Here is a 72,089-nt window from a genome sequence, read left to right as displayed (position 1 = left end):
CTCCAGGCGTACTAGGAGCATAAATTACATAATTTCCTGACGACCTAGTCGATTTTGAAGACCCCGGAGCACCAGGACAATGAAAATGCCCATAAAATGACCCCATTTTGGAAAGAAAACACCCCAACGTATATTCTATGAGGCATTATGAGTCTTTTGAACATGTCATTTTTGTCCACAAGTTTTTGGAAAACATGGAAAGAAAATCAAAACACATATTTTTACCAATACCGTCAGGTGCTCTAGGGGACATAAAATTACAAATCAAATTTACTGACTACCTATTCCACTTTTGTGAGGCACTATAGGGCACTGATAAGCACTGTAGTGGCACTGATGTGGCATGGATGAGCATTGATGTGGAGCGGATGAGCAGTCATGTGGCATGGATGAGCACAAATGAGGCATGGATGTGGCATGAATGACCACGGATGAGGTCTTTAGCCCGCTGTTGGCTGAAAAACTGTGTGATCCATAAGGAGAAGTGTAGCCAAAAAGTTACTTCTCCTTTTAAACTTACTTTGTGAAGTGCAAAACATATTTAATTTTTTTGTCAGTAGGCACTGCATTTCACAGAGCCTACCTTCTGAACTACAGAGGTGTACAGAGGGGGAATTTCCGGAGGCGGAGTCAGTACAGGAATCACTGATTGCAAGCAGCAAGGTACCATGGGATATGTAGTTCTTAGAAAATGAAAGTAAATAGCAGAAGAGAAGCTGCAAAACATGCAGGAAATCCAGGAGGTTGTGGAAAGAGATGACCAGCAGACAGGCAGCGCTCACAATATAAAAGGAAATGTTTTAAGTAAGCTTATACTGGATTATGAACTTGTATTGTTATTACAATGCCGATGTTATAAAGGGAAAGTGTATGCTGTGACCATAGACTTCCTTTAAGGTTTACTTTATGTTGACAGCCCTGTCTGAAACAAATGGCCTTCAAAGGGAGATTCTACAAATCATTTTATCAAATAAGGTTCTGAAAATACATAATTGCAAATACCATTTAAACATGTCAAGCATTTCCTCTTCAGCAACCCAGCATGGGAACATATTGTATGAAACAACTTCAGTTTGAAACTGCGTGAACATTGTGTACAAGGAAAGAAAGCCTCAGCAATCTGGCCAGTGTGCAGAAAATAATACAAAATACATTGTTTTCATGTTAATCTGCCAAGTCTTCGCTATAACTGATTGCATAATTTAAGGAGCAAGACATATAAACATTTTCCTGGGCTCTGTGGCCTGGGAGTGCATAGAATGTGTGTGTCCTCACAGTAGATCTGCATTCCTGAGCTTTCTAATGTAATGCTGGAGACCCGCAGCTTTTCACAGCAGTGCACGAGCCATAGAATAACTGCAACGGGAAATGCCACCCAACAGCTCCACAGATTTCACTTTTGCCTGGAAGCTAGAAAGCTGAATCATAAGATCGTTTGTCATATATTCTGGGGGAATCCAGCAGTGAGATACACTTATCAGAGGTCCCAGTTCTGACCAACCGTTAAAAGTAAATAATGGGGCCGTGGCCCTTCAGTGGAAAGGCTGCTATTGCTGACCTCTTTCCCGGAATACTATGTTTTGCACGCTTGTTTTTGATCAGAAGCGCAGATAGTATTGAAGAAATTGGATTCGAATGGGAGACATGCAATTAGCTCAGCAGTTGCAGCCCCCATACCCCCCTCAGTATAGGTTTCCTTTAACCACTTAATCACCGCCCCATAGCCAAATTACGGCTACAAAGAGGAGCCTTAACTCTGGGAGGACGTCCTCCCAGAGAATCGTTCCCGCGTGCGCACACGCGATCATCTGTGCTCGCCGGGTCAACGGGGCCCGCAGCTACAAGGATTGTGGTAAAGGGGCAATGAACACGGCTCCTTACCACATGCTCGCGCCTTCCAATGACGGCGCAATCACAAATGTAAAAAAAGCAAACAGGGGTCACTTTCAGTTCATCACTCTCCTCTCCTCACACCGATCCAGCGTGAGAGGAGAGCAATTAGAGAAGAACTGTAAGTGCCCAGCAGTACCCAGCAGTGCCCAATAGTGCCCAGCAGTACCCAGCAGTGCCCAATAGTGCCCAATTGTACCCAGCAGTGCCCAATAGAGCCCAGAAGTGCCCAATAGTGTCACATCTCTGCCAAATATGTGCCCCACCAGTGCCCCCTGTGCCCATCAGTGCTCATCTGCGCCACTGCAGTGTCACATCAGTGCCGCCTGTGCCTACTTGTTCCCCTGTAGTCAAGTCAAATGCAAAACTTTTATGAGTTTTCAGCTGTTCCATTCTGCTATTGTTATATAATGGAAGTTGAATAATCATCACACACTTTTTTCAAGCCTGGTGAAACCCATAACCCTATAATGAAATGGCCCCCCATGTAGCATGTTATACTTAAAGCATTTGATACCCCAACATTTCATATTCCTTATATGTATCTGCTGTACCATGTACTTGTATGAAAAAGTATCCTTTGTATTGCTTCCTTTGTGTGAAATACCTGGTGTTCCTGTCAGTCCCTCCGCTTTCCTATAAAAAAAAAATGACCACACTAAGCAGGAGAGCCCACTGTGGTCAGTTCTATGCTGGGAACCTAATCTGCTCTGCTCCAATGATCAGACTTGTCCTGACACGCCCCCCGCTGCACAGCTATTCCCTGGGAAGATCAGTGTGATGCTGTTTCTCCTCCCCCATCTCTTATGTAGCTGGGAACAGAGGAAATGTGATCACTTATAAAAAAAAAAGGGGGGGGAAACAGGTATTTTTTTTATATCTATACAAAAATGTTTTGCCTTTTTATTTATATTTTAAACTAAATTGTTTTTTTTACACTAAAGGTTCACTTTATTTTTTTAAATAACACCTCCCTTCAGAGGTGGTACTGGCCAGCTCAGTAGATTGCTTTAACCGCTTAAGACCCGGACCATTATGCAGGTAAAAGACCTTGCCCCTTTTTGCGATTCGGCACTGCGTCACTTTAACTGATAATTGCGCGGTCGTGCGACGTGGCTCCCAAACAAATTGACGTCCTTTTTCCCCCACAAATAGAGCTTTCTTTTGGTGGTATTTGATCACCTCTGCGGTTTTTATTTTTTGCGCTATAAACAAAAATAGAGCGACAATTTGAAAAAAAAATGCAATATTTTTTACTTTTGCTATAATATATATCCCCAAAAAATATATAAAAATATATTTTTTTCCCTCAGTTTAGGTCGATATGTATTCTTCTACATATTATTGGTAAAAAAAATCGCAATAAGCGTTTATTGATTGGTTTGCGCAAATGTTATAGCATTTACAAAATAGGGGATAGTTTTATGGCATTTTTATTAATAATATTTTTTTTTACTAGTAATGGCTGCGATCAGCGATTTTTTTTCGTGACTGCGACATTATGGTGGACACATCAGACACTTTTGACACATTTTTTGGGACCATTGTCATTTTCACAGCGAAAAGTGCTATAAAAATGCACTGATTACTGTGAAAATGGCAATGGCAGTGAAGGGGTTAACCACTAGGGAGCGCTAAAGAGGTCACGTGTGTTTTATTGTGTGTTTCTTACTGTAGGGGGGCGTGGTTGGACATGTGACATCACTGATCGTCGTTCCCTATGTCAGGGAACAGACGATCAGTGACAAGCCACAGAGAAGATTGGGAAAGTTTTGTTTACACTTACCTCTCCCCGTTCTTCAGCTCCTGTGACCCGATTGCGGGACACCGGCGGTGATCGGGTCCACGGGTCCCGCAGGCGCGGTCATGGAGCTTCAAACTGGGTCGCGTGCGAGCCGCCGGCGGCGCGCTCGTGACCCACGGCTGGGTTCTTAAAGGGGACGTATATGTACATCCTTGTGCCCAGCCGTGCCATTCTGTCCACGTATATCGTCGTGGCGGCGGGCCTTAAGTGGTTAAGAAAGGCCTGGATACTTTCCTAAATGTACATAATATAACTGAGTACTAAGATTTGTAAGTAAAGTTGATCCAGGGTAAATCCGATTGCCTCTCGGGGGATCAGGAAGGAATTTTTTCCCCTGCTGGAGCTAATTGGATCATGCTCCGCTGGGGTTTTTTGCCTTCCTCTGGATCAACTGTGGGTATGGAGTTGGGTGTATGGGATTGTACTATGTTTTTTATTTTGTTTATTTTTTTGTGGTTGAACTGAATGGATTTGTGTTTTTTTTCAACCTGACTAACTATGTAACTATGCAACTTTGTCATACTTACATTTACTGTGCAGTTCGTTTTGCACAGAGTGGGCCAGATTGTCCTCTTCTGGGGTCACTCGGCGGCTATCGCGGCTCCTCCCCACAATAGATAACCCCCTCTGGGGTTACCTTGCGAGCGCGCTCCTGTGTCATACAGTCGGCGTCCATAGCCGCTGAGTGTATGACTTGGTCCCGCCCCTGCATCATTGGATTTGATTGACCGCAGCGGGAGCCAATGGCTGCACTGCTATCAATCTATCCAATGAAGAGCCGAGAAGCAGTGGGGAGAGCGACATGGGATCGTGCCCACTGAAATTTGGGGCACAGGTAAGTAAAACGAGGGGGGGGGGGGCTGGGGGCCGGGGAGTGCAAGGTGTTTTTTTACCTTAATGCATAGGATGCATTAAAGTGGATGTAAACCCCCATTTTTTTTTATGTCACAATGTAGAGTATAAGATTTCCTATCATCTGTGCCCAGTCTTGCCACACAGAGTTAATCCAGCTCTGAGCAATCCTCTTTTATTGTTCAGTGAAATACAACAGACTTCCAGATAAAAACCAAAGTCCTTGCTTTTGAAACAAATTGCACAATTCACATCCCCTCCCCTGTGTTTTGATTAAATGTTTTCAAAATATGGGGTGAGTCACAGTTCAGTGCCATGCGAAAATGCAACAGCCATCAGAATAAACATAGAGCTGGAGGGAAGTGGGGAGGGGGATGTGAATTGAGCACTTTTTACAGAAGCTGTGTATGTCTGCAAGCTAGTGCACGAGATATGTAAATAACCTGTCACTCTAGCAAGGACTTTGGTTTTTCATCTGGAAGTCTGTTTTATTTCCCTGAACAATAAAAAGAGGATTGCGCAGAGCTGGATTAACTCTGTGTGGCAAGACTGGGCACAGATGATAGGAAATCTTATTCTCTACATTGTGACATGAAAAAAAAAAAAAATTTGGGGGGTTTACATCCACTTTAAGGTGAAAAAACACCCCCTTTAAGTTATAGATCACCCCATTCATCTGCCTTCTCTTTACCTTCGTAAAAGACCAGAAACTCTCCATAGATAGCCATGGAACTGATTCCTAATGTTTGAAGTTAATACCTACTGTAGACACACAGCTGGATTACTGCTGGCCCCTGGCCAAAGTTCGAACAGACGCCCACTTGGGTGTTCTTTGTAAAGAGCCCTGCCTTTACCAAAACCACACATAAAGATATACAAATAAGAGGTTCCAATGGCTGCACCCACATCCAGTTCACATTTCAGGCAGAACGCAGATAAAAGCAAACAAGTTTCCAAAATACATGCTCCATCAGCAACTAAGTGTGCAAATCGAGTGGAAGTGTGATGGATTGTGCTCCGAGATGAATCATCTGGTGATGAGAGACAGGGAGGAGAGGTCACAGCGCTGTGCTCATTTCGCTTTAACCTCACTAGTTCCAGACTGGTCTGCCATATATAGAACAGTAATGGGTAGAGATTTATGGTGTCATGATTGCTGTACACACATAACAAATCTTGGTGAGTGAGTGTAGTTGTTTACCCAGATCCCAGATCTCCAAGCCTGCGTTCTGAATGCAAACAAATCTAACAGGATCCTCCATCCACACTCTACGGCACGGATGGAAGAATCTCACACTGTCCAGTGTAATCTGACAGCTGGTACCAGCGGCATATAGAAACTGCCTAAAATTTGCATAGTATATAGATAGCTTAAAGTGGAGTTCCGCCCCTCCTCAGCAAAGAATTAAAAGTCAGCAGCTACACATACTGTAGCTGCTGAAGGCTCGTACACACGACCGAGGAACTCGACGGGCGAAACACATCGTTTTCCTCGTCGAGTGTCTTGTTAGGCTGTCGAGGAACTTGACAAGGCAAGTTTCTCCATTCCCGTCGAGGAAAAGGAAGACATAGCTCTCCTTTTGGCTCGACGGGATTCTCGACAGTTTCCTCGTCGAAAAATGTACACACGACCGGTTTCCTCTGCAAAAAAAAAATCCCAGCAAGTTTCTTGCTGTTTTTTGCCAAGAAACTCGGTCGTGTGTACGAGGCCTGACTGTTAAAGGGGTTGTAAAGGTAAAAAATGTTTTTCCTAAATAGCTTCCTTTACCTTAGTGCAGTCCTCCTTCACTTACCTCATCTTTCCATTTTGCTTTTAAATGTCCTTATTTCTTCTGAGAAATCCTCACTTCCTGTTCTTCTGTCTGTAACTCCACACAGTAATGCAAGGCTTTCTCCCTGGTGTGGAGTGTCGTGCTCGCCCCCTCCGCTGGAATACAGGAGAGTCAGGACGCCCACTAACACACAGCTCCTTTCTCTATCTGCAACGTAGAGAGTGTCCTGACTCTCCTGTATTGCAGGGGAGGGGTCGAGCACGACACTCCACACCAGGGAGAAAGCCTTGCATTACTGTGTGGAGTTACAGACAGAAGAACAGGAAGTGAGGATTTCTCAGAAGAAATAAGGACATTTAAAAGCAAAATGGAAGGATGAGGTAAGTGAAAGAGGACTGCACTAAGGTAAAGGAAGCTATTTAGGAAACATTTTTTTTTACCTTTACAACCCCTTTAATCTGGTACTAAAGCTTAGATTTTTATTATTTTTTTAAAATAACAAACATATCATACTTACCCATACCTCCCAACATTTAAAAAGTCCACTGCGGGACAGTTGTTGAGTGGGGGGTGGGGTCGAAGTTGTTGAGCGGGGGGGGGGAATCAAAGTTGTTGAGCGGGGGGGGGGGGGCGGCGAAGTGGATGCCTCTCACCTTTGCACAGCATGTCTCTTCTGGGGTCCCATGGAGACTCTCGCAGCTCCTCCTCGCAAAGCTAACCCCCTCTGGGAAACTCTAGCCTGAGGGGGTACCTTGCGGGCACACTCCTATGCCATACAATTGGCGCCCATAGCTTACAATTGTATGGTTCGGCCCAGCCCCCCCCAAGTGCAGTTGCCCCAGAGCTTAGTTAATGAGGGAAAGGTTTTCTTTGCAAAGAGTACACAATCACATGTAAGGGGGAAAAAAACAGCATTTTTGATTGCATATGATTGGATGATAGAAGTCAGCAGAGCTTCTGCTCATTTACTAAGCTCTGGAGCAACTGCACTTTGCAAAGTGCACAGCCTTTAGTAAATCAACCCCTATGACAGATGTAATGACAGGTAAATGACAGATGTGATATTAAGTATCCTACCCTGTTCTTTTTTTTCATATATTTGCTATATATTAGCAAGGATTGAAAACTATGTTTTCTGTCAAATCTCTTTTTGCATGTAGGTTCTGTCACCTCTCCTCTCATTGCCCATGCTATATTTGTCATTGCATATGTTATTTAGAACAGCTCTTCCCTTACCATCACACTAAGATTTCAGGCATCTTCCCCAATCTACTGTTTTTTGTCAACTCTACCCACCGCGCTGTTATGATTAGGGGTCAGACTCGAAGGCCAGTTGCTGGTGGAGATGGATTTCGTTGCATGTTAGTACCAGGCCATGGTCCTCAAAATCGCCCCACCAGGAGGTGGAGCAAGCCGGGGTCCAGAAGAGGATAAACAAGTAAGGCTTCGTACACACGACCGAGTTTCTTGCCGAGGAAACCGGTCGTGTGTACACTTTGACGAGGAAACTGTCGGGGATCCCGTCGAGCCAAAAAGAGAGCATGTCTTCTTTTTCCTCGACGGGAATGGAGAAACTTGCCTTGTCGAGTTCCTCGACAGCCTAACAAGGAACTCGACGAGTAAAACGATGTGTTTCGCCCGTCGAGTTTCTCGGTCGTGTGTACAAGGCTTAAGGATCAAACAGAACGCAGTCAGTAAAACAATCCAGTAATGATTAGTGCATTTTGGGATCCGGCAGAAGCATAGTTGAGGAAGAAGCCAAGGGTCGATAACGAGGAGTAGCAAAATATGGACGGCAGCAGGGAAGACGGGAGCGAGATACTGGCTGAAGAGAGCACAATAATCTGGGAAACAGGAAGTGCAGAGACATTGCTTAAATCAAGAAGTTCATGGGTGGAGTAAAGAGTTCAAGGTTCAGCAGAAGTCAAGGCACAGGGTTGGGATCAGACAGGGCACTATCCAGCATCTGAGGTAGCTCAGCAAGAACAGTCATTGCCAGACACAGCAGAGATCCCAGGTTCAAGTGCATACCCACACTAGATTTTTCTGGAATCTCTTTTTCCACCAACTTTTGTGACTGGGATCCCTCCAAGAGTATAATGCCTTGTACACACGATCAGAATTTCAGATGAAAAAAGTCAGATGTAATTTTTTCATCGGATATTCCGACCGTGTGTGTGCCCCATCTGAGTTTTTCTATCGGAAATTCCGACGGACTTAGAAAGAGAGTGGCCCGGATTCAGATACATTTACGTATCTTTCGGCGGGCGTAGCGTATCTCAGATACACTACGCCGCCGTAACTTAGGGCGCAAGTTTCGTATTCAGAAAGAACTTGCGCCCTAAGTTACGGCGGCGTAGTGTAAATGTGTCCGCGTAAGCCCGCCTAATTCAAATGTGGCTAGTAGTGTGCGTGTTTTATGTAAAACTCTCATGATCCAACGTAATTGACGCTGTTTTTGAACGGCACATGCGCCGTCCGTGAACGTTTCCAAGTGCGCATGCTCCAAATTACGCTGCAAACTGTCAATGTTTTCGACGTGAACGTAACTTACGTACAGCCCTATTCGCGAACGACTTACGCGAACAACGTAAAATACGACGCTGTTCGGTCGTTTCCGACGTCCATACTTAACATGACTTACCCCTGCTTTATGAGGGGTAACTTTACGCCGGAAAAAGCCTTACGTAAATGGCATAAAAAAATGCGCCGGGCGGACGTACGTTTCTGAATCGGCGTATCTACCTAATTTGCATATTCCTTGCGTAAATCTACGGAAGCGCCACCTAGCGGCCAGTGTAAATATGCAGCCTAAGATACGACGGTGTAAGAGACTTACGCCGGTCGGATCTTAGGGAAATCTATGCGTAACCGATTCTACGAATCAGGCGCATAGATACGACGCCGCACACTCAGAGATACAACGGCGTATCCGGAGATACGCTGTCGTAACTCCTATCTGAATCCGGGCCAATATGTTCTCCTTTTTTCCGATTAAAATTTTTTTTATTGGAAATTACGTTCGTCTGTATGGAACTCCGACGGAGAAAAAACTACGCATTCTCAGAATCAAGTCAACGCATGCTCGGAAGCATTGAACTTCATTTTTATCGGCTCGTCGTAGTGATGTACGTCACCACGTTTTGGACGGTCGGAATTTGCTGTGACAATGTGTATACAAAGCAGCTTGAACGGAATTCCGTCAGAAAAATCCGACGGAGTTTATCCCAACGGAAATTCCGATTGTGTGTACAGGGCATTAGTTGTACAATGATGACATTATGAAGCACTACACAGGCTACACAGGCCAGCCCAAAGAAGTCCCATATGATGTATATACATGTTACATGCAACAGGTCCTTATGAATGGGCCTACATTTGCTAGTTCAGTAAAGGGCAGAGCATACAGCAACCCAAATTATTCAAATGCCTCATGCAGAAATCACCAACCCATTGGCAGTTGATGGACCTTTACAAACGTTATCTTTGAAAGGTGATCTGCACTAAGGTCTTCTACACCCATAGGCGTACCCTACGCCCAGGCACACCCTAATCACCCTGTGCAGCATAGATTCTCCCTAGCACCTCCCTCGCACCGCTTCCGGCTTCCCTCCTCTCCCACTGGCTGTTGTTGCAGGGATGTTTTAGGATGAATGGGGGAAGGGGCCAGTAAATATGTTATTTATTGGCCCCTTCCCTTTCTGAATGAAGATAGTGAGCGATCCGTAGGTAGTGTTTGAGCTTTGAGGTGCACACCCTAATGCAATAGGCTGTGCACACCTATGTCTACACCACAATCATAGCATTATTTAAAATATTATCCAAAATGAGTCCGTAGAAGATCAAAATTCCTCCATACATATGTGATATGTCACCACAAGACACAGTATCAATGTAGGGGGTGGAGAATAGAATCGTGAGTGCAGCAGGGGCCAGAAATTTGACATTGCCAGAAGTGTTGGACTCTTCAGGTGGAGATTTCTCTCTATCAATGAGGGCAGCAGAAGAGGTGAGTATCTACTATCCTCTTTGCATTCTCTGAACCCTCGTACACACGACCAAGGAACTCGACAAGGCAAGTTTCTCCATTCCCGTCGAGGAAAAAGAAGACATGCTCTCTTTTTGGCTCGACGGGATCCTCGACAGTTTCCTCGCCGAAAAATGTACACACGACCGGTTTCCTCGGCAAAAAAAAATCCCAGCAAGTTTCTTGCTGGTTTTTGCCGAGTAACTCGGTCGTGTGTATGAGGCCTAAGGCCCTGTACACACGATCGGTTCATCTGATGAAAACGGACCGATGGACCATTTTCATAGGTCTAAACAATCGTGTCTGGGCCCCATAGTTTTTTTATAATAGAACCTGTTTTAAATTTTTCTTATGATTAAAAAACCGATAGAAAAAAACGATCGTCTGTGGGGAAATCCATCGGTCAAAAATCCACGCATGCTCAGAATCAAGTCGACGCATGCTCGGAAGCATTGAACTTCATTTTTCTCAGCACGTCGTAGTGTTTTACGTCACCACGTTGGACACAATCGGATTTTTAACTGATGGTGTGTAGGCAAGACAGATGAAAGTCAGCTTCATCAAATATCCGATGAAAAAATCCATCGGGTTGGATTCCATCAGATATCCGATCGTGTTTATAGGGCTTTAGGCCCCTTTCACACCAGGGCGGGAGGTACGGTGGTGGTATAGCGCCGCTATTTTTAGCACCGCTATACCGTCAGAATTGTTGCGTAATTGCGGCTGTATTCGGCCACTAGTGGTGCAGATTTAACCCCCGCTAGCGGCCGAAAAAGGGTTAATACCGCCGGCAATGCGCCTCTGCGGTATAGCTGCGGTATCCCATTGTTTTCAATGGGAAGGAGCGGTGCAGGACTTCTGGAGCGGTCCCGCCAGCGCATCGCCTCAGTGTGAAACCCCTCAGGCTTTCACATTAAGACTGCAGGGCAGGAGTTTTTAAGGCGGTATTTAGGCGCTATTTTTAGCACTAAACCGCCTGAAAAACTCCTCAGTGTGAAAGGGGTCTTACTGTTTTACTTTACAGAGTCGCTTTAAGAAAATTTGAGGGCCCTGGCTATCCCAAGGGACCCTTTGTTAAAAAGGGTTGACATCACCCAGCATTACATGTAGCTTCCTGAGGATGCAGACTACTGAATTCATTTCCACTCTGTTAATTTAATCAGCCGATAAAACATGTTCCACATAGTAACTGTATTCAAACAACCACAGGTCCACAACATTCCATCAGGAAACCATTATAATGGTGTAATTATGCAAAGAATTGTAAATGATTGTTGAAGATCTGCGTAGACCTAATATCTGCAGCCTTGGTAAGGACATACACAGAATTAGAGCACTAATAAGGCTCGGAGAAACAAAACCCAAGCTTGTAAATATACGGTACAAAAGTCTACATTACTACAGGGACAGTTGAATATTAGTTTGGGCCTGGCTACTTGGAGTCTTCTTCACCTGCTGCCCAGAAAGAGGGGTTACATCTGTCATTGAATGACACTTCATACAGACTCACCTTAACCACTTACCCCCCGGACCATATTGCTGCCCAAAGACCAGAGACCTTTTTGCGATTCGGGACTGCGTCGCTTTAACAGACAATTGCGCGGTCGTGCGACGTGGCTCCCAAACAAAATTGGCGTCCTTTTTTTCCCACAAATAGAGCTTTCTTTTGGTGGTATTTGATCACCTCTGCGGTTTTTATTTTTTGCGCTATAAACAAAAATATAGCGACAATTTTGAAAAGAATGAATATTTTTTACTTTTTGCCATAATAAATATCCACCAAAAATATATAAAAAAACATTTTTTTTCCTCAGTTTAGGCCGATACGTATTCTTCTATATATTTTTCGTAAAAAAAAATCGCAATAAGCGTTTATTGATTGGTTTGCGCAAAAGTTATAGCGTTTACAAAATAGGGGGTATTTTTATGGCATTTTTATTAATATTTTATTTACTAGTAATGGCGGCGATCAGCGATTTTTTTTCGGTACTGCGACATTATGGCGGACACTTCGGACACTTTTGACACATTTTTGGGACCATTGGCATTTTTATAGCGATCAGTGCTATAAAAATGCATTGGATTACTATAAAAATGCCACTGGCAGTGAAGGGGTTAACACTAGGGGGCGGGGAAGGGGTTAAGTATGTCCCTTGTGTGTTCTTACTGTGGGGGGAGTGGACTCACTAGGGGAAACACTGATCCTCTGTTCATACATTGTATGAACAGAAGATCAGCGTTTCCCCCGCTGACAGGACCGGGAGCTGTGTTTACACACACAGCTCCCGGTCCCCGCTCTGTAACGAGCGATCGCGTGTGCCCGGCGGCGATCGCGCCCCGCCGGCCACACGCACGGGAGTCGGGGGCGAGCAGGGGGCGCGCGCGCGCCCCTAGTGGCGGCTCAAAGAGCCGACGTAGAGCTACGGGCTCTCGCCCAGGAGAGCCGACCTGCCGCCGTAGAATGACGGCGGCTGGTCGGCAAGCAGTTAAACAGGGTGATGTGCTGAGGGAGATTATTAATGACTGTTATTAGTCATTAAAGCGGGGGTGGCCAACCAGTGGCCTGGGGGCCACATGTGGCCCGCGGAGCCCTCTGATGTGGCCCGCGACCTCCTGCTCTGGAATGGTGGGTTGGCAAGCCCAGATTGCAGGTTGCCCGCCCTCCCGCCATACCACAGCATCAGTGTTGTGAATGAAGCTAGTGGTAGAGGAAGAAAGCGGCTGTGGAGCATAGCCCCATAAGCCGATGCTTCCTCTACAGTGCTGGCTTTTGCCACAGGCGGAGTCTATGGTAAAGTTCAGCTAACCCGCAGGATAGACACAGGTGCCCTACGCTGCACCCATGGTGTGGGTAAACTGCAGCACATCAGTCTTAGGCCCTTTTCACACGATCAGCCTGACCAAATGGGACCATCAATTCACCTCTATAGAGTGACAGATTTTCGCCCGCCTGCCACCAATCCGAAAAACAGAAGGGAATTTGTCCTCTTCCATCTGAGCAGATCTGAGGGCCTATAGAGTATCCGTGACCTGTCATCCCCCCGCTCTACTCATTGTGGCCCGCGACTTGTTGCCAAGTTGCTTTAGTGGCCCTCGCTCTTCAAAAGGTTGGGCGCCCCTGCATTAAAGGGTCACTAAAGGAAAATATTTGTTTTAGCTGAAATGACTGTTTACAGGGTATAGAGACATAATAGTTAACTGATTCCTTTTAAAAATGATAAAAAATAGATAAAAAACAATCATATAATGTACCTACAGTTTAGTTTAGTTTTTTGCGGTGGTTTCTTGGTTCTCTGATGTACAGAGCCAATAGAGGGCAGTGATGGTTTGTAAAGCGAAACTGGATTGGTGCTGTGGGGTTTTAGACACACAGTAATCACACCTCCTTGATTAGTGACCGCAGTGAGAAATCTCCCAGTACTGTGGTTATCAGGAAACAGACAACCAGGAAGTGTCCAGAACAGAGGACATGAAACCAGGACTGCAGTAAGGTAAAGAAAGCTATTTAGCTAAAAAAAAAAAAATTCCTTTAGTGACCCTTTAACTTGAGTGCCTAATTGAAGCTTGAGCTGTTGAACTCTGTAACAACAGACATTTTCAGTGGTCTTATAAAAAGAGACCAGAGCTCTATCTGGTGTCTGGATTTGAAATTATATTTCATACAGTATTTACCTGACTAAAAAAAAGACAGACCTAACTTATAAAGTTATAAAGTTTTGTGTCATTTAAAATACATGTTTAATACGTCATAAAATCCAGCAAAACATTATCATTTGTAAACAATCTGTGGCTTTTCTTATTTAGAAGCAGCCATTGAAGTGGATCTAAAGTAAAACAATTGATTAAGCAGAGTCATTTTAATCAAAGTACTGAATATTAGATCTGTGGACAAAAATAGGGTACCCGACTTCTAATGTCCAAACTGTTGCTGCTAGGCCAATACTATTAGAAAAGAAAAGGTGAAAGGAGACTCCCAGGGGCTTATGCGCAGCTGAAAAAATTGTAGACTTTTGAATGAAGTTTTTATAAATGTATTTATTAATAAGTATTCAAAATTGCTGTACATAAAGGAATGAGGAAAAATGGATCCAATACATACATGGATAACATTAAGAGCTCTGGTATGCAATTGATATATGATGCTCACATATACATATCTATATCTCACAATGACCATATGCAGTTAACCAGATCCCCAATGCGTTTTGATCATTTAAATCATACCGATCTTCTTCGGCGGATTATATATATATATATATATATATATATATATATATATATATATATATATCTCATATGGAACATCATAGAATCTAAACCAGAGTGGATCATAAAAACATGGTGGCCAAATTCTCCATAGTGGCCATGCAGACAAGCACCAGATGAGGGAGGTCCGGGGTTTGCCTTCTTGGATTGTCTGGCAGAATTAAATAAAATGTTCTATCTAGATCTGTCTCTTGCTCTTTATTTGCAGCATTGTGGGAAGTACCATCAGTGATTACAAGCTTCAAGGTCCAGAAAAACGTGTCCTTCAATTAAGGATGACTGATGGATTAGTATATGTCCGTGTCAGTCATATCTTCACTCCAGTCTGCTTATCCAAGTGAATTTGTGTAGGGAAACTATTGTGATACATTTGAAATGTTACTAACTTGCCAAATCTTTTCAAACATTTCCTGCAAGTCAGAGAAAGAAAACCGCCGCTCCAGACAAATGCACTTCAGCGGTGAGTATGGTTCAAAACCCGATGGGTGCAGGCAATGCACAAAGCATAAATAAGAGGAAGGAGATGATGGACAGCCGCACTCCAATAAAGTGTAAAAAATGGTGCCTTTTATTCCAGTAAAACGCAAACTACAACAGCAAAAAAAATTGCAAACAGTGGAGTAACAGAGCTGACGCGTTTCACATCGATAACCGATGCTTACTCATAGCTCACAGAGCAGATACACATGTAGCTTTACACATATGATATAGTAATGCCATGAAATAGGGACCCTGCTTATTTCCCGAAATGCCATACAGCTGCTTTCAAAATGTTCCTCCAAAGCAAGGGAAGCCCCATTAATTCTTGCTTTAACAGGTAATGTGACAGGGTTTTTTTTCTATCCAGGCTTGTTCTTTGTAGCATTATGCAGAGAACACATCACAGGAGCCAAACTACACTCTGCATTTTATAAATGATTTGTAAAATGCAGGCACGCTGTATTATAATTGAAGAGATATTCAGTGCGCGAAATGCAGACACCATTTCCTATTATAAATACCCCTTAAAATGTTTTCCATAATCAATTGCTTTAGCACCCTCTTTTGTTAATAGAGAAGTATGGGGTTTCTTCCTCACCCCCCTTTATAGTTACCTAGGTGGATGCAGTATCGGTCCAATGCTGCATCTGTCCCCTGGTGCCTCTGCACTGAAATCTGAGTGATTGAACACTCCCGATCGCTCGGTTTTCAGAGCTCTGTGAGCAGAGAGCTGCAGACTGTCAGGCACAGCTCTCGGTTCTTCTCCGTTGTGCTGTGGAGGGGGCAGAGCGGCCGTCTCAGGCTCTCAGCGGCTCAATGAGAGACTGAGGGGGTGTCAGTCCAGGCACATGGCGGATCCAGACTTTAATTTTGTGATGACGTGGACTGATATCCGTGATGTCAGCAGAGAGCAGACTTTAGCCCGCTCTCTGCTAAAAACGGGTCACAGGGGTGCAAAACAAATTCTACTCCTGTGATCCATAGAAGTGCAGCCAAACGAGCTTTGGCTGGACTTCTCCTTCAAAGTATATGTAAACCCTGACAATGAACTTCTATTGTTTGCTACCTTTTGGTCTGGTAAATATTCCATGATGAGTAAGCATTATCACCCTTGGACAGGAAGTGCTAGCTAGGAATAAAAGCCTAAAAAAGCAAACCACCTTGTCTAAGGGCTGGCAAGCTGAAAAATATTACATTTTGTTTTTTAAAGCCCAACTACATGATAAAAGTTTGCTGGGTTAAAAAAACATTTTCTCAAATTCTCAATTCTCCATTCCACTTAAGCTGCAGTCACACGATCATCTAGTGCTGGACACTTCTCTCTGCTTACTTCCTGGATGTGCCCTTCTTCTGGGGGTCAGCATCATACAGGCAGTTCCCAATGGCTGGCCAGCAGAGGGGTCCTCTCCGAATCTAGACGGGGACTGACATCAGACCGAGTGGAAGAAAAGGACTAGCAGTTCCAACAGTTGAAAACATTATCAAACGCTTTCCCCGACTTGTTCCTTCCCCGACTTAGTTGGGGTAGGCGGACCTCTGGGGGAGGTCCCTGTTCTAATTCCTGAGTCCTAAGGGCCTTATACTTCAATGAGAAACCCTAACCCTAAACCCTAATTATCATTATTAATGAGGGACCCGGATGGGGGAACACAAGTGAGTACAACTGACGTCAGCTGGTAAGGAAAACTTCTAAGGCCTCGTACACATGACCGAGTTTCTCGGCAAAAACCAGCAAGAAACTTGCTGGGTTTTTTTTTTTTGCAGAGGAAACCGGTCGTGTGTACACTTTTCAACGAGGAAACTGTCGAGGATCTTGTCGAGCCAAAAAGAGAGCATGTCTTCTTTCTCCTCGACGGGAATGGGGAAATTTGGCTCGCCGAGATCCTAGACAGCCTAACAAGGAACTCGACGAGCAAAACGATGTGTTTCGCCCGTCGAGTTTCTCGGTCGTGTGTACGAGGCTTTAACCACTTGAATACCGGCCGCATGTAAAATGACGGCTTCACAGTGGCTCTGGAAACTCAACAGGACGTCAATTGACGTCCTGGATTCCTCCGGCCACTGGGGGGCGCGCGCGCGCCCGGCGCGTCCCCGAGATGCCGATGCGCGATGTCCGCCAGGCACCCACGATCAGCAGTGACAGAGCAGGGACGTGGAGCTCTGTGTGTAAACACAGAGCTCCACGTCCTGTCAGGGGACAGAGGAGACCGATCTGTGTCTCTTGTACATAGGGACACAGATCGGTCACCTCCCCCAGTCACCCCCCTTCCCCCACAGTTAGAACACACCTAGGCTACACATTTAACCCCTTTCTCACCCCCTAGTGTTAACCCCTTCAATGCCAGTCACATTTATACAGTAATTAGTGCATATTTATAGCACTGATCGCAGTATAAATGTGAATGGCGCCAAAAATGTGTCAAAAGTGTCCGATCTGTCCGCCATAACGTCGCAGTCCCAATAAAAAAATCGCAGATCGCCGCCATTACTAGTAAAAAAAATAAAAATAATAATAATAATAATAATAATTATGTCCCATATTTTGTAAGCGCTTATTGCGATTTTTTTTTTTTTTATTATTATTTTTTTTTTTACCAAAAATATGTAATACGTAAGAATACGTATCGACCTAAACTGAGAAAAAAAAATTTGAAAAAAAAATATTTGGCTATTTATTATAGCAACAAGTAAAAAATATTGATTTTTTTTTTCAAAATTGTTGCTTTTTTTGTTTTATAGCGCAAAAAAAAAAAAAAAAACGCAGAGGTGATCAAATACCACCAAAAGAAAGCTCTATTTGTGGGGAAAAAAGGACGCCAATTTTGTTTGGGAGCCACGTCGCACGACCGCGCAATTGTCAGTTAAAGCGACGCAGTGCCGGAAGCTGAAATTTCACCTGGTCAGGAGGGGGGTATATGTGCCCGGTATGGAAGTGGTTAAGCTATAACATGTTTTACGTTTGCATTCCCTGCATTAAGGTAAAAAACATTTTACAACTTGCTATGCTCTCCCACCTCCCTAAATACTTAGGGCCAGATTCACAAAAGGGATACGACGGCGTATCTGCTGATACCCCGTCGTACCCCTGTTTCTATCTATGCGACTGATTCATAGAAACAGTTACGCATAGATATCCCTAAGATCCGACAGGTGTAATAGTTTTACACTGTCGGATCTTAGGATGCAGTACCGCGGCCGCCGCTGGGGGGAGTTCGCGTCGTAAACCAGCGTCGGGTATGCAAATTAGCAGTTACGGCGATCCACAAAACTTTTTCCCGTCGTTACGTCGCCGCAAGTGTTAGTTTGCCGTCGCAAAGATAGGGCACCTTTTACAAAGTGTAAAATTACTACACCATGTAAAAGTATACCCGTCTTTCCCGCGTCGCTTTTTAATTTTTTTTTTTAATTTTTTTTTTCCCCAGCGCAAGTCTTTTTTTCACGTCGCGATTCACAAAACATTGGCGCGTCGTAATTTCGCGCAAAGCACGTCGGGAAATTTGCGTCGGGAGCATGCGCAGTACGTCCGACGCGGGAGCGCGCCTAATTTAAATGGTACCCGCCCCATTTGAATTGGCCCGCCTTACGCCGGACGGATTTAGGATACACTGCCGCAAATTTCCAGGTAAGTGCTTTGTGGATCGGGCACTTTGACAGAAAATTTGCGGCGGTGTAACCTAAATCGGTTACGTTACGCTGCGCCCGGGCTACGTGAATCTGGCCCTTAGTTCTCAATCGATCATTCTCTGCATTAAGGTAAAAAAACCTTCTGTAATTAGGATCCCCCAGCTTACCTGATCCCGATCTAATGCTGTGCCCGAGAGCAGCAATGCTCACTGTTCTCTCTCTCCAAACAGGACAGAGATGCAGCAGTGGGATCCATTGGCTCCTGTTGCTGTCAATCCTGTGATGAGGGAGCAGGGTCAAGCCGCGCTATCCATGTCTATATACACAGGCAGGCAGCGCAGCAAGGGATCAAGCCCACACGAGTACCTCCATAGGAAGTAGCTTCCTATGGAGGCAATTACCAAAAAGGAGGAGCCATGAGCTCCTGTGGGGAACCCTAGAAGAGGAGGATTGGGGCTGCTCTGTGCAAAACTATTGCACAGAGCAGATAAACATGACATGTTTATTTATTTCTTTTTAAAAGAAGGTTTAGAATAATTTTAAATTGAAGGTCATAGTTCCACTTTAAGTTTATATACACTTTAAGGCTTCAATACATTTCTTTTGCAAACTTTCCGTTGCAGCTAAATCTCCCTGTCATTTCTTACTCCACCATAGTCCTCATTTGTGTCTGGTGTAGAGATTTGTACAAGAGAAATGTGCAAACATTTTATAAAAGCGCTTATGTTGCTTCTAACCCAATTGTCAGCCCCCTCAATTAATGCATTAAACAAATGCTGTATACTCCTTCAAAACTACATGAGATCAATCCAGTGCAGTCGTTGGAGTGTTGGAGAGAATGTGGGGTTGAAGGAACACATGTCCATATTTGGTGGCATCGTCCAATGATTCAGTCAAAATGGGAGAAAGTCTTAAATATAATTAAGATGATTAGTAATCTTGAAATTGGGTAGGCCCTGGCGATGTTAATTCCATGCTACTACTGAGCCAAGGAAAAAAATATAAAATGTCTATTATTCCATTCTTGTTGAACGCAGAGTGCGGCCCCCCCCCCCTCTCCTGATGTGGCCCGCGACCTCCGGCTCTGGAATGGTGGGTTGGCAAGCCCAGATTGCAGGTTGCCCGCCCTCCCGCCATACCACAGCATCAGTGTTGTGAATGAAGCTAGTGGTAGAGGAAGAAAGCGGCTGTGGAGCAGAGCCCCATAAGCCGATGCTTCCTCTACAGTGCTGGCTTTTGCCACAGGCGGAGTCTATGGTAAAGTTCAGCTAACCCGCAGGATAGACACAGGTGCCCAACGCTGCACCCATGGTGTGGGTAAACTGCAGCACATCAGTCCTAGGCCCTTTTCACACGAGCAGCCCGACCAAATGGGACCCTCAATTCACCTCCTATAGAGCGACAGATGTACATTTACGCCCACCTGCCTCCAATCCGAAAAACAGAAGGGAATTTGTCCCCTTCCATCTGAGCAGATCTGAGGGCCTATAGAGTATCCGTGACCTGTCATCCCTCCGCTCTACTCATTGTGGCCCACGACTTGTTGCCAAGTTGCTTTAGTGGCCTAAAAAACACCCCAGTGTGAAAGGGGTCTAAGTCTCTTTCCCCCTCTTTGGGGAATAAAAATAAATATGATATATATTGTTGATATGATAAAGATATAGGATATACACCACTTTTTTTTTATTATATGTTTGTATAGTATGTATGTATTGTTGTGTAAGAGATGTAAATGTTTTTTTTCTTTATATCTACTGTTTATTTTATGAATGTTGTCTTTAATGTGATGTATGGTATTTGTAAATCTTTTTTATAAAAATGAATAATAATGATTTAATGCGCTGAACCCCCCCCCCCCCCCCAAAAAAAACTGCAAGACAATAGCATAATGTGCTAGTATGCATTGCATACTTCCCTTAGAACAAAGCTCCTGCAGCGCGCCCGGTCACCGCTGAAGGAGCTAATGTTCCCTCATCGTTTCTTCCATGTTTGCGGGCTCCGGCGCTGTAAGTGGCCAGAGCTGTGATGATGTCACTCCATTCAAAGTGCATGGGCGTCTGACATCAGCGGCTGCATGAAGGGTGAATATCTCCTATACCGTGCAAGTTTAAGAGACATTCATTTTACCTTATTATAGGTTTACCTGTAGGTAAAAATGACCAAGCAGGGTATACAACGCCTTTAAATACAAATGCTGTATACTTTCTTGTGTTTCTGGATTGCTACTGTATATATTGCTTTGAGTTGTTCAAGGAATGGTTTTAAATGGCTTCTGAGTTGCATTCACATTGATTTCCATGAAGGAGAAATTCCCAGGTACATGAACTCTAAAGTGTTCTGGAGCCCATCTACTACCAGAGAAGTGTTTTTCTGTTTTACACCATCAGCACCATATAGTCCTAGGACCCTTACTTTTTAATATCTTTATAAATGATATTGGGTCTGGGATTAAAAGTAACATTTCTGTCTTTGCAGATGACACCAAGCTATGCAGTGGAATAACGTCCTTACAGGATGTCTCCAATTTACCAGCCGACCTCAATACTCTGTCTAATTGGGCGACTAAGGCTCCATTCACACCTGGAGGGGTGATTTTACATTGCCCTCTATGGAGATGGTTCACATCTCCACGCCGAACGCCTGAAGCTCAAAACAAGTCCCGGACCCTTTTTTTCAGGCGGCTTCGGCGTTCAGCATAGGAGATGTGGACCTGGGGGTTAAATAGGGGTTAAAATCGTGGCGTTGTGTCGCCGCAAATCGCGGTACAAAACGCCGCAATTTGTCGCCGCAATTCGCGGGACAAAACGCTGCGATTAGGTGTGAATGCAGCCTAAGTGGCAGAGGAGGTTTAAAGGGGTTGTAAAGGATTTTTTTTTTTCATAATAAGCATCCTTTACCTGCAGACATTCCTCTTTTCACTTCCTCGTTGTTCGTTTATGCTCAGAAGTTGCTCTATTTCTTCTCTGTTCTGTTCACTTCCTGCTTGTCTGATTGTTACTCACCACCGTGATGGGAGGCTTTACTGCGGTGGTCAGTGACGTGCCCACCCCCTCCTGGGAACTACATCTGTGCGGCAGGACGCTCTCTACGTGTTAGAGACTTCAAGGAGGTGTGAATTACTGGGCGCACGCAATTCATACTGGGAAATGTAGTTCTTACATGAACGAGCGATGCAAACCAGGAAGTGAATGAGAGAACAGAAACTAGAATGCCGGAGGTGATATAGATGAAGGAATTTAATAGGTATTTACTCGTTTTTTTAACAGAATAATTACACTATTCTGTCTGTCTACCTTGCAGACATTCATTTTAGGCAAAACATTTTTTCCTTTAGTGACCCTTTAATGTTAATAAATGTAAAGTTATACACTTGGGGGCTAAGAATATGCATCATACATACTAGGAGGAGTACAACTGGGGGATCCATAGTGGAGAAGGATCTGGGGGTTTTAGTTGATCATAAGCTCAATATTAACATGCAATGCCAAGCTGCGGTTTCCAAAGCGAGCAAAATCCTTTCTTGTATTAAAAGAGGTATGGACTCAAGAGAGAGAGATATAATTTTGCCCCTGTACAAATCATTAGTAAGACCTCATCTGGAATATGTAGTTCAGTTTTGGGCCCCAGTTCTCAAATAGGATATCGGGGAACTGGAGAAAGTGCAGAGAAGGGCAACCAAACTGATAAGAGGAATGGAGGAGCTCAGCTATGAGGAAAGATTAGAGGAACTGAATTTATTCACTCTTGAGAAGAGGAGAATAAAGCCTCGTACACACGATCGGTCCATCCGATGAGAATGGTCTGAAGGACCGTTGCCATAGGTTAACCGATGAAGCTGACTGATGGTCCGTCACGCCTACACACCATCGTTTAAATAACCGAACGTGTCAGAACGCGGTGACGTAAAACACAACGACGTGCTGAAAAAAACGAAATTCAATGCTTCCAAGCATGCGTCGACTTGATTCTGAGCATGCGTGGGTTTTTAACCGATGGTCATGCCTACTAACGATCGGTTTTGACCTATCGGTTGCCAATCCATAGGTTAATTTTAAAGCAAGTTGGCTTTTTTTTAACCTATGGGGCCCACACACGATCGGTTTTGACCGATGAAAACGGTCCTTCAGACCGTTGTCCTCTGGTTAACCTATCGTGTGTACGAGGCTTAAGGGGGCATATGATCAACATGTACAAATATATAAGGGGTCCATATACAGTAGGTGAACCCGATTTTGTGTCAATCTCGCTCTCTTTCTCGGCGAGATTGAGCACCTACGAGCCCCATCGCGGGAGCCAGCGCCGAGCTGGCTTGCCGCGATGGAGACAGAGCCGTCATAGAAGCGACGGGAGATCCGACTTGGATTCCCGCCAATTCTACACGTGTGCGGCGTTTGTTATGAATCCTGAGGGGGAAGTCCCCGCCGGATTTTAAATAAAAATCCGGCATGGGTCCCCCCCTCAGGAGCATACCGGGCCCTTAGGTCTGTTATGGGTTGTAAGGAGAGCCCCCCTACGCCGAAAAAAACGGCGTAGGGGGTCCCCCTACAATCCATACCAGACCCGTATCCAAAGCACGCTACCCGGCCAGCCAGGAAGGGAGTGGGGACGAGCGAGTGCCCCCCCCTCCTGAGCCGTACCAGGCTGCATGCCCTCAACATGGGGGGGTTGGGTGCTCTGGGGCAGGGGGGCGCACTGCGGCCCCCCCACCTCAGAGCACCCTGTCCCCATGTTGATGAGGACAGGGCCCCTTCCCGACAACCCTGGCCGTTGGTTGTCGGGGTATGCGGGCGGGAGGCTTATCGGAATCTGGGAGCCCCCTTTAATAAGGGGGCCCCCAGATACCGGCCCCCCACCCTAAGTGAATGAGTATGGGGTACATCGTACCCCTACCCATTCACCTGCAAGAAAAGTGGTAAAAACACAAATAAACCACACAGGGTATTAAAATATTTTATTAGTCTGCTCCGGAGGCCGCCCCCTGTCTTCTTTATTAGCTCTTTTACCAGGGGGAGCTTCTTCTTTGACGTCTTCGGGTGGGTGGGGGCCGCCGTCTGGTTCTCTTCCACCGCCGGGGGGGGTGGCTTTTAAAAAAGCCCCCACCCCCCCGGCGGGTTTCCTCCGGCGTCTTCGGCGGGGCTCTTCTTCCGCTATCCCGACGGGTCTTCTCCGCTATCCGGGGGGTCTCCTTCTATGTTCGCCGCTCTCCGCTGTTGACTCGTCGCACCCCGGTTCTTCGTCTCGCAGTCCGGTCCCTTCTTCCGTGCTGTACGTCTTCTTCCGTGCTGTGAGTTCTTCTTCCGTGCTGTGACGTCATGTTCTTCACTTCTCTTCTTCTCCCGATGTTGACACGCCGGTCCTTCTCGCTGAAATGACGGATGCGCGCCTTGCATCGGACCTATATAGGCCTCACAGTCCCATCATGCTCTGTACCTACCCATGTGATACCTACCACGCAGTGCGCCCCCCTGCCCCAGAGCACCCAACCCCCCCATGTTGAGGGCATGCAGCCTGGTACGGCTCAGGAGGGGGGGGGGGCGCTCGCTCGTCCCCACTCCCTTCCTGGCTGGCCGGGTAGCGTGCTTTGGATACGGGTCTGGTATGGATTGTAGGGGGACCCCCTACGCCGTTTTTTTCGGCGTAGGGGGGCTCTCCTTACAACCCATAACAGACCTAAGGGCCCGGTATGCTCCTGAGGGGGGGACCCATGCCGGATTTTTATTTAAAATCCGGCGGGGACTTCCCCCTCAGGATTCATAACAAACGCCGCACACGTGTAGAATTGGCGGGAATCCAAGTCGGATCTCCCGTCGCTTCTATGACGCGCTTGCTGGGATGTGCTGTCACTATTCCAGTGAGTGCGAGATCTCGGCACCATGTCGCCGAGTATCAGCGCGACGCTGTCGTGCTAAAAACACAATATCACAAACACCTACTGTAGTGAACTTGGTGTTGAGTTATTCACTTTACGGTCATCACAAAGGACAAGGGGCACTCTTTACATCTAGAGGAAAAAAGATTTCGCCTCCAAATACGCAAAGGTTTCTTCACAGTAAGAGCTGTGAAAATGTGGAATAGACCCCCTCCAGAGGTGGTTCTGGCCAGCTCAGTAGATTGCTTTAAGAAAGGCCTGGATTATTTTCTAAATGTATATAACATTTATAGGTAAAGTTAATCCGGGGAATATCCAATTGCCTCTCTGGGATCAGGAAGGAATTTTTTCCCCTGCTGTAGCAAATTGGATCATGCTCTGCTGTTTTTTTTTGCCTTCCTCTAGATCAACTGTGGGTATAGAATTGGGTATATGGGATTGTATGATATTATTATTGTTATTATTTTTTTTTTGTTATGGTTGAACTGGATGGACTTGTGTCTTTTTTCAACTGGACTAACTATGTAACTATGTAACTATGTAAGCACTGTCCTATGTGGATCTTGCAGAGGAATCTAGGGACTGCGAGTCAATCAAAGAACACTGCGAATATCCTGTTAAATATGGCTTCAACTGAATATATAAAACTGCGTCACTCCACCTAAAACTGGGCCTGTTGGGACATAAAACAAAGCGCTCTTTGTAATCACCAAATATCATGTAAATGACCTTGGTGCTTCTTAGAAAAAGGTTTTGCGTCCTTGTATAATAGTGGTTACTTTGTTGTGTCTCTATATTCTAAGTAGCATGTCTACCTGCGGCAACTGAAATATTTTTTTATTTTCCTCTTTGCTGCATGGGCATGGATCTGACGCGTAGAGGGCAGGCAGAGGAGAAAGATTACTTGTATTGCAATTCTTAACTCTGAGCAAGTCAGATAGCTCCAGGCCATGTATTATTTTTAGTTTAAAATGTTCCTGAAATAGTAAAAATGGTGTCCCTGAGATGCTGCACTGCACAGTTTTGGAGGATTTTGGCATGTCATGTGATCATTCCAGAGCAGGACAGTGCTGGATTGGCCTCGCAGCGCTGGCTCCGGTCCCCACCAGGGATGTTATCAGTGTAAGGCCTGTTTGTTCTGTGTCTGTGTGGTCTTCCTCTGGTTCAAAAGCACATTGGAAGGAAAATCAACTTTTATCTACTGCATGAGCCCTTGCTCCAGCATCAAGGGTTAAGGGGTTAATGTGAATGGTGATAATGTACACAGTAAAGCAAAGCATACACAAGGCATAATAATATAAATGGCCAATCAGCTAAATTCACGATGAAGGATCACACTGATGTGATTTAAGATGCAACTCGGGACTCCCTGAATTGCAAGACAATAGAAATAACATTGCTTCCAATGGTGCCTATGAACATCAATGCAGTGTAGCTGCAATGTGACTTTGGGAAAGGGTCGTGTGCTACTTTGGTGCGATTTGGCCCCATAGAATATGAAAACCACATTAAAATGCAACCAAAGTTGCACTTCATAATCCCACTGCCTAAAACATAGCCACCCCTGCTGTGGTATTAGATGTGGATTAGGGTGGTGATAAAAATTTTCACAACATTTTGGGGTTGATTTACTAAAGCAGTGGTTCTCAACCTTGGGGTCGTGACACCCTTGGGGGTCAAATGATGATTTGCCAGGGGGTCACCAAATCCTGGGCTGTTCCTGGAGCCCGCAGCCGCCCATTCAGTTCACGGCATGGCTGGGGGGCAGAGTCTAGAAGTCAGCTGACTGGTGAGGAATGTGAAGTGGGAGAGGCTGGAGGAGACCCTATCTCCTGATTTCAGCATACGTGTCACTGCTACGAGACACCACAAAATCTGAGACACCGTGAATGCGAGGTAACACTGCCTGATCAGAACTCCCCCCGGCACTGCCACTGATCCTATTAACCCCACCCCCCACCAAGAAATAAGAGAAGGAATAGAGGGGAAGGAACAAAAAAAAGGGCTAGAGAGAGGGATGAGGGCAGGCCTGGACTGGGACAAGAATTTGGCCCTGGACTTCATCCAGACTGGCCCACTTTGGCAGGTCTCTCCCATGGCGGCCGGACAACTCCCGCAACCCCCCACCCAAGCCCCCTCTTCCCCTTCACTAGCCACTAGCTGTTCTACTTTATTAGAGTAGAACGGCCGGTACTGGTACTCTTATAGGCAGTACCACTGGGGAAGCTAGACATTATTTCCCCCGGGGCAAAGAATCAGTTTGGTGCCCCCCCCTTATGGGACAAGATTAGGCAGAAGTGAGAAACTCCCAGGCCATAGCTGTTGAGTCAGCCGTCTGTCCCCTCCCCCATGCTCCTCTGTCATCGTCCCTGCTCCTCTGGTCCTCCCTCTGCTTCTTTGTTCCCCCCAGGTGAGCGCTGCGGGGAGGGAGAGACAGAGGAGCGGAGGGGGGCGGCAGTCCCCTGTCACTGAAGCCGGCCCACTGAGCCATCGGCCCACCTGGAAACTCCCTGTAGTCCCAATGGCCAGTCCATCCCTGGATGAGGGGAAAAAAGAGGAAAGAAAAGAGAAGAGAAAGAGGGGTACATCCTCAAATGTACCATAAGGGGTTTTAATACTGTATGAGTGGAACGGAGTCAGGGAGCGCTAAATGTCCATGGGTTAGAGGCACAAATTACTTGCCTTGGATGCTGACAACCCACGCTACAAAAATTATTTTACCGTTGGGAGTCCCCGCAACTTGGGGAATTTCATCAAGGAGTCACGACACTAGAAAGGTTGAGAACCACTGTACTAAAGGCAAATCCACTTTGCACTACAACTGCACTGCAAGGGCATTTGGAAGTGCAGTCGCTGTAGATCTGAGGGGGACATGCAAGGAAAAAACAGCATTTTAGCTTGCACATGATTGGATGATAAAATCAGCAGAGCTTCCTCTCATTTCAGATCTTCCCCTCAGATCTACAGTGACTGCACTTCCAAGTGCACTTTCAGTGTACAGTGGATTTGCCTTTAGTAAATCAACCCCAAACTGTGCATGTTGCAAAGTGCAGTTGCACTCTGCAAGTGAAATTGCCCTAGAGCTTAGTAAATGAGGGAGAGCTGCTGACTTCCATCACCCATACATGTGCAAGCAAAAATGCTTTTTTTTTTTTATTTTCCTTGCATGTGATTAGATATTCTTTGCAAAGTGAAGCTTTACTTCATTTAATAAGCTCTGGAGCAGTTGCACTTGCAGCGTGCAACTGCACTTTGCAAAGTGCACAGTCTATCTGCCTTTAGTAAATCAACCCCTTAAAGGGTCACTAAAGGCAAATTTATTTTTTTGAAATAACAAACATGTTATACTTACCTCCACTTTGCACAGAGTGGCCCCAAATCCTGTCTTCTGGGGTCCCTCGGCGGCTGTCTCAGCTCCTCCTCGCAAAACCTTTCTACCTTCATGCGAGCAAGCTCGCATGGTGGAAAGCTTTTGCGAGCAAGCTCGCATGGTGGAAAGCTTTTGCGAGCGCGCTCCCGTGATACAGCGGCGGGCATAGCCGCCGACTGTATCACTCGGCCCCGCCCCCCGGCGCGCCGCGTCATCTGCTGTGATTGACAGCAGCGCAAGGCCAATAGCTGCGCTGCTATCAATCTGACCAGCCTAGCCAATCAACGGGCAGGCTGGGAACCGAAGAAGATCACATGGACGCGCCCGGGACTTTCGAAGGGTGAGGAGGTAAGTAAAACGGGGGCTTCGGCAGTACCATCGGATGTTTTTTCACCTTAATGCATAGGATGCATTAAGGTGAAAAAACATTTACCTTTACAACCCCTATGTCTGTAAACTACAAATTACCCTGCCCCATGTAATGGAGATGAAGATAAGAGGATGATTTTGATGTCAGAATCAGGTGAGCAGCCTAGGGTGTCAACTATGGTTCCTCCATAGATATAGTGAAGGAGTTAGCGTTGTTAACCTAGGACAGGAGAAGTGTCCTCTGCAGGATTACCAGGTGAAAAAAATACCAGAAAAAAGTAAACGAATGCAGCCTCCACATCTAGGCTAAAATAAATTTCCTCTAGAGATCACCATGAATTATATGGCTGTGTCCTCCAATGTAAATATGACAACCAGCTACTTGTGACAGATCTGCTGAGAAGGGAAACTACTATGCAACACTATGTAAGAACTGTACATGCCTTACATGAAGTTATCTCTCTGTGAAGGTGTAAGGTAGGGGTGCTCAACCAGTGGCCTGTGACCTCATGCTCTGGGATGATGTCAGCAAGCCCAGATCGCCATCCACGGGCTGCCAACCTGCCATCCAAGAGCATCAGAGTGCATGGAGCAGAGGAAGCAATCGACTGCGGATGGAGCAGGAGCCTCATGAGCTCATAAGCTTCCTCTGTATCGCTGGCTCTTACCCCAGGTGGGGTGATACAGAGCAGCCTGGAAAGCGATGCCAGCAGCAGATGGAGGAGAATAAGATCAATGTATTAAACATCACATACACTGCGCTATTGCAATGGGCATATCAGCGCCTATTAAAAAGGGTTATTAGGCTGCTTTCACACTGATCCACAGATGCACCTGCGGCTTTCCTGCAGGTTAGCTGCAGTGGGCTATAGACTTTCATCCTGCAGGTTCGGTGTTCAGGACAGTAAAGCCTCGTACACACGACCGAGAAACTCGACGGGCGAAACACATCGTTTTCCTCGTCGAGTTCCTTGTTAGGCTGTCGAGGAACTCGACAAGGCAAGTTTCTCCATTCCCGTCGAGGAAAAAGAAGACATGCTCTCTTTTTGGCTCGACGGGATCCTCGACAGTTTCCTCGTCTCAAAATGTACACCGGTTTGCCGGTTTCCTCGTCGAAAAATGTACACACGACCGGTTTCCTCGGCAAAAAAAAAATCCCAGCAAGTTTCTTGCTGGTTTTTGCCAAGAAACTCGGTCGTGTGTACGAGGCTTAAGGGCTAGTTTAGATTTGCAGTTTAGGGGGCGGTAAAACACCAAAGTTAATTATGGCACACGTCCATTTACCAGATTACTTAAGTGGCCCTCGCTCTTCAAAGGGTAAACCACACATCCCTGTTATGTGAGCTATGGAAAGACAGATCGTGAGTTCCTAATAGCTAGGAACCACGATCTGCAATTTGCCCTAGGTCAGTCCCATCCCCCTTCAGTTAGAACACACATTAGGGAACACAATTAACCCCTTTTAGTGTTAACCCATTTCCTGCCAGTGACATTTTTACAGTAATCAGTGCATTTTAATAGCACTGCTCGCTGTATAAATGCCAATGGTCCCAAAAATGTGTCAAAAGTGTCCGATGTGTCCGCCATAATGTGGCAGTCCCAATAAAAATTGCAGATCGCTGCCATTACTAGTAAAAAAATAATAATAATAAAAAAGCTATCCCCTATTTTGTAGACGCTATAACTTTTGCGCAAACCAATCGATATACGCTTACTGCGATTTTTATTACCAAAAATATGTAGAAGAATACATATCGGCCTAAACTAAGAAAAAATTCACTTTTAAAAAAAACAAAACGGGGATGTTTATTATCGCAAAAAGTACAAAATATTGTGGTTTTTTTACGCACTTTTACGCACTTTTTTGTTTATAAAATTTACACACTTTTTTGTTTATAGAGCAAACAATAAAAATTGCAGATATGATAAAATACCACCAAAAGAAAGCTCTATTTGTGGGAAAAAGAGGATGTCAATTTTGTTTGGATACAGCGTCGCACGACCGCGCAATTGTCAGTTAAAGCGGCGCAGTATCGAATCGTAAACAATGGCCCGGTCATTGAGCAGCCAATTTTTCTCGGGCTGAAGTGGTTAAACACCCCTGGTGTAAGGATATTTGTTAAAGCCACCAGAGCTGATTTATGCTTTATATTATGTATACAGTACAACACTATAGTTTTCTTTAAATTATAATTCCAAAATGTTAATGATGTGTTTCCTGGAACAAATAAATGGTTAGCAAGGCCAAAAAAATTGTTAAACATTATTCACTTTCAAATCTTGGCATGGAGAAAGAGTTATGTGGATGAATAATAAGAACACCCTAAATCCTCTCGTAACTTCTGTAACCCTGTATAGAAAATACATGTGATACCAATTTTGATTATTGATTTACTAACAAGAATTAAATGTGTTGTCCAACCTTAATTGCTTGCTCTCTCTGGCGCTTTCCATCTCTTCGATGACGTTTTTACCCTACAAAATCCCTTCTCTTTGAGGAAGTGTTTACCCTACAAAATCCATTCTCTTTGAGGAAGTGTTTACCCTACAAAATCCCATCTCTTTGAGGAAGTGTTCACCCTACAAAATCCCTTCTCTTTGAGGAAGCGTTCACCCTACAAAATCCCTTCTCTTTGAGGAAGTGTTCATCCTACAAAATCCCTTCTCATTGAGGAAGTGTTTACCCTACAAAATCCCATCTCTTTGAGGAAGTGTTCACCCTACAAAATCCCTTCTCTTTGAGGAAGTGTTCACCCTACAAAATCCCTTCTCTTTGAGGAAGTGTTCACCCTACAAAATCCCTTCTCTTTGAGGAAGTGTTCATCCTACAAAATCCCTTCTCATTGAGGAAGTGTTCACCCTACAAAATCCCTTCTCTTTGAGAAAGTGTTCACCCTAAAAAATCCCTTCTCTTTGAGGAAGTGTTCACCCCACAAAATCCCTTCTCTTTGAGGAAGTGTTCACCCTACAAAATCCCTTCTCTTTGAGGAAGTGTTTACCCTACAAAATCCCTTCTCTTTGAGGAAGTGTTCACCCCACAAAATCCCTTCTCTTTGAGGAAGTGTTCACCCTACAAAATCCCTTCTCTTTGAGGAAGTGTTCACCCTACAAAATCCCTTCTCTTTAAGGGAGTGTTCACCCTACATAATCCCTTCTCTTCCTTCTCTTTGAGGAAGTGTTTACCCTACAAAATCCCTTCTCTTTGAGGAAGCGTTCACCCCACAAAATCCCTTCTCTTTGAGGAAGTGTTTAGCCTACAAAATCCCATTTCTTTGATGAAGTGTTCACCCAAACACAATCCATTCTCTTTGAGGAAGTGTTTACCCCACAAAATCCCTTCTTTTTTAGGAAGTGTTCACCCCACAAAATCATTTCTCTTTAAGGGAGGGGGTTCACCCTACAAAATCCCTTCTCTTTGAGGTAGTGTTCACCCTACAAAATCCATTCTCTTTAAGGGAGTGTTCACCCTACAAAATCCCTTCTCTTTGAGGAAGTGTTCACCCTACAAAATCCATTCTCTTTAAGGGAGTGTTCACCCTACAAAATCCCTTCTCTTTGAGGAAGTTTTCACCCTACAGAATCCATCAGATCTAAAAAGGGACAAATAAGGAGGAAAAAGGAGCAAGGCAATATGGCTCCCAAGAGGGATATCTCATATCAAGAGAAAGATCGCTGCTCTCCCGATAAGCCCGTTTAGACAGAAAATAAAAGGTGGCCTCAGCCTACATGCCTCTGCCAAAACCACACCTCAGTGATGTGTTTCGCCCCAGCCACCAAGGCTTAGTCATATAGACTAAGCTAGACCATATAAACCCTATGACTAAGCCACCTTTTATGTTCTGTCTACACAGGCTGATCCTTCTATTCAAACAAGTAAACCTTCTGTGGTGGTACACAGACATCCTGGCTTCCTGTAGATCCAGGTGGTCCACTTTGGCTTAAAAACGGCGACCACAAACTTTGCTCATCAGGTCCCAAGATGGACAGATGAAAGCTTTGCCTTTACTGGGGCCAGAGTGAGCAACCTGCATACAAGTAGGACGTCCGACGTATACAATCTCCATATTGACAAAGTGTAGTTGGTCTATGGTCAAAGTCTGATGTGTTTCAGATCTTATGGCCAGCTTCACACCTTTGCGTGTGAAATTCCAGGGCTGTCATATGTACAGTATCTTCATTCAGTTCATATTATTTTATATCTTTAAATACTAAAGTATGAATAATGGATGACAGCCCCTTAGCTTGCAACTTTGAAAAAAAAGTACTGTATTTATTGGCGTATAACACTCACTTTTTTACCCTGAAAATAGAGGGTAAACTGTGCCTGCGTGTTACTGTATACGCAGGGGGCTGTGTAAAGTTTTTTTCCTGAAACTTCCCTCTTAAAGTTAGGGTGCGTATTAAATGCCTGTGCGTGTTATACGCCGATAAATACGGTAATTAAAGTGTATTCCAAGGCAAAACCTTAGAGTGGGGGAGGGTTAAACCCTCTGTCAAGTTTTTATTATTGTCTGTGTAATTCAACACACTGATGACCAAAGTGAGGCGATATCCAAAAAGTTGGAGTAATTCCCAGAAGAATGTAAGGATGAGGAGATTTTCCGATGGGATCACCTGTTTCAGGGTCAATTGTCTAAAGCACTCACTTTGGAAGTTTTCCTTTAACTTCTTGTTGCCTCTCTGGGAAAGAAAGTGAAGGGAAATTTCCCCAATATTACACATTGCCCATGTGTTCTGAAGTGTTTTAAAGTCGAATTTCAATAACTAGCTGCTGCTTACCACCAGTATCATTACCTTATCCCAGCTCATTACATCTCCACTTCCAGCATACCAACGTCCCCCTTCTCTAGGCATGTACATGCGCTATCTACATATCATTTATCAGATTGCAGTCCTTCTGACATCACGAGCTTCAGTTACAAATGTAAATTTTTTGGTGCATTAAAGAGGAAGTAAACACCCATTGACAACTTACACCTACAGGTAAGCCTAGATTAGGGCTTACCTGTAGGTGCTTGTAATATCTCCGAGACCTACACGGTCTCGGAGATATTTGCAATTTCCCCAAACGACGACTTCAACGGCACATGCGCCGTCTTGAAAGAGCACACTGTGCCGTTTCAAGCCGGGGTCATGCTGTGAAATCAGAATAGGTATAATTATCAAAGGAGAAGAGAAATTCACAAGAGCATTGGCACTATGCATTAGAGCTGCACAATTAATCGTTAAAAAATCGTGATCTCGATTCAACCCCCTGACGATCTCCAATGCAGAGTTTTCTGATTCTTTCATATAACAAGTGGAGAGACTTATCTGATCACTCAGCTGTCAAAAGAAAATATACCCGGGCAGTCTGTCAAGTTTTTAACAGAAAACATTGTAACTAATGCTTCCTTCTTAGATCAAAGTGATAAAATTCTGTGTGTGTAAAGAAAAAAATCCAGGCAGTTGGCCAAGTTTTTAACAACATGAAACATTGTAACTAACCCTTCCTTGGTAGATCAAACTTCTGTGTGTAAATGCAGGAAGTTTAACCACCTAAAGTCTAAATCTTTTTCTGACACTTGTTTCTTAAGTAAAAATCATGATTCTCATTTTAGCCAGAAAATTCGTGCAGCTCTACTATGCATTGAAAGAAATTCTATCCAAATATTGGATTCTGGTAGATTGATCGCCATGGGTCTACTCTTGTTATACTTGAAAAGATACATGCTTGACCTTGACATGAACCACGAATACCAGGGCTTCTGGACTTAAGCTCTAGTAATGGCCTTCAGACTAAAATATATACATCAATTATGACCCTTACTCAAGAATTTAGATGGTGCCACCCTTGTGAGTCTATGTTGGAGAGATCTGCATTAGGAAACAAGATTCTTTTTCTTATCTTAATTGCTCAACCTTGGAGACTGGCTGTGCCAAAACACAAAACTGACTTCTACTTGCTATAAATCACATAGAGGTATGTGAACTATTCCTCCCTGATATAGAAAGGTTTTAACGCTTCCAAGAACAGCTAAGAGGGTCGGGATGAGTGTGGTTATCTACAACCAAACAAAGATGTTCTAACAGGAGACAAATTGCTATATTTCTGGACATTTTCAAGTGTATGAATTACAAGCATGACATCCAGTTGTTTAAATACAATTTTCTATCCTTTATTTATTCTTATATCAGTTGTTTTTAGTGGATAATAATTGTATGCACTGTTCCTAAAGGCTAAATTCACCTTTTACATTAAACTGCCCCATGCCGACAAGAGGCCCTGGTAGTTTAAAAAACAAAATCCTGTTTGTAAAATTATTGTTTAATGAAAATGTCACACCTGTAGGCCTTTTCTGTCACCCATGGATCCTGGCCAAAATACTCCTAATGTTTACATTCTATGTCTTGGCTAGAATGGGCTACAACAAAATGGCTGCTAAGCCCTCTTCTTTGTGGATAACTAAAGTGAGAATCTTTTTTGTTGTAGCCCAGAGTATATAATGGAAAGATTCTATGACAGTGTGAGAATTCTGGCAGGGACTAGAGTCTTTGCTAGAACGGGCGAGAGTGCATTGCACATGCCCAACTTATGAATCAGGAAATGCACTCACACCTGTGATTCTGGGTGTGTTTCATCAGATTTTTTGGGAAGAATACTATAGTAATTAAACAAAGATTGTACGATCTGGTAATATACGAGGAAAATGTAAATGTTTGTCCCTGCTGTGATTGGCTGGAGCCGCGATAATTCCACTCTTGCGCATGTGCGTGGGAGCCGCCATTCACAGCACAGGCTCAGAGGGAACGGCACACGTGGGCCTTTCTTTCAGAGTGAATGCGCCAGTGATGTCACTGGCTGCATGCACTGGAAATATCTTCTACACTGTACAGGTTTAGGAGATATTTTCATAATTTATTTTCCTTTCAGAGAGAACACCCCACTAACACTTCCTGTGCTGAGAAGGTCTGAAATATGCTGTAAACAGGGCATTTATTACATACAGGGCTCCATCCACTAAGATATAATAATCATTATTAAGTACTGTTCTGTTTTGTTAGCATGCATGGAATGTGTAGGTCAAGTATAGAGATAACCAAATCTCTAGTGGTTCACTTTACAAATGTCTACCAGTCCCAATTTCTCACCATGTTTGTATTGGATTGCGCTGGTTGTTTCTATTTTCTTCCACAGTCCAAAGACATACTTGTAGGTAAGAGGAAACATGTACTGAGAGAAATACTGAGGATGACATTGCACAGCTTCTTCTGAAAACGCTACTTGCTTGGCTATATCTGCCATCAAGAGAGACTCTAAAACACTAAAGTACTGAAGCCAGTGGATTAGTATGACAGACAGTATTTTCATAAGAAGTGTTCAGCAATGACATACTACATACTTTATCTGTACACATTTCATTTAAACAGTTTAAAAATAAAATATGAAAATATTTTAGAATATTCTACAGCAGTGGTGTCAAACTTAATTTGAGGTTCTAATTGGCTTAAAAAAAGGGTGGGCTTGGGGCGCAGTGCTCTGAGCTTGAGAACACCTGAGCCTGAGCCCACCCAGGTTGTGTGACAATAGCGAATTAATATTCGCTTCCCTTCTTCCTGATCCTCCTCCCGGACAATCAGGAAGTGGTCCTGAGACCTGATTGGCCAGGGGTCCCAGGACCCTCTTCCTGTTTGGCCGGGAGGAGAAGCAACGCCCCCGGAACAAGGTCTCCAGGGACGCTCACCCACAGCCACATCCAGCACACACCGACTCGGACAGTGGAGGGAGGAGGAGGGGAGATCAGAGTGTCATCCCAGTCAGGACTCGTCTTCTGCCTCCTAAGGTAAGGAGACCCCTAATCGCCACCTTCCCGTCCGTCCGTATCTCGCATGAGGGGGCTGGTTGCCGCCTTCCAGTCCATCTCCCGCGGGGGGATGGTCCTCCTGTCTCCCGCCGGGGGGGGGGGGGTGTCGTTGGCTTGCCCCCCCTAAAATATTGAGCACCAGCTGTCACTGGGTCTAGCTTTGATCTACATCCATCCTTAGTGGGACAGGAGAAGTTTGCCAGAGTGGTGAAATGCCTTTTGGCCACACTGGTGTGCTGTTTTGCTGTTGTTGTGGGGAATCAATCATGACAGCAGTTAAGTGGTCAGCACTTCTGCTTAGCAGGACTAGGGCCATTGGTTAGAATCCCAATCATGGCACTGCCTGCATGGAGTTTGCATGTTTTCCCTATACTTGTGTGGTTTTCCTCCCATACTTCAAAGACACACTGGTAGGTTAATTGGCTCCTGTCTAAATTGGCCCTAGTTTAGTGTATGTATGTGTAGCACCCTCTAATGTGCTAGAATAGGTTTTTGTTAGTGTAGGAATAGTGTAGGAAAATTATGTGTTTTTCCTGGGTCAGAGTGAGTGACTCCGGGAGGGCTGGATGATTTTACAGGAAGCACTTCTGATACCTTCCTCTACTTCTGGAACATGCTGGAAACTTTCAGAAGAATGGGAGTGGATGTGAGGAGGAGCTGTCTGGAATATTTATGAGGGCCCTGACCAATCCCCAAACAGATGGGTCGGTAGGGGGTAGGCCCCTCAAATACTTGGGGCCCAGCTGAGGCTTTAGTTTGGGTGGAAACTAGAGATGGAGTGCTAGGAGGCTGTTGGAGACCCTTGAGGGTCACCCCCTAGTCTGGGGGGGGGGTGACCTTGGGTTTTGGAGCTTGGGTGTGGAAGGGACCCTCTTCACAGCACACAGGGGTATCCTGACCGGAGGCGCAGGAGCAGGAGAAGGATAGCAGAAGGAGAACACTGCCGGGCAAATCTCCAGGGAGGAAGACAGCCAGGTGGGCTGGTGAGTGTTACAGTCAACGAGGACTGAGAGGCAGCCTGAGAGGACTGGGCGAGAGCAGTCTGAGATGGATGCAGAGTCAGTCTGAGAGAACTGTTGAAGTTTAGCCAAGAGGGCTGGAGAAAGGGGCAGTGGCAGCCAGGTTGGCTGGTCGTGCCTGAAGAGGTGGTGCTGGGATCAGTAGCCACAGTAGGACAGTTGGGCACTTGGACTTTGCTACACAAAAAAGGGGCCTGCGGTCCCTGTCTGTAAAGGATATTTTCTACGTTTAGAACAGTGCCAGCGGGTCCTGGGAGTTGTAGTGCTTCAAGCAAGTGTTGTGCTGGAGGAAGCTGAGGAGTGTAAATAACTGTACAGAAGAAGTTTATCCCTGAAAAGTTTTACTAAAGTCATGTGGGCATCACATATTACACTTCTCCCTTTCCAAGTTAAACCCATAATAAAACACAAAAAAACAAAGCACTGGACTGTTCCTTGCCTTAAGTGTGGTGTGAAAATGTGGTGTGCCTGGCTGTACATGGTGGGGGATCCCTTTCTACTTGCGGCACCTTAGGGGATGCGCTACTTATGAATGTGAGTTAGGAACCTTAGAGCAGGGCTCGACAAATCAAAAAAAAAAATATTTTGTGAGCTGGCGCCATCTGGTGGTGGCCGTTGGTATTACAAGTTAAGCTTTACAAGGTAAACAGCAATTCTAATGTCATTTTTCACTATTTTTTAATGCCATCTTCTTCCCTTTAATTAGAACCCCCAAACATTATATATATATTTTTTATCCTAACACCCTAGAGAATAAAATGGCGATCTTTGAAATACTTTCTGTCACGCCATATTTGCGCAGCGGTCTTACAAGCGCACTTTTTTGGGAAAAAATTACACTTTTTTAAATTAAAAAATAAGACAACAGTAAAGTTATCCCCATTTTTTTTTATATTATGAAAGATAATGTAACGCCGAGTAAATTCATACCCAACATGTCACGCTTCAAAATTGCGTCCGCTCGTGGAATGCCGACAAACTTTTACCCTTTAAAATCTTCATAGGCGACGTTTAAAAAAATCTACAGGTTGCATGTTTTGAGTTACAGAGGAGGGCTCTACCAATCGCGGCGATACCTCACATGTGTGGTTTGAACACCGTTTACATATGCGGGCGCTGCTCACGTATGTGTTCGCTTCTGCGCGCAAGCTCATCGGGACGGGGTGCGTTTCCTGGCTCCTAACTTTTTTAGCTGGCTCCTAGATTCCAAGCAAATTTGTCAACCTCTGCCTTAGAGTGTAAGCTCCTTGTGGGCAGGGACTTATGCGAACATTCAATATATATGTAAAATGCTGCTTAAATTGATGGTACTATGTAAGTACCTGTAAAAAAAATAATGACATTTGGTACCTGGGCAGTGAGTTGTATACAGAATATCTGTTTTATATTTTATCTATACCAACAGATCCAATTTAAAATGTGTTGCTTACTTCTAACTGTGTTTGTGTGCAAAGTTCCCTGGAACCTTAAACCCTTTTTTCTATAACACCTAACGTCAGATATACAGTAATTTCCTATGTGGATGGAAGAAGTGAACACATTTCCCCTTGATGTTCTTCACATTCGAGCCATCTTAAAGCAAAGCACAATGGTGAATAGGATTTTCAGCAAATGAGATAATCTTTTCTACTAAAGAGGTGGAAATCCAAATAAACTGGAGCTCGTGGTTAGACCTAACAAAATTAAGGATACGGTCCTGAGTTGGGTCAACACGTTTTATAAAGAGAATAACAAGCGAACAATTGTTTCCTGCAGCGATTTCCCTGCCGCTAAATCCCGTAGGGTTAATTAGGATGGACTGTGGCCAAGTTCGTTAAAACTCCAAACTTTGTCCTGGTTTAAAAAGAAAAAGCTGGCATTACGTGGAAAGTCTTTGCCAAAAATATGTTATTTAAACATAATTCGTTTAAGGAATTATTCACTTAATTATATCAGCTTAAATGGTATTCGGCTCAATGTTATTTTATGCTTGTTTCTCATTGATGGCATAAAGATAATTCCCATTGATAAAGTTAAATCGGTTTCAAACTGTAGTAATATCCGCTCTTTACATGTAGAAGTTTTTCTTCTTTTGTGTATCTTTCTTTGGTTGTCTTTGGTAAGTGACCCTTTAGCAGTAGCCAGTATAGCAAAAGTTGAAACTTCCAGCAAATTATAAAATAGAAGTTCTTAAAGCGGGAGTTCACCCATTTATTTATTGTTTGATCCTTTCCCCTTAGATTCCTGCTCGTTTTGTCTAGGGGAATCGGCTAATTGTTTTAAAATATGATCCGTACTTACCGTTTTCGAGATGCATCTTCTCCGTCGCTTCCGGGTATGGGTCTTCGGGAGCGGGCGTTCCTTCTTGATTGACAGTCTTCCGAGAGGCTTCCGACGGTCGCATCCATCGCGTCACTATTAGCCGAAAGAAGCCGAATGTCGGTGCGGCTCTATACTGCGCCTGCGCACCGACGTTCGGCTTCTTTCGGAAAATCGTGACGCGATGGATGCGACCGTCAGAAGCCTCTCGGAAGACTGTCAATCAACATAGGAACGCCCAGTCCCGCAGCCCATACCCGGAAGCGACGGAGAAGATGCATCTCGTAAACGGTAAGTACGGCTCATATTTTAAAACATCTAGCCGATTCCCCTAGACAAAACGAGCATCCATCTAAGGGGAAAAAGTAATATATACGGGTGAACCTCCGCTTTGATTAAACATTGAGGCCAGATTTACACTTGTGTGGTGCGAATTTCAGCTCTCTTATCTCTGCAGAGAGATAAGAGAACTGTTCAGCAGATCCACTGCGTTTTAGCTGCAGATTAGCTGCGAATTTGGAGACCTGGGAGAGGGGAAGGGGGAAGTGTATTGAGCTAAGTGAGAGATATCCTGAAGAGAAATGAACACATCTGCGAATCAGCTGCGTACCCATAGAAGATAATGGGCCTGAATTCGCACCTGAGCCGCACCGCAATGCCTAAAATACACTCATGTTTTTTCGGCAATGCGCAGTGCGAATGCATCGCACATACTGTATGTGAGCCAGCCTCATTGAAAACAATGGGCCAGATTCAAGAAGCAATTGCGTCTGCGTAACCATAGTTACGCAGCGCAATTGCTTACTTGCGCAGGCGTAACGACTTCTCCTGATTCAGAGAGCTTGTTACGCCGACTGCAGCCTAAGATATGCGTGGCATAAGGCTCTTATGCCCTCATATCTTAGGCTGCATTCTTACCCAGGCCACTAGGTGGCGTTCCGGTAGTGGTCAGCGTATAGTATGCAAATTGCATACTAACGCCGATTCACTACCCTACGCGAGCCCTGCGTACGCAGTTTACGTCGTTTGCGTACGTCGGTTTTTGCCTAAGGCTGCCCCTTCTAATAGCAGGGGCAGCCAATGCTAAAGTATACCCGTCGTTCCCGCGTTGCGAAATTTGAAATTTACGTTGTTTGCGTAAGTGAATCGTGACTGGCGCTGGACGCCATTCACGTTCACTTTGAAGCAAATGACGTCCTTGCGACGTCATTTACCGCAATTCATGATGGAAAAGTTTCCCGACGGAGCATGCGCCCTACGCTCGGCGCGGGAACGTGCCTAATTTAAATGATTCCCGCCCCCTACGGGATCATTTAAATTGCGCGCGCTTACGCCGGGCATTTTGCCGGAGCGCCCACGCAAAAACGGTGCCCTGCGCCTACGTAACCTAGATGGATATAGCATCAATCCCATGCTGCATCTGTCCCCCCGTTGTCTCTGCAGTGAGAACTGAGAGATCAAACATTGCTGATCTCTCAGTTCTCCCACTTTGCTCTGAACAGAGAGCTGTGACTGTCAGTTAGTGGCTCCCTGCTCTGCCCCTCCAATACCCTCTGGAGTATCGGACAGAGAAGGGTCTAAGCCATCCTGACCATATGGTTGGGATCTTTCCTGAGCCTGGACCGGCTGAGTGATGCCAGTCGACAGTGGGCTAAAGCCCTGAAAACAGGTCAAAGGAATGCAGAACGAACTGCACTCCTGTAATCCATAGGAGAAGTATGGTGAAAAAAGCTTTTTCCATACTTCTACTTTAAGATGTAATATTAAGAGGGTTTCACCTGTGTCTCTCGTTACATGCTTGGATCAACCAGAGATCTACACTAAAAAGCAGGTTAAAAAATTAATACAATAACCAAAAAAATATAAAATATATCAAAAGGGGCATACTCAATGTATTACCTAAAGAGGAAGTAAACCCTGGTGGGTTTTAGTTCCTCTTTTGTTCCCTGTAAAGTAAAAGCATAATGATGCATACTAGCAAACAAAGCCAGAGACATCCCCGCTTGTGGCCGCGTCCATCTTCAACCCTCTGCCTTCCAGGGCAGTGAACTCCGGCTTTGTGACTGCCCAGCTTTGTGACTGCCCAGCTTTGTGACTGCCCGGAGTCACGTGAGGTCACTCTTGCGCGGGAGCCGACGGTAACGGCATGGGCCCTGTAGAATCTTGCCCTTTCTTGAGTGCGCATGCGCTAATGACATCTGCGCAAGCGCATACAGTAAATATCACCTAAACCGTGCAGCTGTGACTTGCCTCAGGTGCCCCCATAGCAAACAGCTTACTGTGGGGACACTGAACAGGAAGGAGGGACCAGGAGAACAGAAGAGGGACTCGAGAAGAGGAGGATCCAGGCTGCTATTTGCGAATTCATACATTATACAATTTTCCTGTGCAATTTTCCTTTTAGATTTACCAAAACCATATAATATGAGGTAAAACCTAAACACTTTCAATTTGTATGTAATCAGAAAGGCCCTAGCACTACATAATTGAAGGTAAATCTAAAGGAAATTGAATAAGAAAATTGTATACTGTATAGCCAATTTAAGGCAATGAGCAAATTGCAGTAACCCATAGCAACCAAACAAAATTGTTCTATTACTGATGCTCGTACAGTAAGGAGAAATCTCATTGGTTTCTACAAGCTACTGAACTTTGCATTGTAGCTTTGCCCTTTGCACTAAATGTGCCCGATATAGACTAACTGTAAAATATTTTTAGCGACGCAGTTTCTAGTGCTCTTTTAACATTTCTAAAAAGGGAAATAAAGTCAAGTATAATTTAGGCCTAATTATTCTGCAACACTGGATAATGTTTCCCCTTGGCCTTTGTTTTTGGCTGTATAGCAGCAATCTTCCGCCTTTCACTTGCACGGTGACAAAGCTTAATGAGGTAGATATTCTATTTGGGCAGAGATGCAGAATTCCCTTTAAAGTGAACCTGTATTTTGTATAAGGTTAAACTTAAAGTGGAGTTCCACCCATAAATATAACATTACATCAGTAGTTTTAAAAAAATGTCATTAGTCCTTTACGAATTTTTTTTTTTTTTTTAGATGCCTTCAAAGTGTTGTTGCTAGGCAGAATAGTTAATCTTCCCTCTTCCTGCACCTAGGTGCTTAATGCTTCCTAACCTACACCGCACAGACTCCTGGGAATGTAGTGGGTGTAACTTTCCAGGAGTCTGTGCACTCCCCAGTCTCAAAGAATCATGTGACTTGGACAGCACAGGTGCTGAAACCTGATCTGACACTGCTTGTGCAGCACTGAGCATGTGCGAGATTTGCAAGGCTGAAATCCAAGAAGGCATACAGTCTGGCTTCATGATGCACACACTTAAGATGGCCCCAGTCAATTTCTATTTTATAAAGTGTCTAAATGCTGTAACAACCTAACAAAACGGACCTTAGTTTACAGACTAACTTTACTAGAATACATGAAGTTTGTGTATTACAGGGGTATTTATATTTAAAAAGTGAAATTGTGGCCGGAACTCCGCTTTAAAGTGTTACCAAACCCAGGACCCTGCATTCACTATATCTGGTCTCCCACAGTACACAGGACATGGAAATATTTTAGTAAATATATACTGCTAACTACCTTTTCTCATCAGCAGTATAGAGCAGTTTTGTGACTTCTATCAGTGTTCAGCTGAGCACTGGTTAAAGCTTGTAGGAGGAGTTTTCATTCTCCTCTGGCTGTCTATGAAGCTGCAGGACCCCTAACCCTTTGTCTGGGCAGTGCTGATTGGCCCTGTACTGATCACATGCACCCCCCCCCCAAAAAAAAACCTCTAGTGATACACACCAAACTGAGCATGTGCAGATTGCCCCCAAGGTTCTGTACTACCAGAAGATGGATTGGGGACTGTGGAAGAAGGGGAGAATCAGAGAAGACAGGATCAAACAGCCTTTTTACAAAATGCGGAGGATCAACCCATTAGGATCCACAGTGAGTATAACAAGCATGTTTTACTACAAATACAGACTGATTTTACTGTTGTGGGTTTAATGACACTTTAACCTTATAGTGGGACTGGCTGATGCTGGAAGGTACATCCAATTTTTTTACAAAATTTCTCCATTCCTTACTTATTTAATTTGAGACTTTCTAAAAAGTTGAAGAACAAGCACAACCTAACCTGCCATTACAAATCTCAGGTCCTTCAATAGATTGTTCAATCACGGGGCTTCTGGATACAAGTGTGTCTATACTTCCAGCACCAGAAAGTTGCCACCTTTTGAGCAGAAACCCTTTGTGTCAGACTTTCAAAAGCACACATGTTGATACAATGGAACCTTGGATTACGAGCATAATCCAAAGCACTCGCATATCAAAGCGAGTTTTTCCATAGAAGTCAATGGAAACGAAAAAAATGGGTTCTGCATTGACTTCAATGGCATGTAATACCGCATATGGCCAAAGGTGGGGGGGGGGGGGGGTTGGGCGCCGAAGAGCCTCGGAAATGATCGGGAACAGCTCAGCTGACCACAGAAAGGCTCCGAACCGCTCCGCTTGGCTCTGGCGCCCCCGCACCTCTGGCCAAATGTGGTACTGCACACCCCACTGGAATTCTGCTTGTTTTGCGAGAGACAACACTTGCAAACCGAGTCAGAATGTTTTTTAAAAAGTTGCTCGTCTTTCAAAATTCTCGTTAAACTGTACATGTATTTTTTTCCATGGAGGTCTAATAACACTGTGGGGCCTAATACACACCGGTAGAAAATAAATACAGGATTTAGACCCATTTTTTTTTTTTTGCCTTTGAACGCAGCTTTATATGGGCCAACGTGTCCACCAATATTGTGGCATTTAGTTTCGTATTTTAGAGCAATGTGTTGGGCAGTGATGGTGAACCTTGGCACCCCAGATGTTTTGGAACTACATTTCCCATGATGCTCATGCACTCTGCGTTGTAGTTGAGCATCATGGGAAATGGAGTTCAAAAACATCTGGGGTGCCGAGGTTAGCCATCACTGATGTAGGCCATAAAAATTGTCCCAAACCTGCAATCAGCGAGGAGCGTACTGGCATAAATGCGCACATGTGTGTTATTTCATTACATTGGCTGGAACACTCGACTATTCTAGGCAAAGGAATGAGTTTACCCACATACGCCTGAACATATACATATTGCAGTCCGATCTATCAATAAACTGTCCTGAACTCATCCAGTTATTGCCCAATATTGATTTCACAGTTGTCCAAATTCTAATGGATGGAAAAACATATGGGTGGTAGTTTGGCGATTCCTTGTGATCGTATTTATGATTCCTGGTGCATCAAAAGTGGTTGAATTTGAAATTCAGACAACATTTTTGGTATTTGAAAATTTGAATTTATCCAAATTTCCAAATTGCAATATTAATGAATCCGAACTAACTGAACAAAATTTCAGACGAAATTCAAATTTGAATAGTTTTTCAATCGAATTTAAATAATTTTCCGGAAAGAATAAAATAGAGTAGAAAATAAATGAATAGAATAGAACAGAAAATAATAATAAAAAAATAATCGACTATAATAGAGTAAAACAGAACAGAATATAAATAAAAGAATAGACAAATAAAGGGAAACAATAGAAAATTTAAGAATAGAGTAAAACAGAAAAAAATTGAATAGAAAATAAAAGACTGAAAAAAAAATGAATAAAAAATAAATGAATACAATAAGAAAAAAGTAGAATAGAATGGAATAGAATAGAAAGAACATAACCATCTTCTGAAATTTGAATTTCAAATAGAATGAATTTGAATAAAATAGAAAAGAAGAGAATAGAAAATAAGAGAATAGATTAGAATTCAAAAACAATAGAATATAATAGAACCATTTCCCAATTAGAATAGAATACATTTGAAGAGAAAATAATAGATTAGAATAGAATAGGAAATAAAAGATGAGAATAGAATAGAATAAAAATATAATAGAATATAACCATCTCATGAAATTCTAATTTCGAATATAATAAATTTGAATTCAAACATAATATAAAATAATAGATTCAATAAGAAAAGAATAGAATAGAAAATAATAGAATAGAAAAGAACAGAATAGAATAGAATAAACAATAGAAAAGAATATAACAATATAACCATATTTCTGAAATTCTAATTTGGAATAAAGAAATTTGAATAGAATAGAAAAGAATAGAATATGAAATAAAAGAATAATATAGAAAAAATGGAATAGAGTGGAATAGAAAGAATATAAGCATCTTACAAAATTCAAATAGAATACATTTGATTTTGAATGGAATTTGATTTGAATTCGAATGCAATTCAAATGGAATTTGAATTAGAATTGATTCGAAATATCCAAATTTGGTGGAAACAAACTCTGTTCGAAAGAAATTTGGAAATTTTGAATCAATTTGAAATAGAATAAACAAAACAAATTCCGATTTTCTTTTTACATTGTTACATAGTTGGTAAGGTTGAATAAGGACAACAGTCCATCCAGATAAACCTGTGTTAAAAAATTAAAAACAAATAAATAGGTTTTATCGTTCTGTACATGTCTCTTATATAATATAGCCATGCCTTAAGCATGCTCTCTTGTACAGTGTTGCCAACCTACCAGATTGAAATTTAGTGACACAACACCCATAAATTTACTGGCACAGCCAAGTTTTTACTGGCAGTTCCAAACATCCCCCCCTCCCGCCGCCATCCGGTGCTTCTCCGGGCTCTCCCGTGCCTTCGGGGGCCCGGAGAAAGAATCGTCCGGTGCTCGCAGGAAGCATAGAGATGACTGGTGACCAGATGGTCACCAGTCATCTCTATGACCGTCGGAGGACCCGGGCGCGATGTGATGACGTCACGCCCGGGTCCCCGTAAGTAAACAAAGCCGCGATTGCGGCTGTAAGCCACAGTATTCATGAGATCGGTGAATTTTTTTTCACCGATCTCATGGTTTCCAGCCTGGGGGAGAGATGCAGGGTCTTATTGACCCCGCATCTCTCCATAAAGAGGACCTGTCACACACATTCCTATTACAAGGGATGTTTACATTCCTTGTAATAGGAATAAAAGTAAAAAAAAAAAAAAAAAAAAATAGAAAAGAAGTGTAAAAAAGAAAACAATAAGTAAAAAAATAAATAAAAGAATAAAAAAAATAATTAAAACGCCCCTGTCCCCGGTAGCTCGCGCGCAGTAGCGAACGCACACGTAAGTCCCGCCGACATATGTGAACGCCGTTTAACCACTTCCATACCAGGTACTTACGCAGCTTCCCGCCCAAGCCAATTTTCAGCTTTCAGCACTGTCGCACTTTGAATGGCAATTGCGCGGTCATGCTACACTGTACCCAAACAAAATTGGCGTCCTTTTTTCCCCAGAAATAGAGCTTTCTTTTGGTGGTATTCGATCACCTCTGCGATTTTTTTTTTTTTGCGCAACAACTAAAAAAAGGCTGAAAATTTGGAAAAAAAATTACGTTTTTATTTTTTTCTGTTAATTTTTTTGTAAATAAGTTTTCTCTTTCAATTACGGGCACTGATATGGCGGCACTAATGGGCACCGATGAGATGGCACTGATGGACATCGATGAGGTAGTACTGACGGGCACAGATGAGGTGGCACTAATTGGCTGCGCTGGTATTCGACACTGATGGGCACACATAGGCGGCACTGATGGGCACACATAGGCGGCACTGATGGGCACACATAGGCGGCACTGATGGGCACACATAGGCGGCACTGATGGGCACACATAGGCGGCACTGATGGGCACTCATGGGCGGCACTGGGCACTCATAGGCGGCACAGATGGGCACTCATGGGCGGCACTGATGGATACTTATGGGTGGCACAGATGGGCACTGATAGGTGGGCACTGGGCATGGATGGGCACTGTGGGGTGGCACTGATGGACACTGGGGTGGCACTGATGGACACTGGGGTGGCGCTGATGGACACTGGGGTGGCAGCACTGATTTTTGCCAGGTTGCCAGTCAGTGCCCATTTGTGGGCACTGACTGGCATCTTTTTTCTTTATGCTTTTTTTTTTTTTTTTTTTTAGACTTTTTTTTTTTTTTTTTGGCATTTTTTTTTTTTTTTGCCCACCCTGGTGCTCCAGGGTGGGCATCCCTGGTGGTCCAGTGTGGCGATCCGAGGGGGGGCTGCGCTGATAAACAATCAGCGCTAACCCCCCCTGTCAGGAGAGCCGCCGATCGGCTATCCTCTACTCGCGTCTGTCAGACGCGAGTGAGGAAGAGCCATCGACGGCTCTTCCTGTTTACATCGTGATCAGCCGTGGTTGGACACGGCTGATCACGTGGTAAAGAGTCTCCGCCGGAGGCTCTTTACCGAGATCGGAGATGCAGGGTGTCAGACTGACACCCCGCATCACCGATCGCCGCGATGCGCGCCCCCACGGGCGCGCGCGGCATGAAATCCTGCAGGACGTTCTAGAACGTCCTGTCAGGATTTCATAACCACTTCCCGGAAGTAAATCGGCCATAGGCCGGGCGGGAAGTGGTTAAACCACATATGTGAGGTATCGCCGCGTGCGTTAGAGTGCCGGCAACAAATCTAGAACTAGATCTCCTCTGTAAATCTAAACTGGTAACCTGTAAAAAAAAATTAAAGCGTTGCCTATGGAGATTTTTAAGTACCGAAGTTTGGCGCCATTCCATGAGTATGCGCAATTTTAAAGCCTGACATGTTAGGTATCTATTTACTCGGTGTAACATAATCTTTCACATTATACCAAAAAATTGGGCTAACTTTACTGTTTTGTTATTTTTTTAATTCATGAAACAATTTTTTTCCCAAAAAAGGGCGTTCATCAGACAGAAATCCGCGCGTACACGATAAGTGGTGACGTGGCCGCACCGTCACTGCGATGATTACGCGGCCCTGGAAGGTCAATGCTTCCACGCATGCATCGAATCACTGTACAGACGACCGAACATGTCCGACGGACCGGCTTCCAGCGCACATGTTTCTTAGCATGCTACGAGACATTTGTCCGCTGGAAAACGGTCGGTTGGACAAATGTCCGCTGGAAACCTGTCCGGTCGGCCGTACACACGACCGAACTTGTCTGCTGAAACTGGTCCGCAGACCAGTTTCAGCAGACATGTTCGGTCGTGTGTACGGGCCTTATACAGAGATCAGAAAAATGATCGCTTAGTGACACTGGCGATAGGGAGTGAAAGGGTTAACTAGGGCGGTGATCAAGGGGTTAAAACTTTATTAGGGGGGGTACGGGGGCTACCCTAAACCTAACACTAACTGCTAAATGCAGTGATCAGTACATATATGATCACTGCATTCAGTGACACTGTGACAGGGGGGTGGGGGTGATGGGGGGGTTAATGTGCATATGTGTAGTGTGTGTCAGTGTAGTGTTGTGCAGACTTACTGTGTGATGTATTCTGTCCTCAGCGGCGGTTGAAAATACCGCCAAGAGGAGAGAATACATCACTTCCCCCTTCCTGTGTTTACACAGGAGGAGGAAGTGACACACAGGGGAGCGCTCGCATTGGCTGCGAGCGATCCGGAGGGGGCGGACAAAAACGAACAGCTGCCCCCTCGTCCCGGATCGCTCGTGAAGCCACGGGAACCGCCGCAGGTACCAGGGGGGTCCCGATTGGACCCACGTCTAGCAGTGTCATCTTAAGAGCATTATAGGCCCCCGGGCAATACAGTGCACTGGGGCCCTGTCTACACAATCACACACGAGAATTTACTGACAAAAATCATAAAATTTACTGGCAGAACCACATTTTTTACTGCCACTGCAAAAAAAGTACCTACAATTACAGTTTTCAGTGCCGAACAATGCAAATGTCAGTATTTAAACTATAAACATATAGCTAGTGCTATTAGCAATGTGTTTAAGTTAAACAAAAAAAAACAAAAAATCTTCATTGACATGAAGGTCAGGTTACTATAACTCAGCCAGCACAGAGTTTCCTCTTACATCAGAGTCTGCAGGATTCCCCCTTACAGTGAAAGGGAACTCTTATGTAAAGGGGAACGCTGCAGATCATGATCTAAGAGGGGAACTCTGATGTGGGGGGCATTCTGGTGACCAGAGACCACCTTCCGTAGAGTAAATACACTAAGGTAGGGGGGGTCACTAATATAGGAGGGGGAACCTTTATATCAGTGCCCCCTTACATTTTTGCATTCACTCCCCCCTTACATCAGCAACCCCCCGCACTCGTGGAGGACCGGATCTTCTCTGTGATTTCTTCAAACTGGGCATGGGCAGTTCTAACCCGTCACTCTCCACAATTTTTTACTGGGGTTGCTGGGCAGCCGGTGGGGCCCCCCAGGCAAGCGGGGCCCCCGGGCAACTGCCCAGCGTGCCCAATGGAAAAGATGGCCCTGACGTCTAGGCAGGGACGTACAGGTACGCCAATGTGCCTGTCCGTGCCATTCTGCCGACGTAAATGTACATGCGGCGGTCCGGAAGTGGTTAAGGTAGATATTAAGGCAAAAAGCATATATATTTTTTTCGATATTGTAAGTAGCTAAGGGACAGGACTCAGGAGGTCAATACATTAGAATGGATGATGCACTCATAAAATTGACTCTCAGGCCTCGTACACACGACCGAGTTTCTCGGCAAAAACCAGCAAGAAACTTGCTGGGAGATATTTTTTTGCAGAGGAAACCGGTCGTGTGTACATTTTCGTCGAGGAAACTGTTGAGAAATTCGACCAGCCAAAAAGAGAGCAAGTTCTCTATTTCCTTGACGGGAATGGAGAAAATTGGCTTGTCGAGTTCCTCGACAGCCTAACAAGGAACTTGACGAGGAAAACTGTGTTTTTCGCCCGTCGAGTTCCTCGGTCGTGTGTACGAGGCTTCACAGTGATACTGACAGCAGTGTGCAGCAGCACAGATGATGATAACACCTCACCGACACAACACGTCCTCTCCTGAGTCTCAGTGACGGTCTCTCTCCATGCCAGGTGGTTCCCTTAGTCCCCTCCAGTCCAAACAGCACTGACAGTCCTGCTCATGGCTTGCCTTACTCCTGTCCTGCAGACCCACACACAGGGCTCCGGCCGCTTGGCTCCCTTGCACCATGACATCACACGACACGCTCAGACACCGCCTCCACCAGACCCGCCCCCCCTCGGCCAAACACACTGTAGCAGGCACTTGGATGGTCTCAGCCGGCTCCAGGCCCGAGCTGCACATGCACAGTTCCGAGCCGGGCGTGACAGCCATATTTTTTACTGGCAACCTCTTCCTCTTACTGGCATTTACTGGCAGCAGAAACTTGCCCATTTTTTACTGGCTGCCAGTAAAAATACTGGCGGTAGGCAACACTGATCATGTATATACAGAATTCATTATCCATTGCCTAGATAACACATTTGTGTCTATTAACCGGTTAACGACCGCCCACTGTATATATACGTCCTGTTTTTAAAGATGGATATCTCGGTAACGGCAGCAGCTGCTGCCACAACCGAGGTATCCATCTCTTCAGTGAGCGGTCCTGTAAACGATAGCGGCAGTCTCTGCGGCGGATTCGCCGCAAGATCGCCGTTATCGGTGGCAGGAGAGGGGCCCCCCCTCCCGCTGCTCTCCCGCGCCCTCCGACGCTTACCGGAGCCGTCGGTAGCGGCGGAGGCGATCGGGTCCTTTCACATGCTCTGTGGGGATGCGAGTGAGGGCAAGATGGCCCCCCACCGTCCCCATAGCATTGCTGGGCGGATGTGACGTCAAGACGTCAGTCCCGCCCAGCGTCTTAAAGAGACATATTCAAGAGGACCTGTCATGCTGTTTTTCTATTACAAGGGATGTTTACATTCCTTGTAATAGGAATAAAAGTGATAATTTTTTTTTTATTTCAGTGTAAAAAATTATAAAATAAATAAAAATAAATAAGAAAACCCCAAAAATATTTTTTTAAAGCGCCCCGTCCCGACGAGCTCACGCGCAGAAGCGAACGCATACGTGAGTAGCGCCCGCATATGAAAACGGTGTTTAAACCACACAAGTGAGGTATCGCCGCGATCGAAATAATTCTAGCCCTAGACCTACTCTATAGCTCAAAAAACCTATAGAATTTTTTAAACGTCGCCTATGGAGATTTTTAAGGGTAAAAGTTTGACGCCATGCCACGAGCGGGCGCAATTTTTAAGCGTGACATGTTGGGTATCATTTTACTTGGCGTAACATTATCTTTCACAATATATAAAAAAATTGGGCCAAATTTATTGTTGTCTTATTTTTTAATTCAAAAAAGTGAATTTTTTCCAAAAAAAGTGCGCTTGTAAGACCGCTGCGCAAATACGGTGTGACAAAAAGTATTGCAATGACTGCCATTTTATTCTCTAGGGTGTTAGAAAAAAATATATATAATGTTTGGGGGTTTTAAGTAATTTTCTAGCAAAAAAAAATGTTTTAGTCTTGTAAACGTCGAATCTGAAAAACACCTTCTGTCCTTAAGTGGTTAAAAGTTCTGTCCATCTAACACAGTCCGTGTCAACAGAATGCTTTCCTAGTTTCCAGAATGCATAACCACAGCATTTCCTAGATGCTATTTACCTAATGAGATTATATTTAAAAAAATAAAAAAGCTCACCCTGGTACCACATCCATAAATCATAAAATCAGAAAAGAAAAGGAATAGTGTGACTTTACATGTTGTGTGGTCTCAATATGTAATTGTAAAGTCAGATTATTATTTTTTTGGGGGGGGAGATTCACAAATCTCTTCTAATGGCTGCCAGCAACCACAGATAAAACGGTGTCTGCATAATTATGTACAAAATGCTTAGCGGACAGATTTTAGCAGCACACACTGTAAGTGTCACTCCTTAGGATGCCGTTCACACCTGGCCATTGCAGCAATGCATGTTAAAGTGTGTCTGTTACTGCAATGCTCAGCAACTCTGAGTATGATATGTTTCGAGGTGCACTGCGCTGTAAAATAATTTAGTCCGCACTAAATTGTCCTCCGTTAAAGTGTACTGCAGCTCTTACATTTTGAGTGGGCTGCCTAGCACAGTATGCCTTAAAAGCATCAAACTGCGTGAATTGCACACAGTGCTGTAGTTTGAATGGGTCCTTGGATCCAGTTGGTCTATATAGAATTGGATTGTCTGTTGACAGACTGTTGTCCTAAAATCTTACCGTTTGGCCCCTTTCACATTGGAGCAGGACCCGCGGTGGCGGTATAGTGCCGCTAAAAATAGCGGCGCTACACCGTTGGATTTGCCGCAGGATTCGGCCGCTAGCGGTGCGGTATAAACCCCCGCTAGCGGCCGATAAAGGGTTAATTCCGCCCGCAATGCGCCGTTGCAGAGGCGCATTGCGGGCGGTATTGCCGCGGTTTCCCATTGTTTTAAATGGGAAGGAGCCCTCTGGCTTTCACATTGAGTATGCAGTGCAGGAGTTTTTCAGGCGGTATAGCAGCGCTATTTTTAGCGATGTACCGCCTGAAAAACTCCTCAGTGTGAAAGGGGTCTTAGTACGCTCTATTTGACAATTGTCCAAATTTCTGCCAATAAATGTTGGATGACAGGCTAGTAAATTTTCGGCGGACAACAGTTTGACGTATGATTTTGGTATGGTCAGTACACAAATCCATCACACAAAAGTCGAAAGTACAAACACGCATGCTCGGAATCAATGCTCACCAAACACAAAATAAGCAGAAGGGGCCCAAAGGCTGGCACTCAGGAGCTGAAATTCATTGTAGTACGTCACTACGTTCGTGTTTGTGGCACGACAATTGTGTACCGTTAGGATGCAAGACAAGATCCAGGCACACGCCCTTTTGACAAAAATCAGACGCTTGGTTGGCCAACAATCGTACCATGTGTATGAGGCTTTAGACCAGGGGTCTCCAAACATTCTAAACAAAGGGCCAGTTTATTGTCCTTCGGACTCTTGGAGGGCCGGACTTTGGCCAGCAGGGGTGGAAATTTTCCTGGCATCAGTGGGACTAAACATCTGGTATTAGGGGGAGGAATAGTGCCCCATCGTTGGCATCATAGGGAGGAATAGTGGTGTTAGTGGGAGAAATGGTGCTTCACTGTCGGTGTCAGATGGCAGAATAGTGTCTCGTATCAGTGGGAGAGATAGTGCCCCAAGACCTGGATAAAGGCAAGCAAAGGGCCGCATCCGGCCCTCGGGCCGCAGTTTGGAGACCACTGCTTTAGACTATTCCCAGCGAGGAATTTTTCCACTTCCCCTAGGCTTTTCACATAGTACCTGTTCTTCTCATCCCAATTTGGACTACTACAGGTGATACAGTCTGACCTTTTCTCTTCATCATCTCAGCCCACAAGGAAGAAGCTTGCACATGGCGGTGGCTACATGCATGCTAGTTGAATCCCCAATTATTTTTTCCTCGTTTATTAACCGATTGCCGACCGCCTCACGTAGATATTTGTCGGAAGAATGGCACGGGCAGGCAAAACATTGTATATATACGTTGCTTTAAACCTGCCCCCTAGCAGGCACACATGACCGCCGCGGTCTCCGTGACCGTGCCCACAGGACCCGCGGACTTGATGTCCGCCGGTGTCCCGCGATCGGGTCACGGAACGGCAGAACGGGGGGTGATCTGCTCCCTCTCATCGGGAGCAGCGCTCCCTAACAGTTAGAATTACTCCCTAAGACACACAGATAAAACTGCTGGGCCCCATACACGCCCGTCCCGCTTTCTTTCTCTAATGTTTCTGTCTCTTCAAGCAGCTAGACTATAGCTTATAGAGAACTTGTTCTTGGTTGATTTCTTATTTTACATAAACTGGAGTTTCAACTGTTTCATACAGCTAGCCCCAGTTCTTCCTGTGACCTTGTGTCTTTCCAGCTCTCTCTCCCCCACTGGCCTAACGACACTTCCCGTGTGATGATGTGACAGAAAACCAGTCCAGCAGTATACATTGCTCTGTTCAGTAAACTTTACTCAGATCTTTTTAGAGAATCTGTTCCAAGAGTCCCACCCAAAATGACTTCCAAGTAGTACAGAGGAGAGACAGTGCTGGAGGGAGCAGGGAATGCCTAGTTCCCTTCTCTGCGTCAGATGGGCATGACACCCTGTATCTGGCCTTGCCCGTTATCCCCTTCATGTCTCTCACTTATACCCTTCCATGTCTCTCAGTTATACCCCTCCATGTCTCTCAGTTATACCCCTCCATGTCTCTCAGTTATACCCCTCCATGTCTCTCAGTTATACCCCCTAATGTCTCTCAGTTATACCCCCTAATGTCTCTCAGTTATACCCCTCAGTGTCGCTCAGTTATACCCCTCCATGTCTCTCAGTTATACCCCTTCATGTCACTCAGTTATACCCCTTCATGTCTATCAGTTATACCCCTCCATGTCTCTCAGTTATACCCCTCCATGTCTCTCAGTTATACCCCTCCATGTCTCTCAGTTATACCCCTCCGTGTCTTAGTTATATTCCTCCATGTCTCTCAGTTATACCCCTCCGTGTCTCTTAGTTATACCCCTCTGTGTCTCTCAGTTATACCCCTTCATGTCTCTTAGTTATACCCCTCCATGTCTCTCAGTTATACCCCCTAATGTCTCTCAGTTATACCCCCTAATGTCTCTCAGTTATACCTCTCAGTGTCGCTCAGTTATACCCCTCCATGTCTCTCAGTTATACCCCTTCATGTCACTCAGTTATACCCCTTCATGTCTATCAGTTATACCCCTCCATGTCTCTCAGTTATACCCCTTCATGTCTCTCAGTTATACCCCTCCATGTCTCTCAGTTATACTCCTCCATGTCTCTCAGTTATACCCCCTCATGTCTCTCAGTTATACCCCTCCTTGTCTCTTAGTTATACCCCTCCATGTCTCTCAGTTATACCCTCTATGTCTCATTTGCAGTCCTGTCCCCTTCAACTTTACATGAGTGTGTCAGACTCTGTATCGTGTGACCAACCAGCTAGCTCTGCTGCATCCAAGGAGAGGCCCGCATTCTCCATAAATCCTCCTGCTGTCAATCACTCTAGATCACGGCCAATATTCCCTTGTATGCAGAGTGAGCTGCCCATTGGCTACCAGGCTCTCTCGCGCTGGATGCATTGCCTTAAAGGGTAACTACACGTCTTTTAAAAAAAAATCCCCTCTGGATGATCTATGTACATTGCGAGGATTTTAACAAAGTTGTTGTTGCAGATTCCTATCTTTTGTTATTCTGAAGAAATCCCTGTGTGTTTGTCTGTGTCCATGTGATAAGTGTATCTAATGGGAGTGGTTTTATAATTATAAATCAGCTGCTGCACTTGCAGCGCTCTAATGAGGAAAATTGCAGGGTCTGCATTACTTTAGATGTGATTTCCTACTGGAAGTATCTCACCACTCACTCTGATCCATCATGGAAGCCCTACAGAAAAAAAGGGAAGAAGTGCAAGGATTTCAAATCCCTGGACTGCTACACCAGCACTGACAGCTCATCACCCACAGAGGTACCTATAGTGAGGACTGGGGGGTCGGGTGGGTGAAGGGAGTTGGTTCAACTTTTTGTTTAGGCCTGTATGTGTTCAGGGACAAATGCCCCAAATTCAGGTATTCTGCATTGCCAGGCATATGTCCCTGATTGCCCTAACGCAAGTACAACTTGGTACAGTGACCAACTGCCATGTATTTCAGCCTGGCAACCATTTTGACAGGCTGCTGGCAGTAAGGCTGAATGCTGCACCTGTGCTTCCTGAGCACCCAAAAGTACCAAGATTTGACGGATATGGACTTAATGGCCAGTGTGCCTGTAGCCCTAAAAGAACCAAAAAAAGAGGCTTCTATATTTCTTAACACTAAAATCCCCACATCTACAGGCATCCACGATCTAACACGAACCTATCTAGCCCCCTGTAAAAAATAAATCAGTATACATACCTTTATTTGAAGCTGATCTGTCCTGACCCCATGCTGAGCTGTCTCTGTGTAGGCGGGTGCAGAGGACACAGCCGACAACGAAAGCACCATAGTAACTATATGGGTAACGTCACTCCCCATTCATTTCACAACCGTTGTCGGCTGTGTCCTCTGCAGAGCTTCCGCCGCTGGAGACCAGACCGGGTCGACTTCAAAAAGGGTATGTATACTGATTTTTTCTTTACAGGGCTAGATAGGTTAGTGCATAGGCATCGTTAAGATGTAAGCTATTGAGGCTGGAGCCCCGAATGTGGGCTCAATAGCCCCAAGTGTCTAAACGAAGGGACAGCAGTGGCGGCAGCCGCATTTTACCATCAGTGTAATCTGGCCATTGCGACGCTGCCCACTGCACTCCGGCGGAGTGATATGCCGCCTGAGGAAAGCACAGGAGATCGGCAGCGGTGCTCGATTCTCCTTGTATGGAATTGACGCGGCGACGCCCCCTTCCCCCTCCAGAGTCACACTGTATTGGAGCTGTGACGCAGCGACGCCCCCTTCTACCTCCAGAGTAACGCTGCTGTGTTTATGCCTAAGGGCAGCTGCCAGCTGGAGAATAGAATGGCCGTGGTGGCTCGGACAGAAGGTATTAAAGAGGAAGTAAACCTCTAATTCCTCTATGTCTCCCTGCAAAGGTAAAGCATAATGGGCTACTATGCAACGCATAGTAGCCCATTATGTGACACTTTCCTGCAGGAGAAGCCCGCGATGTCACCATCTTCCTCCATGGCAGTGAGCATCTATTCTTCACCCCTCTTCTTCCGAGGGCCGCGAACTCCGGCTTGGTGACTGGCCGGAGACGCGTGACCTCCCTCATGCGCAAGCGCGCAGGAGCCACCTTTAACGGCATGACCCCAGCTTGAAACAGCACAGCGCGCCCCTTCAAGGCGGCGCATGCGCCGTTGAAGGCGTCACTTGGGGAAATTGCAAATATCCCCACGATCTTGTAGGTCTCAGAGATATTGCAAGCACCTAGAGGTAAGCCTTAATCTAGGCTTACCTGTAGGTGTAAATTCTCCCTGAGGGTTTACAACCACTTTAAGTGTCAGTCTCTCTCTCTCTCCCCTTTTCATGGGCTGCATGTGACAGGGCACAGTGGCTGCATTTGATGGTAGGTCAGTGTATGTGTCAGATAAGTCAGTGTATGTGTCAGGTAGGTCAGTGTGTGTCAGTGTATGTCAGTTAGGTCAGTGTGTGTCAGTGTATGTCAGTTAGGTCAGTGTGGGTCAGTGTGTGTCAGGAAGGTCAGTGTGTGTCAGTGTATGTCAGTTAGGTCAGTGTGGGTCAGTGTGTGTCAGGTAGGTCAGTGTGGGTCAGTGTACAGTATGTCAGTTAGGTCAGTGTGGGTCAGTGTGTGTCAGGTAGGTCAGTGTGGGTCAGTGTATGTCAGTTAGGTCAGTGTGGGTCAGTGTGTGTCAGGTAGGTCAGTGCGCGTCTGTTAGGTAACACCCCCCCGGTGCCAGACTCGGACTTCGGGCTGAAGCCCCTGGTCTTTTTGCCATCTAGCAATGCCCCTGGGTTAGTGCTAGATCGTGGATGTCTGTAGGTGCAGGGATTTTAGTTTTAGGGTGCACTTATGCCGCATACACACGATCGGGCTTTTGCCCGGCCAAATCACATCGGAATTCCATCGGAGAAAAATAGAACATGTTCTATATCTAAACTCCGATGGAATTCATCAGAATTTCCGATGAAAAAACTCCGATGGGGCTACACACGATCAGAATAGCTGATGGAAAAAGTCAGTCGGACTCTTTCCATCGGAAATTCCGATCGTATGTACAAGGCATTACACTTTAACTTCCAGCAGCCATTCAAGAAGCTGTTGAGATTGGCACACCTATACCCAGGGCAGGGTATATCAAAAACTCCCTGCAGAAAAAAGGCTACAAAGGCTATTAGCCAGATTCACGTAGGCGGGCGCAACGTTAGGCAGGCGTAGCGTATGGCATATACGGTACGCCGCCGTAAGTTAGAGAGGCAAGTGCTGTATTCACAAAGCACTTGCCTCCTAAGTTACGGCGGCGTAGCGTAAATGGGGCCAGCGTAAGCGCGCCTAATTAAAATGAGGATGAGGGGGGCATGTTTTATGTAAATGGGTGGTGACCCGACGTGATTGGCGTTTTTTACGAATGGCGCATGCGCAGTCCGTGAACATATCCCAGTGTGCATTGCTCCAAAGTACGCCGCAAGGACGTATTGGTTTCGACGTGAACGTAAATTACGTCCAGCCCCATTCACGGACGACTTACGCAAACGATGTAAAATTTTCAAATTTCGACGCGGGAACGACGGCCATACTTAACATTGACTAGGCCAGCTTTTTGTTCGACTAACTTTACGCCGGAAAAAGCCATACGTAAACAATGCAAAAAAAATGCGCCGGGCGCACGTACGTTCGTGAATCGGCGTATCTAGTCATTTACATATTCTACGCCGAACTCAACGGAAGCGCCACCTAGCGGGCAGCGGAAAAATTGCACCCTAAGATACGACGGCGTAGGAGACTTACGCCGCTCGTATCTTAGCCTAATTTAAGCGTATCTGGTTTCCAGAATACGCTTAAATTTATGCCGGCGTAGATTCAGAGTTACGACGGCGTATCTACTGATACGCCGGCGTAACCCTACCTGAATCCAGCTATATATCATCATATTAATAATTTGTGGCACCTGACAATAAATACGATCTCTCTGCTTTCATTCCAATACAATGGGAATCTTTTTTCTTTTATTACCTGCTGCTCAATAAGTAAAAGGGGTGCAGTTGGGTGGTTAGAGGTCCCTCAGAGATGATCCCAACTAGATAAAACCGCTGCAATTTTCTGCGATAGTCAGATGTGACATCTCCAAACATTCTAAAAGCCCAAAAGAAAAAACAGAGTGCGCCAATCTGAGTGCAGTAAGCCCAAATTTAATAGCTGGAAAAAAATAATAAATGTACATATACAAAATGCCTACTCACAAATTGGAAGTAGATGGTAGGCAAAGAGACCAAAATTGGGAGATGTGGGCGATCAGCAAGTTGATATGTGCCTGGAGTCCTGCAGTGGTCTTGGCTGGCGGTCATCCGGAATGTAAGCTGTAGCAGATGGATTGGAATCGGTGTCAGGGGACAGAAACACCGGAAAGCCACAGAGGATGCGGCGTGCGCTTCAGCGTGGAGCGCAGCGTGCCGTCGCGCCGGAAGTGACGTGCAGGTCCGTGCTGGCCAATAGGATAACGCGTTTCACAGCGTCAGCTGTTTCGTCAGATCCATGCTGTCCATAGGGGACAGACGTATTAAAAAGGATATGAAATGCTGTGATAGGCTGGCGGCAAACATCAATTTAACAACATTGGCTAGAATGACAGAGATGGCGAGTGTATAAGCACTGCACCAGCGCAATATACAATGCAACTTAAATATGTTACCAATATGTATGACAGACATTATGGGGTATTATTGGATATTATACAGCTCATATAGAAACGAAATGTTAAAAATGTTAAAAACCAGGTAATGACAAGGGGAAAAAATTGTAAATAAATCAATATATAATATATATACCTACGAAATCATCATTACAAGTATGTTAAGTGTTTAAAATGTTTAAAATACCTCACATTACAATAGATAATAATAAAATTATCCTAAAAATTATTATCAATATTAATTATATTAAAAATCATTGGTAATATATAATAAACAATATAAAAAAATATGAAGATATATATATATATATACACACGCCTATGTATATTACATATACAATATGCACACATATACATCACCATATTGGGACCTATCAAAGGGATAACGAATGTATAAAAATACATGCATCCATAAAAAATGCATATATATATTTACACGCATAACACCATACACACACATATGTAATAAAAACATATGTACTTATATGGTATGGTAAAGGTATGGCTCACACAAGTGCAAACAAATACAAGACTGGTCATATAAGATGTATATATGCACGTGCTCTCCAACAGAGCTACTCCTAATATGACGACACTAAAAAAATTATTAAAAAAATGGGGAAGAACAATAGGGCACATAATTGATAAAGACATCAGATGACATTATTAGTGTCAATTTCTTCATTCAAGCCATACGGCGACATAGTGTTGAGAGAATAGATCCAATAGGTCTCCTGTTTGCATAAACGTTGGAATCTTTCTACTGCTGTAGGGGTTTCAGGAATTGCTTCAATAACCCAAACTTGCAGTAGTGATGTATCGCTGTGATGGTGGGAAGCGAAATGCCGTGCTACACTATATTTGGGGTTAGCTCCTTGAACAGCCCGCCTATGTTCACCAAATCTTGTGCGAAGAGGCCTGATAGTACGGCCAATATATAACAGGCCGCAAGGACAAGAGATACAGTAGATGACATAGGTGGTCGAGCAGTTATAAAAAGAATTCAATGTATACGTCTTATTATTAACTATAAAGTTCTTCTTGCCATGCGGGACATTAACACAGGCCAGACATTTAGATTTTTTACATTGATACATCCCAATCAAGGGGATCAAAGTTAATTGTTTGAGTCTTACTAGTTTAGAATTATCTGCGGGTTTGATTTTACTGGGCGCAATCTTGCCTTTTATATTGGGTGCTCTACGATAAGCAAATTTAGGTGAAGGGGTAATGGAAGAAGATAAGTGGGGGTCCTGAGTTAAAATGGACCAATGCTTAGCGAAAATCTTCTCCATTTTTTTGTGTTTGGCATGGTATTGGGTAATGAAACGAGTGATCGGTGCTGTGTTGGTTTTTTGGGGTAGAGGTGGAGGGTTACTCAGATATAGATCACAAGCATTTTTTACAAGATTGGGGGGATATCCCTTGGAAATAAATTTATCTTTGAGGTTAGAGCTCAATTCATTATAATCTTCAGGTCTGGTACAGTTTCTTTTAAGTCGATGGAACTGACTTTTAGGAACATTATTAATCCATTTAGGGTGGTGACAACTGGAATAATGGAGATATGAGTTAACTGCTGTTGGTTTGGTGAAATTCTTTGTACTGATAATCTCATTATTATGAAAAAGCTCTAAGTCTAAAAAACATAATGAGTCCGGATCACTTACTGAGGTGAAACTAAGGCCGAAAGAATTATCATTGCAGTAAGCTACAAAATCGCTGATACTAGTAATGGGCCCGTCCCATATGATGATGATATCGTCTATGTAACGACCATAAAAAACCATATTGGCCGTAAATGGATTGTTCTTATTAATATGGTGGGCTTCCCATAAACCCATAGTGAGGTTGGCATAGCTCGGGGCAAAGTTCGCGCCCATAGCTGTGCCCCTCTTTTGCAAGTAAAAATCATTGTCAAATTGAAAATAATTGTGTTCTAAACAAAACCTGGTAGCTATAAGGATAAAATCAATCTGCTGTGAACTTAAGTTCGAGTCTTCTATAAGAAAGTGAGATACTGCCTTGAGTCCTACCGAATGAGGAATTGAAGTGTATAGAGAGCATACATCAAGGGAAACCCACTGATATGTAGGCTCCCAAGAGTAAGGGGATAGTAGTTCTATTAAATGAGTACCATCTCGAAGATATGATGGGAGAGCCTGGGCCAAGGGTTGAAGGAAATGGTCTATATATAAAGAATAGCTGGTAGTAATGCTGTCCATCGAAGCCACAATAGGGCGACCAGGTGGATTATTTAAATCCTTATGGATTTTAGGTAGATGGTACAGATAAGGAACATTAAAAAACGGTTTAAGAAAGAAGGCGGCCTCCAATTTGGTTAGTATACCATCAGCAAGTGCCTGTTTTATAAGGTCACTGGATTCCAGGGTAAAGGAGGGCAAAGGATCAGATTTAAGTTTGGTATACGTGTCTTTATCAGAAAGTAACCTCTTAGCTTCCAGCAGGTAATCAGATTTATCTTGAATGACTATACCCCCTCCCTTATCAGCAGATCTAATAGTAATGGTGGGATTGGTACTGAGGGTCTGTAATGCTTTATGTTCTAATGGAGTAAGGTTCTTACAGAAATTGTTTTTATTGGGAATGTCATGTTTGCAGAGTTCCGTAAGCTCCTTAAAGACCACCTGGTAAAAGGTGGAAAGATAAGGGCCTTTTGATTGGGTAGGGTAAAAAATGGATTTTGGTCGAAACTGGGTATGTATTATAGAGCGAGGAGATTGAGTGTATTGAGACCACACTACAAGATCATCCTCGTCACTATCATCATTCCAGAGATCACACAGGTCATTTAGGGCCTGAAGGTCAGCGGAAGTGTCAACACTAGATGCAGTGATAGAAGGCACAGTAGGTTCTGGATGAATATCATAGGTTTTCATATTAAAGTGTCTTTTTAAGGTAAGATTGCGGATGAACTTATTAAGGTCTTTGAACATAGTAAAAGAATTGGGATAAAAAGTAGGAGCAAAATTTAACCCTTTAGCGAGTAAAGATGTTTCTTGCGCATTTAGGAGAGTAGAGGATAAATTATATATCTTTACAGTTTCCGTAATTTGTCCGGGCGTGGAAGATGTTGATCTATGTTTGCCCCTACCTCCTCTGGTACCTCTTCTATGTGCTTTCTTTTTGTGTGGGAAGGTACAGACTTCGGTAGGGGTGGTGGCACTAAAAAAGATTCCAAAATGGTGGTGTCAGGAACTACTTCGGATGTAGTAGTAGTAGTGTCATTGAGATGTTTGAGATCACTACCAGATGATACATCTGTATTGGTAGTGACAACGACAGGAGAGTCATTATGGGGCAGGCTGTGGTCAATATTATCAATCATATTAGGAACAGAGATAGGAGGACTGGAGATCAGGGGTCTCACTTTATCAGGTAAATGAATGTATTGAGTAGGCCAGGTGGATTTAGGTGTCACAATAATGGACATAAGTGGTACCGGAGCGGAGCTAGACAACTTCTTTTTCCAATTGAAAACTCTATTTGATGCATAATCATCAAGATCTCTTCTAAATTTACCCAACTTATTTTGAATAAGAGAGTCTTCACTTTTTTTGGTGTTAATTTTAAAAGTTTTAAACCATTCAACTGGGAGGTTGGGGTATATAGAGTAAAAACTGGCAATGTTATCTATAATCTTCTGTCGTAGCAAAAGATAACGTTCGTTTCTATGTTTAATAAGAATCTTGATCCATTTTAAGCTGCAGAATTCAGCTATATCAGCCCATTCCTTACAGGTATCAGTATCCAAAAAGGTACATGCCTTGAGGACCCGTAGTCCTCTAGGTGAGATCTTGGATGCAAAATATTGTTGGAGAAAGAAACAATCCCACCATTGTTGATTGGCTGAAATGGTGAGATCTTCTATACGTTTCATTCTCTTGCATGTATCTTTGTATTTATTGTTATTCCATGTGCGGGAGTGCACAGTAGTACTAAAAAAGTTATCAGGGAATAGGGTATATAACTCGTCTAAAATGACAAATTTGTTACTCTCTATCAATTCTATATCCATGATGAAAAAATGATAAATGAACACAACTAGATCACAAAAGCAAAAAATGTGTAAAAACGTATAAAAACGCACCTCAATATCAATATCTTTAGGAGATAAAACGTAAGTGAAAAGATATCAATATATAAGTAATATATAAATATATGCTCTAGGGGGTCTGCAGCACACAAAAGGCTTCAAATAAAGACAATATGCAAAAAACGGAAATGTGGCGCAAGATCCTGCGGAGCAACCAATGAATAAAAATGAGGTATATGCAGTTCTAATGCTAGAGTCCAATAATAAAAGTGTCCAATGAAAGTCCTGGATTAATACAATGTGGTGCAAGTAGCTGTGGGAAACACTTAGCGGCGGCACCTTAAAGCAGAAGCATTGCTCTGAAACGATCAAAAGAAAAAACAGAGTGCGCCAATCTGAGTGCAGTAAGCCCAAATTTAATAGCTGGAAAAAAATAATAAATGTACATATACAAAATGCCTACTCACAAATTGGAAGTAGATGGTAGGCAAAGAGACCAAAATTGGGAGATGTGGGCGATCAGCAAGTTGATATGTGCCTGGAGTCCTGCAGTGGTCTTGGCTGGCGGTCATCCGGAATGTAAGCTGTAGCAGATGGATTGGAATCGGTGTCAGGGGACAGAAACACCGGAAAGCCACAGAGGATGCGGCGTGCGCTTCAGCGTGGAGCGCAGCGTGCCGTCGCGCCGGAAGTGACGTGCAGGTCCGTGCTGGCCAATAGGATAACGCGTTTCACAGCGTCAGCTGTTTCGTCAGATCCATGCTGTCCATAGGGGACAGACGTATTAAAAAGGATATGAAATGCTGTGATAGGCTGGCGGCAAACATCAATTTAACAACATTGGCTAGAATGACAGAGATGGCGAGTGTATAAGCACTGCACCAGCGCAATATACAATGCAACTTAAATATGTTACCAATATGTATGACAGACATTATGGGGTATTATTGGATATTATACAGCTCATATAGAAACGAAATGTTAAAAATGTTAAAAACCAGGTAATGACAAGGGGAAAAAATTGTAAATAAATCAATATATAATATATATACCTAGGAAATCATCATTACAAGTATGTTAAGTGTTTAAAATGTTTAAAATACCTCACATTACAATAGATAATAATAAAATTATCCTAAAAATTATTATCAATATTAATTATATTAAAAATCATTGGTAATATATAATAAACAATATAAAAAAATATGAAGATATATATATATATATACACACGCCTATGTATATTACATATACAATATGCACACATATACATCACCATATTGGGACCTATCAAAGGGATAACGAATGTATAAAAATACATGCATCCATAAAAAATGCATATATATATTTACACGCATAACACCATACACACACATATGTAATAAAAACATATGTACTTATATGGTATGGTAAAGGTATGGCTCACACAAGTGCAAACAAATACAAGACTGGTCATATAAGATGTATATATGCACGTGCTCTCCAACAGAGCTACTCCTAATATGACGACACTAAAAAAATTATTAAAAAAATGGGGAAGAACAATAGGGCACATAATTGATAAAGACATCAGATGACATTATTAGTGTCAATTTCTTCATTCAAGCCATACGGCGACATAGTGTTGAGAGAATAGATCCAATAGGTCTCCTGTTTGCATAAACGTTGGAATCTTTCTACTGCTGTGGGGGTTTCAGGAATTGCTTCAATAACCCAAACTTGCAGTAGTGATGTATCGCTGTGATGGTGGGAAGCGAAATGCCGTGCTACACTATATTTGGGGTTAGCTCCTTGAACAGCCCGCCTATGTTCACCAAATCTTGTGCGAAGAGGCCTGATAGTACGGCCAATATATAACAGGCCGCAAGGACAAGAGATACAGTAGATGACATAGGTGGTCGAGCAGTTATAAAAAGAATTCAATGTATACGTCTTATTATTAACTATAAAGTTCTTCTTGCCATGCGGGACATTAACACAGGCCAGACATTTAGATTTTTTACATTGATACATCCCAATCAAGGGGATCAAAGTTAATTGTTTGAGTCTTACTAGTTTAGAATTATCTGCGGGTTTGATTTTACTGGGCGCAATCTTGCCTTTTATATTGGGTGCTCTACGATAAGCAAATTTAGGTGAAGGGGTAATGGAAGAAGATAAGTGGGGGTCCTGAGTTAAAATGGACCAATGCTTAGCGAAAATCTTCTCCATTTTTTTGTGTTTGGCATGGTATTGGGTAATGAAACGAGTGATCGGTGCTGTGTTGGTTTTTTGGGGTAGAGGTGGAGGGTTACTCAGATATAGATCACAAGCATTTTTTACAAGATTGGGGGGATATCCCTTGGAAATAAATTTATCTTTGAGGTTAGAGCTCAATTCATTATAATCTTCAGGTCTGGTACAGTTTCTTTTAAGTCGATGGAACTGACTTTTAGGAACATTATTAATCCATTTAGGGTGGTGACAACTGGAATAATGGAGATATGAGTTAACTGCTGTTGGTTTGGTGAAATTCTTTGTACTGATAATCTCATTATTATGAAAAAGCTCTAAGTCTAAAAAACATAATGAGTCCGGATCACTTACTGAGGTGAAACTAAGGCCGAAAGAATTATCATTGCAGTAAGCTACAAAATCGCTGATACTAGTAATGGGCCCGTCCCATATGATGATGATATCGTCTATGTAACGACCATAAAAAACCATATTGGCCGTAAATGGATTGTTCTTATTAATATGGTGGGCTTCCCATAAACCCATAGTGAGGTTGGCATAGCTCGGGGCAAAGTTCGCGCCCATAGCTGTGCCCCTCTTTTGCAAGTAAAAATCATTGTCAAATTGAAAATAATTGTGTTCTAAACAAAACCTGGTAGCTATAAGGATAAAATCAATCTGCTGTGAACTTAAGTTCGAGTCTTCTATAAGAAAGTGAGATACTGCCTTGAGTCCTACCGAATGAGGAATTGAAGTGTATAGAGAGCATACATCAAGGGAAACCCACTGATATGTAGGCTCCCAAGAGTAAGGGGATAGTAGTTCTATTAAATGAGTACCATCTCGAAGATATGATGGGAGAGCCTGGGCCAAGGGTTGAAGGAAATGGTCTATATATAAAGAATAGCTGGTAGTAATGCTGTCCATCGAAGCCACAATAGGGCGACCAGGTGGATTATTTAAATCCTTATGGATTTTAGGTAGATGGTACAGATAAGGAACATTAAAAAACGGTTTAAGAAAGAAGGCGGCCTCCAATTTGGTTAGTATACCATCAGCAAGTGCCTGTTTTATAAGGTCACTGGATTCCAGGGTAAAGGAGGGCAAAGGATCAGATTTAAGTTTGGTATACGTGTCTTTATCAGAAAGTAACCTCTTAGCTTCCAGCAGGTAATCAGATTTATCTTGAATGACTATACCCCCTCCCTTATCAGCAGATCTAATAGTAATGGTGGGATTGGTACTGAGGGTCTGTAATGCTTTATGTTCTAATGGAGTAAGGTTCTTACAGAAATTGTTTTTATTGGGAATGTCATGTTTGCAGAGTTCCGTAAGCTCCTTAAAGACCACCTGGTAAAAGGTGGAAAGATAAGGGCCTTTTGATTGGGTAGGGTAAAAAATGGATTTTGGTCGAAACTGGGTATGTATTATAGAGCGAGGAGATTGAGTGTATTGAGACCACACTACAAGATCATCCTCGTCACTATCATCATTCCAGAGATCACACAGGTCATTTAGGGCCTGAAGGTCAGCGGAAGTGTCAACACTAGATGCAGTGATAGAAGGCACAGTAGGTTCTGGATGAATATCATAGGTTTTCATATTAAAGTGTCTTTTTAAGGTAAGATTGCGGATGAACTTATTAAGGTCTTTGAACATAGTAAAAGAATTGGGATAAAAAGTAGGAGCAAAATTTAACCCTTTAGCGAGTAAAGATGTTTCTTGCGCATTTAGGAGAGTAGAGGATAAATTATATATCTTTACAGTTTCCGTAATTTGTCCGGGCGTGGAAGATGTTGATCTATGTTTGCCCCTACCTCCTCTGGTACCTCTTCTATGTGCTTTCTTTTTGTGTGGGAAGGTACAGACTTCGGTAGGGGTGGTGGCACTAAAAAAGATTCCAAAATGGTGGTGTCAGGAACTACTTCGGATGTAGTAGTAGTAGTGTCATTGAGATGTTTGAGATCACTACCAGATGATACATCTGTATTGGTAGTGACAACGACAGGAGAGTCATTATGGGGCAGGCTGTGGTCAATATTATCAATCATATTAGGAACAGAGATAGGAGGACTGGAGATCAGGGGTCTCACTTTATCAGGTAAATGAATGTATTGAGTAGGCCAGGTGGATTTAGGTGTCACAATAATGGACATAAGTGGTACCGGAGCGGAGCTAGACAACTTCTTTTTCCAATTGAAAACTCTATTTGATGCATAATCATCAAGATCTCTTCTAAATTTACCCAACTTATTTTGAATAAGAGAGTCTTCACTTTTTTTGGTGTTAATTTTAAAAGTTTTAAACCATTCAACTGGGAGGTTGGGGTATATAGAGTAAAAACTGGCAATGTTATCTATAATCTTCTGTCGTAGCAAAAGATAACGTTCGTTTCTATGTTTAATAAGAATCTTGATCCATTTTAAGCTGCAGAATTCAGCTATATCAGCCCATTCCTTACAGGTATCAGTATCCAAAAAGGTACATGCCTTGAGGACCCGTAGTCCTCTAGGTGAGATCTTGGATGCAAAATATTGTTGGAGAAAGAAACAATCCCACCATTGTTGATTGGCTGAAATGGTGAGATCTTCTATACGTTTCATTCTCTTGCATGTATCTTTGTATTTATTGTTATTCCATGTGCGGGAGTGCACAGTAGTACTAAAAAAGTTATCAGGGAATAGGGTATATAACTCGTCTAAAATGACAAATTTGTTACTCTCTATCAATTCTATATCCATGATGAAAAAATGATAAATGAACACAACTAGATCACAAAAGCAAAAAATGTGTAAAAACGTATAAAAACGCACCTCAATATCAATATCTTTAGGAGATAAAACGTAAGTGAAAAGATATCAATATATAAGTAATATATAAATATATGCTCTAGGGGGTCTGCAGCACACAAAAGGCTTCAAATAAAGACAATATGCAAAAAACGGAAATGTGGCGCAAGATCCTGCGGAGCAACCAATGAATAAAAATGAGGTATATGCAGTTCTAATGCTAGAGTCCAATAATAAAAGTGTCCAATGAAAGTCCTGGATTAATACAATGTGGTGCAAGTAGCTGTGGGAAACACTTAGCGGCGGCACCTTAAAGCAGAAGCATTGCTCTGAAACGATCAAAAGAAAAAACAGAGTGCGCCAATCTGAGTGCAGTAAGCCCAAATTTAATAGCTGGAAAAAAATAATAAATGTACATATACAAAATGCCTACTCACAAATTGGAAGTAGATGGTAGGCAAAGAGACCAAAATTGGGAGATGTGGGCGATCAGCAAGTTGATATGTGCCTGGAGTCCTGCAGTGGTCTTGGCTGGCGGTCATCCGGAATGTAAGCTGTAGCAGATGGATTGGAATCGGTGTCAGGGGACAGAAACACCGGAAAGCCACAGAGGATGCGGCGTGCGCTTCAGCGTGGAGCGCAGCGTGCCGTCGCGCCGGAAGTGACGTGCAGGTCCGTGCTGGCCAATAGGATAACGCGTTTCACAGCGTCAGCTGTTTCGTCAGATCCATGCTGTCCATAGGGGACAGACGTATTAAAAAGGATATGAAATGCTGTGATAGGCTGGCGGCAAACATCAATTTAACAACATTGGCTAGAATGACAGAGATGGCGAGTGTATAAGCACTGCACCAGCGCAATATACAATGCAACTTAAATATGTTACCAATATGTATGACAGACATTATGGGGTATTATTGGATATTATACAGCTCATATAGAAACGAAATGTTAAAAATGTTAAAAACCAGGTAATGACAAGGGGAAAAAATTGTAAATAAATCAATATATAATATATATACCTAGGAAATCATCATTACAAGTATGTTAAGTGTTTAAAATGTTTAAAATACCTCACATTACAATAGATAATAATAAAATTATCCTAAAAATTATTATCAATATTAATTATATTAAAAATCATTGGTAATATATAATAAACAATATAAAAAAATATGAAGATATATATATATATATACACACGCCTATGTATATTACATATACAATATGCACACATATACATCACCATATTGGGACCTATCAAAGGGATAACGAATGTATAAAAATACATGCATCCATAAAAAATGCATATATATATTTACACGCATAACACCATACACACACATATGTAATAAAAACATATGTACTTATATGGTATGGTAAAGGTATGGCTCACACAAGTGCAAACAAATACAAGACTGGTCATATAAGATGTATATATGCACGTGCTCTCCAACAGAGCTACTCCTAATATGACGACACTAAAAAAATTATTAAAAAAATGGGGAAGAACAATAGGGCACATAATTGATAAAGACATCAGATGACATTATTAGTGTCAATTTCTTCATTCAAGCCATACGGCGACATAGTGTTGAGAGAATAGATCCAATAGGTCTCCTGTTTGCATAAACGTTGGAATCTTTCTACTGCTGTAGGGGTTTCAGGAATTGCTTCAATAACCCAAACTTGCAGTAGTGATGTATCGCTGTGATGGTGGGAAGCGAAATGCCGTGCTACACTATATTTGGGGTTAGCTCCTTGAACAGCCCGCCTATGTTCACCAAATCTTGTGCGAAGAGGCCTGATAGTACGGCCAATATATAACAGGCCGCAAGGACAAGAGATACAGTAGATGACATAGGTGGTCGAGCAGTTATAAAAAGAATTCAATGTATACGTCTTATTATTAACTATAAAGTTCTTCTTGCCATGCGGGACATTAACACAGGCCAGACATTTAGATTTTTTACATTGATACATCCCAATCAAGGGGATCAAAGTTAATTGTTTGAGTCTTACTAGTTTAGAATTATCTGCGGGTTTGATTTTACTGGGCGCAATCTTGCCTTTTATATTGGGTGCTCTACGATAAGCAAATTTAGGTGAAGGGGTAATGGAAGAAGATAAGTGGGGGTCCTGAGTTAAAATGGACCAATGCTTAGCGAAAATCTTCTCCATTTTTTTGTGTTTGGCATGGTATTGGGTAATGAAACGAGTGATCGGTGCTGTGTTGGTTTTTTGGGGTAGAGGTGGAGGGTTACTCAGATATAGATCACAAGCATTTTTTACAAGATTGGGGGGATATCCCTTGGAAATAAATTTATCTTTGAGGTTAGAGCTCAATTCATTATAATCTTCAGGTCTGGTACAGTTTCTTTTAAGTCGATGGAACTGACTTTTAGGAACATTATTAATCCATTTAGGGTGGTGACAACTGGAATAATGGAGATATGAGTTAACTGCTGTTGGTTTGGTGAAATTCTTTGTACTGATAATCTCATTATTATGAAAAAGCTCTAAGTCTAAAAAACATAATGAGTCCGGATCACTTACTGAGGTGAAACTAAGGCCGAAAGAATTATCATTGCAGTAAGCTACAAAATCGCTGATACTAGTAATGGGCCCGTCCCATATGATGATGATATCGTCTATGTAACGACCATAAAAAACCATATTGGCCGTAAATGGATTGTTCTTATTAATATGGTGGGCTTCCCATAAACCCATAGTGAGGTTGGCATAGCTCGGGGCAAAGTTCGCGCCCATAGCTGTGCCCCTCTTTTGCAAGTAAAAATCATTGTCAAATTGAAAATAATTGTGTTCTAAACAAAACCTGGTAGCTATAAGGATAAAATCAATCTGCTGTGAACTTAAGTTCGAGTCTTCTATAAGAAAGTGAGATACTGCCTTGAGTCCTACCGAATGAGGAATTGAAGTGTATAGAGAGCATACATCAAGGGAAACCCACTGATATGTAGGCTCCCAAGAGTAAGGGGATAGTAGTTCTATTAAATGAGTACCATCTCGAAGATATGATGGGAGAGCCTGGGCCAAGGGTTGAAGGAAATGGTCTATATATAAAGAATAGCTGGTAGTAATGCTGTCCATCGAAGCCACAATAGGGCGACCAGGTGGATTATTTAAATCCTTATGGATTTTAGGTAGATGGTACAGATAAGGAACATTAAAAAACGGTTTAAGAAAGAAGGCGGCCTCCAATTTGGTTAGTATACCATCAGCAAGTGCCTGTTTTATAAGGTCACTGGATTCC

The sequence above is a fragment of the Rana temporaria genome, chromosome 5, assembly GCF_905171775.1.
Source record: "Rana temporaria chromosome 5, aRanTem1.1, whole genome shotgun sequence".
NCBI classification, from domain to species: Eukaryota; Metazoa; Chordata; class Amphibia; order Anura; family Ranidae; genus Rana; species Rana temporaria.
The sequence above is the reverse complement of the archived record's forward strand: the minus strand, read 5'-3'. Positions refer to the sequence as shown.